Source organism: Camellia sinensis, chromosome 1, assembly GCF_055761805.1.
Source record: "Camellia sinensis isolate YWXY chromosome 1, ASM5576180v1, whole genome shotgun sequence".
NCBI lineage: Eukaryota > Viridiplantae > Streptophyta > Magnoliopsida > Ericales > Theaceae > Camellia > Camellia sinensis.
In genome coordinates this window covers 145,822,808-145,894,896 of record NC_138961.1, presented here as the reverse complement: position 1 = coordinate 145,894,896, position 72,089 = coordinate 145,822,808, and the positions used below count along the sequence as shown (strand labels likewise).

The 72,089-nt window shown below is 36.9% G+C and overlaps 2 protein-coding genes and 1 non-coding gene across 4 annotated transcripts; all 3 read left to right on the top strand.

Annotated features, from left to right (window-relative positions):
• The first annotated feature begins 12,540 nt into the window (after window positions 1-12,540).
• CALS5 (callose synthase 5) lies at window positions 12,541-34,163 on the top strand. 2 transcript variants are annotated; one of them, XM_082886209.1, is made up of 40 exons: window positions 12,541-12,779; window positions 12,940-13,036; window positions 13,203-13,313; window positions 14,022-14,150; window positions 14,263-14,355; window positions 14,788-14,879; window positions 15,019-15,145; window positions 15,263-15,400; window positions 15,494-15,570; window positions 15,674-15,752; window positions 15,836-15,961; window positions 16,063-16,177; window positions 18,544-18,878; window positions 19,867-19,919; window positions 20,034-20,094; window positions 20,177-20,258; window positions 20,343-20,392; window positions 20,564-20,650; window positions 21,344-21,466; window positions 21,568-21,663; window positions 21,751-21,834; window positions 21,903-22,063; window positions 22,714-22,837; window positions 22,937-23,031; window positions 23,169-23,286; window positions 23,390-23,541; window positions 24,474-24,583; window positions 24,700-24,825; window positions 24,900-24,968; window positions 25,362-25,551; window positions 25,753-25,864; window positions 25,957-26,076; window positions 26,158-26,273; window positions 26,365-26,448; window positions 27,006-27,118; window positions 27,202-27,431; window positions 31,421-32,209; window positions 32,465-32,515; window positions 32,668-32,853; window positions 33,762-34,163. In XM_082886209.1, exons 3-40 carry the CDS (start codon window positions 13,299-13,301, stop codon window positions 33,996-33,998), a joined length of 5,145 nt encoding a protein of 1,714 aa, XP_082742335.1. In that variant the 5' UTR covers window positions 12,541-12,779; window positions 12,940-13,036; window positions 13,203-13,298; the 3' UTR covers window positions 33,999-34,163. The 2 variants fall into 2 exon arrangements, with proteins under 2 accessions (XP_082742335.1, XP_082742344.1); XM_082886218.1 differs by lacking the exons at window positions 12,541-12,779; window positions 12,940-13,036; window positions 13,203-13,313; window positions 14,022-14,150 and having other exon boundaries at window positions 14,293-14,355; window positions 14,813-14,879.
• On the top strand, window positions 24,897-24,978 carry LOC114291722 (small nucleolar RNA J33). Its single transcript, XR_003639480.1, has one exon. It is a non-coding gene; the product is annotated as a small nucleolar RNA J33 (small nucleolar RNA).
• Window positions 34,164-38,200: 4,037 nt separating the features above from the next.
• On the top strand, window positions 38,201-43,936 carry LOC114264438 (phosphatidylinositol-3-phosphatase SAC1-like). Its single transcript, XM_082915190.1, has 8 exons — window positions 38,201-38,257; window positions 39,257-39,378; window positions 39,934-40,047; window positions 40,640-40,837; window positions 42,080-42,271; window positions 43,304-43,413; window positions 43,536-43,550; window positions 43,698-43,936. The coding sequence occupies exons 1-8, from the start codon at window positions 38,201-38,203 to the stop codon at window positions 43,718-43,720; spliced, it is 831 nt and encodes a 276-aa protein (XP_082771316.1). The 3' UTR covers window positions 43,721-43,936.
• Window positions 43,937-72,089: the final 28,153 nt, after the last annotated feature.

Below are 72,089 nucleotides of genomic sequence, written 5' to 3'. Positions count from 1 at the left end.
TCTTCTTGACCCTTTTGAACCTTGCTAAAAAGCTGATTTTTCTCTCTCTTGGGTCACATTTTATGATTTTCCACCATACAGCTATGTCGCACTCATCTGGGAGGCCACCTTTTTGGGGTGGCTGGCCAGCATTTCTCCTTGAACCTTTTGACCCCTAGTCGGCCGGCCACTTGATTCGTCCGGAGCCTCTTTGACCATATTTCATGTCTATAATGCATGTGTAGAATAATTCCATTCAAGGCCTCTCAAAGGGGCCTTTCATTGCGCGCTTCCTTGACCCATTTCAGGGCCAATTTGGTGAGTTTTAGGGCTGTCATAATTGATTTCCAGAGTTGGTTTTGCCATGTTAAGTGTTCTTGTTGTATGTGTTAAGTAACCCCTTGCATGGCTCTCCAAAGGAGCTCATCATTTTTGCATACATTGGATGCATTTCAGTGGTTATTTGGGGTTTATTTGACATATCATGTTCCTATTTTTGGCTGGTTTGGTAACCTCTCTTATGCTTCATGTACATGCCATGTAAACCATGCTTATTAGCCTAGGTTGCATGTTGTTTTAGCCCCTCATGTTAGCATATTTTGGCTATGCCTTAAACTGATAATGTGCTTATTTTGGACTGCCTTAGCTCTATTTTTGGGTCTTGTGGTTGAATGATGTTAGTTTTTCATGCTTGCAGTTCAAGGTCCATGCTTAGCTTTGAATTTTGAGATCCATTCCATGCATATACTGAGGTATTTTCATGCCTTAGGGTCATTTTTCATCAAATTTCAGAGCTTATATGAATGCCATGTTGTCATGTTTTCATATCTTTAAATGCGTTTGAGAGTTGGGCTTGTATGCCTCATTTACCGACCATTGAATGAGCTCCATTCCGTTGCATTCTGAGCCATCATTTTAGGCCATTTCCCCACTGTTTCAGACCTGCCTAGGGTCTGTTTGGGGTTGGTTTTGCCTTTGGTGCATTGCTTTGGGTACTTCTAGTGTAACACATTTCACTAGTTTCGGTACCCAAGCCCCCTAGCTTGCATTGTGTGCCATATTTGCATGTTTCGGGACCATATTTCATGCTGTTTTAGAGCTGTAATTTATGCTATTCCATGTCATGTTTCATCCTTGCCATGCTTTGGTAAAGTGACATTCCATGCCTTAGGTTCGGTCCTTGGCATTCGTGCATGTGTACACACATTTCGGTTGTCTCATTTTCATCTAATGGCCACTGATGTGAGTGTGGTTGAGGTCCACTCATGTTGGTGTAAGTCCATCGTATATCATGTATGCCATTTTAGTCCATAGCATTGCGTATGTTAGGTTGTATGTTAGAGCATTGTGTATGCCATGTTACATTACGTGCATCGTATATGCCATTTTAGTCCATAGCATTGCGTATGCTAGGTTACATGTTAGTCGCATTGTGTATGCCATCTCATTCTCATTTGCATTGTGTTTGGGATAGGAGTTAGCCTGAGCACAGGAAACGAAGGACGTTTCGTACTCCAAGTGACGGAATGTGTCTCAATTCCCGGTCGCCGACACTCCGAATTAACCATGATAGAGTCTAGGCATTGTTGTGTTTATATGTGCATTCATTTCATATCGAGTCGTGCAATTCGACTCCTCAACCATTGTGCATCGAGAGGCGTGATTGGTGGCACGAGGATCGAGGTGTGCAAACATATGTGAAAATACTTTGCCATGCCCCTTTCTTGCTCTCTGTTGCAGCAAATCAGAAATCAGCAACTTTCTAAAGCCTTGCACAGCATTCTGGGATTAATTGCAAACAGAGGCGAATCGGGGCATCGCAATGGATTTCTGCGCAAGGCAACTCGAGCATGCATCTTTCATCATTCGGAATAGAGCTGAGGCGGTTCATGAATTTGCATGCTAGTTTATTTGCTTTCCTAGTTAATTTGTTAATTAATTACGATTTTGTAATATTTAATTATTTATTCGGACTGTATTATTCTTTCGGACCCTCCGAGCGAGGGCACAATTGTAATAAGTGTGCGTGTGTGCGATGTATGTCTTCCAACCCCACGTCTTTCTCCCTTTTATTTACCAGCTTATGATGGTTAGATTAGGGCATGTTTCAACTAGCATATTTATGCTTGCATGTTTGCATCATTCATCTGTTTTGTATGCACCAGGGCTCGGCGCATCATACTAACTGCATTTGTATTTCATTTCCAAATTGAATACGTGTTAGCTGTAGCATCATCATATGCCATCTTAGAACAGCCGAGTCTATTGTAATTGCATTTTTGCATGTGTTGCATTAGGCATTTCTGTATAGTTAGGATCATGCATTGATTTCTAACTAGTTTCTGTTTTAGCTTGGAGTACTCGGTAAGTGTTTATGCTTTAGCATCCCCGCATGTGTGTGAGTGACTGCCATGATAGTATGCTTACCATGAGGCTAATTGCTTATGTGATATACCTGCCTGAATGCCTGTGGGTGAAGGTTGGGTTATTTGGATTGAAACAATTCATCAATTATGAGTTTTAAGCCCACTTGAGATTGGCAAATCATCATGTTTTCTAAGCTCACCTGAGGGTGGCAAATCCACATTTTAGCCTACTTGCGAGTAGCAAACCGTTTTCAAAACAAACATGAGATGTTTCGTTCCAATTCAAGCGACCCAGTCTATACTTGTATGCTGTGCGCATCACGTAGTAAATCTAGGCTAATAACCGGAATAAGAATGCATAATGTTTTCAAAACTTGATATCATGGTTAGTAGAGGCCGATCTTTGATCGGGCGAGCGGGGGTGCTCACGAAGTGACCTTCCCCAATCGTACCCAAGTTCCCGAGCCGAGGCAACTTTGGTGATGACGGACACGTGGCCTTAGGCAACGAGTCAGGGTTTCCTAAATTTTTCAAAACGAAATATTTAGGTGGCGACTCAGTATCTGGCAAAACGGTCCATGTTTGGCACTTCTTTCAAAAAAATCTATTTTCAAAAACGATTTACTAGATTTGGACTCTTTGATGATTCATCGGCCTTGCATTGCACTCTGCGAGATTAGATACAGGACCGTGACTTTGAGTCCTGAACTGTGGTGAGCCCAAATGAACAGAACGAGACTCATCCTCCAGGGACGTTCAGGGACGTCTACACACTCATAACCCTTGCCAAAAATCCTCTTCGAACTCAAGTCTTATAAAAGGCAAGAGGAAGGTAAAAGATGACAACACAATTAAATTGTTTGGCAAGACAATTAACAGATAAGAGATTATATGCAAAATTTGAGACATAGAATGAGAGATGATGATGATGGAGAACAGGGGTGATCGCAAATCGAGTTGGATTGAGTGACATCCCATCCGCATCCATTCGAAATTAGGTGGATTGAAAAAAATCAATCCGCATCCATCCATTAGTTTGGCAGATGCAGATTGAACGGGTTGTGCGGATTGGCGGATGGATGCGATTGGTTTGCTGGTTTGAACTTTACAAATTTTGGATATTTTTTCAAATTATAATTTATTACTTTTACAATCTCCAATAATTAATAATTTGAAAAAACATGTTTATTTGTCTATAATAGGCCAGGGCACCATACGTGTATATTTTTAAAGTATTGTTTTTTATTTTTACAAAAATATATATTTTATTATTTCTACTCTATATTGTTACATGTTAGCAATTTCTTTTTATTTTTGTTTTGAGCTCTATCTACGGGCAGATCAGATTCATGCGAGTGCGAGATGGTTTATCCGTCATCTAAACTGTTTTAGCGGATTTTGAAATATTTTATCCGTATCTGTCCGCTAAAAGACATGCATCCGCCAAAAATCAATCAAGTTAGATTGGATCGGTCGGATTGAGCGGGCTAGACAGATGCTTAATCATCTCTAATGTAGAAGACAAAACGAGAGAAAGTTAGGATGGTTCTGGATGGTTGAATAAGAACCGTTTGATGAGATTATTCAACAGTTAGAAATGTTCATAGATTTTTTTTTTTTTTGTAATTTTATTTTGCAATGTAATTTATGGTGGGGTGAATTATATTTATAGATTTTTTTTTTCAATTTTTTTGATTTATTGTAATTTCTCATATTTGTTTAATTGGGTAAATTGTAAATATTTAATTTTTTTAAAAAGGTCCTAAAAGAAAAAAAAATAAACAACAAAAAAATCACTTAAAAATTTATATTCAAATATCACTTACAAAATTAAAGAGAAAGTTAGTTGAGATTTTACCAAATATCTTTTCACCATTGAAATACTACTCATTTCGTTTCAAAATATTAGTTCATTATTCCATTTTTATCATCCCAAAATATTAGTCAATTTTCAATCAAGTTAGATTTTACCTTTCTTTTAAATTCATTAACAATACAAAAAGTACAATTATCACAATTGATATTTTCTAAAAAATATATTATCAAAAACTAATTTTGAAAAATTTATTTTTTTAAAATATAATAATTATATTATTAAAAAAAATTAAATTCCTTGAAAGAAACTATTATTTTAAAATAAAAAAGTATTATTATAATTTGATAAATTACTACTGCAACCTACTAAATTAGGAAAATGTTTTGTGGCCCGAATCTGCTTGCCTCGAATGTCCCGAATTCCCAAAACGACGTGTTTCGTTTTTTTTTTTTTTTTTTTTTTCCTGCCATTTTCGACCTCTGCAATGCAGAGGAAGAGGGAGAGAAAGAGAGAGAGAGGTCGTGTCGCCTGCGCCGATCGCGTCGGCCTCCGCCGATCGCGTCTGTCTCGCCTCAGCCCCTTCTCCTTCATTTTTTAGGCCCTCTCTAGTCCTTCCTCCCCTTCCCCTTCCCCTCCCCTCTCCCTCCTTCCCTTCTCCATCTTCCTCATTTCTTCTGCTGAAAAGGAAAAAAAAAAAAAAAAAATTAGAGACATTCGGAACGTTCCGTTTTCGGGCCCAATCACTACCGACTAAATTATAATTTTGACAATGTTTCTTTTGACAAATACTGCTCTCAGCTGCATTAAATTATCTATTGTTCTGAGTCGTGTAAGATCGTACGGTATTGGGTCAAAAACAAAAGAATTTAGAGCAGACTGACTGACCAACTCTGCGGAGAAAGACACGGACCTCCAGTCACCACAACTCTGGGGAGAAAGAAGCGGTCAAATGTCCCTACCCCGCAAATACGGTACATCCACCCCCAACCCCACACCCACACACACACACACACACACACACACCCGCCTCTCTCTCTCTCTCTCTCTCTCCCCCCCCTCTCTCTTAGCTCATTCCCTCCCACTCACCAACTGACAACATATTCCATCATCATTCCCAACCCAACCATCTCTCCACCCCTCTCTCTCTCTCTCTCTCTCTCTCTCTAAAACACTAACCCTCCCGCCCCGCGCCCCCCCTCTCTCTCTCTCTCCCCGTTAAATTCTTTCTTCCCTCCCTACACAGATCCATCACACCTTTCGTCGACGTCGACCTCCCGTACGTCATTTCATCAATTTATATCACCACAACCATCGCATTCACTAGATTCACCTCTTTATTCTCTCTCTCTCTCTCTCTCACATCCTCGATCATCATCCACTGTAATTTGCAGACGAACGCTCTTAAACATACATCTACTCGGTTACTTGTACGTATAAAGCATCAAAATGTAAGCTCTCATTTCTCAATATTGTTATCTCTGTTACGTTCTTCATCCTACATACCTTATGTATATATATACACACACATACGTGTTGCGTAACAACAGTGTGTTTGATACATAAAAATGCAGAGAGCTGTGAAGAGATTGGAAAGTAGCGGTTGAGATCGTCGGAGCAGAAATGGCGGGCCACGAATCAGGCCCACAGGGGCTGACGAGGAGACCGTCACGCAGCGCTGCGACCACCACTTTCTCCATGGAGGTCTTCGACAACGAGGTCGTTCCCACTTCCCTCAGTTCCATCCGCCCAATCCTCCTCGTCGCCACCGAGATCCAAAACGAGCGCCCTCGCGTCGCCTATCTCTGTAAGCTCCATATCCATCCATGATTCAAAATTCAAACTCATGTCATGTCATGTCATTGATTTTGATACCTAATAATTAAACTCAGATATCTAAATGGCATGCATGCATGCATTTACTGATCGATCGATAATTGTTCTGAGGAATTCGTAATCGTAATCATTGGCGTTCAGTTTTAATCTTTAATTATTTGCTTATTTGTTTGTTATGAATGTTTGATTGTGGTTTTGGAGCGTTTTCTGAAAGTGTTTTTCGATCTTGTTTATTTGTGGACGAGAAGGTCGGTTCTACGCCTTCGAGAAAGCACACAGGTTGGACCCGAGCTCGAGCGGTCGCGGTGTGCGACAGTTCAAAACAGCTCTGCTTCAGCGATTAGAGCGGGTATGCTATTATGCTCTCTCTCTCTCTGATTTCATTTCATCCGTACTTTTGCAATTTGTTTGTTTTTAATTCACAGAGGAAGTAGGGTTCGAAATAGTTAGTTATTCAGGTTCCTTTAGACAACCGTCCGACTCTGCGGAGGGAGAGAGGAGAGCGCGCCAAATGGAGTTAGTTATCTGTGTCGTTATAGAGAGAGAAAATCTACAACTGTTGTTGAGGTGTTATCAGATATGGTCGCGCTCATGTTAGGGATATAACGGAAATAATCTGACGTTTCCGCTCGTTTTTAGCTAGTATGCGTTGCCACAATAAATAAATAAATAAATAATAATAATAATAATGAAAATGAAAATGAAAATGAAAATGACAATGAAAATAATGGTAACTTAGGGTAGAACTTGAACGGGTTTGAGCAAATTGAGAGGTTGTTCAAATTTAGTTTAAGTTGTACTAAGAGTTACTTATATCTATTTAAACTCAAATTGTAAGGCAAGATTGTTTGTTCAAATCCGATCCGAACTAGGCTCGAATGTTTGAGTTACACAAATTGCACATAAATTTAATTTTTTTTTGTGTGTGTACAACTAAGTTAATTAATTTATTAAAATTGGACTTTATTTTTAGTTTTTTAATAAAATTATTAATAATATGAAAAACAAACAATCTATACTATTATATTAAGTGAATGCTAGATTTGATGTCCAAATCTTTGGTTTTTCTTCTTATGCCACGTGCCCTTCATTTTTCTATTTAAACCAAAAAAAAAGTTAGATAGATAGGAAGAATGAGACTTTAACTTGGACTTTAAATTTACTGAATAAGACTCATATGACTTGAGTAATACACAATATATATTAAATATTGTTTAATTTTTATTTATTTGAATTGCACACGTATCTCATGTGCCAATTATTACTAATTTATATAATATGAGTGATAATAATTGAATAACCGATGTGTCGCTATGGTAGTCTTTATAATTTATAAGTGTGAAAAAAATGTAAAGTTTTCTATTGTGTTACTTGTGTATATATATAATATATATTCAACATGATCTAAAGACCTAAATTATGTTAATACCATTCGATCACCAATTATTTATATGTATTTAATATTTTTATACATTTATATTATTTATTTATTTATTTTTTTAATATCAATAAAAGTAAGTTGTTAGATTAGTATCTATTGGAATTAGTCTCCTCATCCTTACAAAGCACTAAAGTGCTTGACCTCCCCTGGGACTATGTCCTTAGGAAAGTCACGGTGTCCAACTAGGTTAGACCTAGATGCTTAAGTTGTTTATTGTCTTTGCCCAAACTCAAACTTAATTTGAGCTTAGAATTTTTATCTAAATTCGTACCAAATTCAAAAATATTTTTATAAACCTTAAAAAAGTGTGAGCGGAACTTAATTGCTCAAGTTTTGCCCGCCCAACTTTCACACCTAACTTCAACCAAATCAACTCGTAGATGGCAAACAAGTGTTGTGTTTTCTATAAAAATAAAAATAAAAATTTAAAATGGATTCTTTCATACATTTTGAAACCTAGAGTTATATATTGTAATTCAAGATGTTGTGTCAAGTTCATTTTATTATTGAAAATTTCCCAAAATACAAAAATATATTATTTAAAAATAGAGAAATTATCTATTTTTTAAACAGAAAAAATTTAATTGATAAAAATTATAAAAATGAGAATCGAAAACCACAATCACCACCAACCAGTGCACCTACAACACAAAATTCTAACACAAACAACCAACCAGCATCATTCTAGCACAAACATTCAACCATTACAAAACATATAAAAGTTTTAGGAATTAAATTTTTTGTCTCTAAAAATATAAATTTTGTTACAAAAAAATATTTAGGAACTAATTTCAGTTGTCGCGAGAATAGTTGTTAAAAGGACGTCCCGAAAAGTTTAAAAAAAAAACTGTTAAGGATAAAATTTTGAAAATGTTAACAAGAAATATATTTTTAGGGGCAAAATAACTTGGTTTCAAAAAAGTTGATTTTTAAAGAATTTTTTTTTGGTTCTAGAAGGTTAGTAATTTATCACTAAATGTCCAATTTTGTACCTAAAAATAAAATAATAACACTTTTGACAACAAAAATATTTTATCCATAAAAAATAATCAGTGTATTTAGTTTCAGTTTTCTGAAAACTGAATTTTTTGTTTTTTTTATTTTTTTGTTTTTAGTGAATAGTTTTAAGATTTTAAACTTTTTTTTTTAAGTTTTTTAGATGCACCTTACTTAGATGTATTTAAAAAATAAAATATTTATGAAAAATATTTTAAAAAATAAATAAATACACAAAAATATATTAAATTTTTATTTTTTTTAAAAAAATATTTTTGATATTTAGTGAATTTTTGTACTTAACTTTTGATTGGCAAGCTGGCAACGTACATGTGAACTCATTCAAAAAAAAATTAATTACTTGGTTGAAGTCAGCACTATGCAAATTGATGGCATTTTAAATTTTCAATCATCCAATATACAAATGGAGTATGAAAAATTTTATGAAAATTTTTCACTTTTTAATTATACATACAATAAAATACTACACACTAATTAATGATAAAAAAATTTTATGAAGTATTTCATGATATTTCTTTCATGATGACTAATTTATTCAAATGATTATGACATTTAGTCAAAAAACAAAAAAAAGTGAGAAAAACAAAGTTAACCTTTTTAATTTTAGGGTAAAAATCACAGAAACTATTGCTAGTTGATAAAATTATAGTCACTTCTTTACTTCCAACATATCACGAAAATTCTTTAACATTTAGAAATTATATCAACCACACCCCTTTTACAAATTACCATTAATTTTTTTAATTAGAATATTATTTTTCCTTTAATTTAAAATTACAAACATCACCTTATACATTTGACAAAAATATACAGATTTTCCTTAACATTTGGAAAAAAATACAAGAACATCTTTTGACATTTCATTATATCAATCCTTCACATTTGGAAGTGGTATAATTCACCCTCTTAGTGTTAAAATTGTCGTTGAAGTTAGTACTTCTATCAAAGTTACTCTTTTATCCATTAATTATTATCTTTTTGTATGAAAAAAAGGTCCAAAGAAAAACTAAATAAAAGATGGGAAATAATTTTTTTTGCACACTCAAAATGTAATATGACAAATGTAAGAAAGATATTCTCCATACTATTGTTGTTATCGTTTATTATAATTTGTTTTCAAAACATTTAATAAGTAAATAGGATATCAATATATTTTTATCAAATGTAAATGGTTATCTGTTTATTTTTATCAAATGTTAAGGGATACCTATAATTTATAAATTTTAGAAGACCAATATGAGAATACCAAACACTGTTTTGGATGACAAGAACAAAAATTGTTATTGTTACTAATGTGTTTGAAAGTTTAAGGTCTTGTTGATATAAATTTTTAAGTATAAGAGTGTTTGAGAATTAAATGTGAGAATGTATTAGTGTATTTTACCCTTAACTTTAGGGTCGACTTTCTCTTGCCTTCACATCTTAATCTGAGAGAACATGAGGGGCTATGAGGCCTATCACGAGTCTTATTTTGATGATCTAAACTGTTATTTTATAGGGTTTTCAATATATATCATCTATGAAAAAAAATTATATTGATCCAATAATAATAATATTTTTATTTTATTGCGTTTATTCTAAAAAAATAAGTGGTCTATTTTTAAAAATATATGTTTTGTTTATTTATTTATTTATTTATTTTGAAAAAAATGCGATAAAATGAAAATATTACAATTATCGGATCAAAATTATTTTTTTTTCCATGAATGATATACATTAAGAGCCCTACCAAATGAACAATTCGAATCATCCAAAGGGACCTGTAGTGGGCTCCACGGGATCTCAAGTTCTCTCATATTTAGATATGAATATAAGAAAAACCTAACTCTTTTAATTTTAGAAAAATGATGTACAAAGCCCACTTTCTAAACTCATTTTCTAAGTCTAATGATGCATTAGTGATATGATTAGTTGATAATTAAAAAATATATGAAAAAGAGTGTCACCTTAAATATGTTAATTTTTTTTTTAGATCGGCTTTAAATATCCTAGTTTATTACCACATTAATAAACTTAAAAAGTGAGTTTGATTTTTAAATTTGAGTAACAATAGCTTGCTTGTTTTTTGTTTTCCAAAAACACTTTTCAGAAAATTCTATTTTCTTGTTTTTCATGTTTTCTTTTGTTTTTACTAATTTTTTTTTAATTTCTAGACACACCTAACATAAATATACATAAAAGTATAATTTTTGTGAAAAAAATCTTTTAAAAATTCACTAAATACTTAGAATACAAATAAAAAAGAAGCAATAATTCAATATATTTTTTTAATTTTTATGTATTTATTAATTTTTTAAAATATTTTTTCACAATTTTTTTATTTTTTAGATACATCTAAGTAAGGTGCATATAAAAAAGTAAAAAAAAAATAGTTAGAATTTTAAAAATATTCACTAAAAACAAAAAAATAAAAAACTCAATTTTTAAAAAACTTAATTCAAAAAATTCAAACCAAACACACACAATGATTTTAATTTTAATTAGTTAAGAACTTCAACTTTAAGGACTCTTTCTTACACATGCAATTAATATGAATGCACTTATTTTAAGGTGGATATATTTCATAGTTTTAATGATTATTGGCCTCTTAGCTTCATTTTTTTGTGTATAAATAAATCGTTGGGTTGGATCAAGTCTTCTCCCCTTCCGGACCAAGTTAAGTGCATACATACAGACAGTATTTTTGTTTCACGCATCCATTCAATTTTTCTTTGTTTTACACATGCATACATTATCGATGAAGTTGTCTGAAATGTGTCCGGATTCTCGGCCGCCCTTCTCGGCGGCCGTCCCAACAGCCCCCCAAAACGACGTCGTTTTGGGGGTTTTTTTGATTTTTTTTTTTTCTTTCTTCTTCGTCGTTGCAACGAACCAGAGGGGAGGGAAGAGAGAGAGGGGGAGGGGAGGGGAGAGCCGGACTGGAGGGGGCCTTATTCACCGGGGGAGGAGGAGGAGGAGGAGGCGGAGGCGGGCCGGAGCCGAGGCGACGATCGGACGGCTGGACGACCTGCGACGGCGGAGGCGAGGCGAGGCGACGACCTGCGACGGCGGAGGCGAGGCGAGGCGACGACCTGCGACGGCGGAGGCGAGGCGAGGCGACGACCTGCGACGGCGGAGGCGAGGCGAGGCGACGACCTGCGACGGCGGAGGCGAGGCGAGGCGACGACCTGCGACGGCGAGGCGAGGCGACCTGCGACGACCGGACCCCCTCCCCTCCCCTTCCTCTCTCTCTTCTTCCCCTCTCCTCCCCTCCCCTCCCTCTCTCTCTTCCCTCCCCTCTGGTTCGTTGCAATGAGGAAGAAGGAAAGAAAAAAAAAAAAAAAAAATACGAAAAAACCCCCAAAACGACGTCGTTTTGAGGGGCTGTTGGGAACGGCCGCCGAAATGGGCGGCCGAGGATCCTGATTCGTCTGAAATGGCATTCTCAATATTGGGTTACACGCGTTTTTCAAAAATCAATTTTCTTCTTCTGTTTTTTTATTTTGAAAATCAATTTTCATATTCTGTTTGGAAACTGAAAGAGGGTTTAGGCGATTTGGTACATCACCGTTTGGGAAGGTGGGTTGGAGGCTTTTTTGGCTATTTTAGCCACAAAAAACAAAATAGTCTATTTTAGCCATAACAAACAAAACATCACATCCAACCCATAATCATTACATTTTTCTCTCACAAAAAAACTCAAAAAAGCCAAAAAGCCAAAAAGCCCTTCCTAAACCAAGCTTTTAAGCCCAGGCTAAAATAGCCAAAAAAGCAAAAAAACCAAAAAGCCAACCCACTTCCCAAACGGAGGCTTAATAATGTTACTGATGAGGCTATTTAAAGCTAAAGGTATAAATAAACAAATAATCACATCACAGGCACGAATTGAATTCCCACGACTTTGTGATTATTTGACACGAACCTAAAAAAATATATTTATTGTCTTTCTATTCCATTCAACATCTATATTACATCACTTTTTTATCACTTTACATTTCTTTAAAAAGAAAAGACAAGAAAAAGAAAGTAAAGTAAAATATTCTATTCCTAAACAAAGCGGAAGGAATAACCCAGTATTGTAAATATACATCGGTACATACATGCATAGTAGTAGTTTGTTTCTTGGGGTCATGGCCAATTTGAATAGTTAAGGAGTGGATTAACTAACGAGGAAACTCTTCTGTCTCTCTCTGATACTCTCTTTGATATATGCTACTTTGATTCAGGACAATGCGTCGAGTCTGGCCTCTCGGGTTAAGAAAACTGATGCAAGGGAAATCGAGAGCTTCTACCAACAATACTATGAACACTACGTCAGAGCACTGGACAAGGGGGAACAAGCAGATAGGTACTGTATCTATCTATAACAAAACCTCAATCAATTTTTTTTTTTTTTTTTGGATTGATTCATTGATTTTCCTTGTAATTTTGGTTCAACTACTTACTGGTTTTCAATGGAGAGCAATTGATATGCACTGCTTGCTGCCAATATTTAAATTTTTTGACAGAGCGCAACTCGGCAAAGCTTACCAGACAGCCGGAGTTCTTTTTGAAGTCCTCTGTGCCGTTAACAAAACTGAAAAAGTGGAAGAAGTTGCTCCCGAGGTATGCTCACTCCAGCCGGCTGTTGCTAATTTATAGTACATGTTTTTATCAATTTTAAAATTAAAATGGCTTTCGTGTTGTGCTTCTTTTTGTATATTTTGACAGAAAATTTGGTGGCATAATGAAATTATCAATTGTATTTATTTATTTATTTTTGTGGGGGCAGATTATTGCTGCAGCAAAAGATGTCCAGGCAAAGAAGGAAATCTACGCTCCTTATAACATTCTTCCTCTGGATTCTGCTGGGGCATCACAGGCCATCATGCAGCTTGAAGAGGTATAAAGAAATAAATAACTTAACCCTAATGGAGAGAAATAATCAATCTTTGCTGTTTGGCAAGGATTGACATCTTGACCAACTAAGGTTGACCCCTAAGAAGCACGGATGGTTCTAAAAAAGTAACGTATCCGTGCCATGCCATGTCGTGTCCGTGTTAGTGTCAGACATTGATACTCTATGGACACTTCCCGACACGTGTCCGACACTAGTCAAAACGTGTTCTTTTTTTTGTTTTTTTAAACACTCGGACACTTGGGTGTCTATCTCTTAAACACATATGTCTATCGATTAGACATGGGTAAAACTAATTATAAGCTTGAACAATATAATAATAAAAGAAAAACTATATAAATTTATAAGAATTATTGTCATACTGTTTTTATTATCCTTGAATGACATATTCATATAGATATGACTTATAATAAATGTATAAAATTATATATTTCATGCATGTCCCCCACGTATCATGTTCTGCATTTTTTGAAAATTGGCATGTTGGTGTGTCCTTGTTGTATCCGTGTCATATCGCGTGTCTATGTCCGTGTCCATCCTTCTTAGGTTGTCCCAGTTGGTTGAGGGAGATATCCTTGCATAGGCAAATGTCTAAAATATGAGGTAGGAATACTTGCATGCTACTGTAGTCAGTTTATAAGCATGCACAATTTTGTTTGATATATTAGTTTGCTTGCTCTGTGCTTATACCAGGTTAAGGCTGCTGTGGCTGCACTATGGAACACGCGTGGCTTGAACTGGCCAACTTCATTTGAGCAGCAGAGGCAGAAAGCAGGGGAATTGGACCTTCTTGATTGGCTTAGAGCCATGTTTGGGTTTCAGGCATGCGTTATTAATATAGACATATTAATGTAGACATTTAGATGTGAATTCCTTACTCAATGTATGACTTTTAGAAGTGATAAACACCTTTGGTTAATTTTCGTGTCTACAGAGAGACAATGTCAGGAACCAGAGGGAGCATTTGATTCTGCTTCTTGCCAATGTTCATATAAGGCTTAACCCGAAGCCTGAGCCTCTAAGCAAGGTATGCACCAATCTCTCAAATCAAATTATTTTGTAATTTGCCCAATTCATAATTTCTTGTGTATCCATATATATATTTTTATCAATATAGGACACCATGACATGAGTGTCCTGTATTTTGCCGCATTTTAGATTTTCACTGTGTGGCACTTGTAAGTTCAGAGCTAGTCTAGAATGTTCCATTAAATTAAATGCATGTGTTTCTTTTTTTTTCTATAATTACTTTCTGGACTGTATGAATCTCTTCTTTTATTTTTCTTCTTCTTGTTTTTTTGTTTTTTGGTGTGTGTATGTACGTCTGTGGAATTTTCTGGTAGTTTTTTCCGTGTCAGAATGCTATTCTACTAGATTGTACTGAACATAATGACTTGGAGTTAATGTCTTTCTCCATAATTGGCCACTGATTAAGCTTAAACACATTTATCTTGTCCAGCTTGATGATAGAGCTGTTGATGCAGTTATGAACAAGGTCTTTAAGAACTACAAAACATGGTGCAAGTTCTTGGGGAGAAAACACAGTTTACGGTGAGACATGATTGTATCTGGATCTACTTTTCTTAGTGGAGTTTTTCTATGTTCTTATGCTTTCATAGTTTGAATTTGAGCTTCTTATGCATTTTATTGAGCTTGTTACCCTACAATATAAAATTTTCATTTCTTGTAGGCTCCCACAAGGGCAACAAGAAGTACAACAGAGAAAGATACTTTATATGGGCCTCTATCTTCTTGTCTGGGGTGAGGCAGCTAATGTACGGTTTATGCCAGAATGCCTATGTTACATCTTTCATAATGTGAGTATTGCATTCATCTGTCTAGATTCCTTCTTAGTTTCTGTTCTGCAATTATTTTTTTATGTGAGTTGCATTTGTTTTAACATGTTTCAAATCATTTTCTTGACATATGTTCAGATGGCATACGAGCTTCATGGTTTGTTGGCTGGAAATGTTAGCATTGTCACCGGAGAAAACATTAAGCCTTCTTATGGAGGAGATGATGAGTCTTTCCTGCGGAAGGTCATAACACCCATTTACCGAGTTATTGATAGGGTACTTTCTCTGCAAACATGCACACTGTTGTCAGAGTTTTGGTCTCTTTTTTTATTTTTTATTCGAACTATAATGGTGTTTATGACATTCCAGGAAGCCAAGAAGGGTAAAAATGGAAAAGCCCCTCACACAGCTTGGTGCAATTATGATGATCTGAATGAGTATTTCTGGTATGTTAGTTAAAATCAAAATTTTAAGCTCATTAGTTAAAGATCCTAGGTGCTTAGGTTTCTTTATTTGCTCTGAAATATGATTCTACTTCATATTCTTCAGGTCCACTGATTGCTTCTCTTTGGGTTGGCCCATGCGTGATGATGGTGATTTTTTCAAATCAACACGTGACATAACACAGGTACCTTAAATATTTTAAGCAGATGCTGTCTCTTTATATTGCTTAGTGTGTTCATTTTGTGCTTAAGATAGCTGCAATGCCAGGGACGACAAGCGGCTAGTGTAAAGTCTGGAAGCACAGGCAAATCATATTTTTCTGAGACACGTTCATTCTGGCATATCTTCCGAAGTTTTGATCGTTTGTGGACATTTTATATGCTAGCTTTACAGGTACTTAATTGCAACAGGATAGTCATTGAGTGGACATTATCTCTACTCCTGACTTCAGGTTCTTGTGTCAGTAATTAATTGTTCAAACTGTTTTATTGCAGGCTATGGCTGTCATTGCATGGAAAAATATTTCTCCATTGGATATTTTTCGGAAAGATGTCTTATATAGCCTTTCCAGTATTTTCATTACGGCAGCCTTTCTTCGGTTCCTTCAAAGTATGGGATTCTTACCTCATAGCTGCAGTGGTCTTATTAAAGCCTAATCATTGGAATATTGTTTGAAGTTTTATAGCTGCCTGTGCCTTAAAAAAAATGTTGAGATTAGAGAGAAGCCATTAGCTCTAGAGGCATGTTTCTTTCCTTTCTAATTTGAAGTACCGAATGAAGGAACTTATGAGCAAGAAATTTTTTGCAGGGAAAATTTTCTTAGAAACTTTCATTGGTTTCTTGAATGAGTAATGCTATACTGCATGCTTGCACTAATATTACCTTAAATGGTTCTATAGCTTCGACTAGTTTTCCTCTTTGGGTTCTAAAGTGATGATAGTATTAAGTCTATAAAATGGATGATATTATAAAATCATTTTGGAAGCCCTATACAACTAAAATTTGAAATGATTAGGTCATGGAATCTCTTTAAGAAGTATTAGCAATTAAAGAATTTGAATAAACAATAAGTAAAATTTTTGAGATAGATACTTCAGTTTTAAGGAGGCTTTTTCCAAGTGTTATTTGTGCATTGCGTAAGAAAATCATGGTTTAGTTGAAACAAGTATCTTTCCTGGATATTTACCTGTTATGATTTGTTTTCTCATATTTACATTTATTTGGGTATTGAATTATTACAGAACTTCTTTTTGGCTTGGCTCATATTGTATGACCTATGTTACTTGGACTCTTCTCAATGTGTAGAGTTCCCATGTAAAACCCTCAACACTAGTGTAAGAGTAAGGGGTATGTGTCCAACAATGTAGGATGAGTGCAAGGATTGCTCTCCACGTAGTAGTGAGCCCAAAATATATATAGTAGCGGAAAACCAAGGTTTTTAAGGATAATTTTAATTGAATTTTGTGGCTGGAAATGTGGTAAACATATAGAGGTTTTAAGAGTTTATATGGGGTAACAAACGGTACAGGTTTAAGCATGAAAAGTAGGATTTTTTGGCACTGTTTGGAGGCTGTTTTTGGGTGTTGTAAACAGCACCCGAGAGCAGTAACTTTGTAGAATTTGGGTTCTTGATGTGCTATTGTTGTATAATTCAAGAAGGGATAGTTTAGGCTTGCCTAATGGAAGTTTAAGGCTTAAGGTTTGAAAGGCTTTAAATCACATGAATTTGTAGAAAAGAAGAAGAAAGAAGAAGAAAAGTCTAGGCATCACACTTAGAATCTCAATTGCATCACACCCAGGCTTCACACAATTTGGAAGGAAGTAGCTCAGAAAATTCTCTAAAACACTATTACTCTTAAATTAGAAGTATCACATAGATAATGGAGACATGCTTCACCAACTAGGACTAGGATTTCTTAAAAGGAAACTAGTCTTTTGACTTCAAGATCAAATGAGATTGATACATAAAATTAAAATCCAATTATATTACTTAACGCACAAGATGACCCATGGGCAATCCATATAACCTCATGTCTAGAAAATTTTGAAATTACCAAAATATTCCCAACTCTTGAAACTTAATAAAACATAACTAAAACTCTTTGCAGTATAGTAAACTTAAAACTAGAGAAAATAGGACTCTTGTTGATACTAAAAGTGTACAATGTGAGTCCCAAGTGAGCCCCAACTTGAAACTAATGATCTTCCAAATTTTGCCAACTCATTATCTTTACTTGTTCTTGAGTTCTTTATAGTATGTATCATTCTCTCTGGTTGGAGAAAACTCAACTTCGTGTTATAAAATATTGAAGTATAATCAAGAAGCTTCAGACTTGAACCCTTGGTTGCTGAAGAAAATTTGGGGATGACATTGGACTTTCCTCTTTGTCTGAAACATTGATGATTGTAAAATGTGACAAATCCTTTTAATTGGGTAGCCAAACTTGTTGGGAATTACCAAATCAATATTTGAAGTAAACAGTGTAGGAGATATGGGGCCTGCTGGGTGCAACTTTTCTTAAGTTGAAAGCTGATAATCAGAAATTCATAAGTTAAAAGTGCCCCTCCCGTTGCTTCCAGATAATAATTTTTTTTTTCTTGCTTATTTAAGCTTTTTTTGCTTCTCAATCTATAACCAGAAGCTGCACCAAACACACTGGCACAGATTCCCAAAATAAAAAAGTTGTCTTATTCTTTTGTAGACAAGAAAATTCTGTTGGACCTCATTTTATACTCCCATAACTTTCTTTGTACCTTATAATGTACCTGAATTTAAAGCTTACTGTACAGATCATGATCCATTTAGTTAAGCAAAAATGTCTTATTTCTTTTGCAAACATCAAAATTCTGCATGCTTTGCTGTTCTTCATTTTAATTTGTACATAGTATTGGGGTATTCAGATATGATTCTTACAAAAGTCTTATTCTTCTTCTTCCTTTTTTTTTTTTTTTTTCTTTCTCAATATGGATATTAGGTATGTTGGACCTTATTTTGAACTTCCCTGGCTATCATAGATGGAAATTCACTGATGTTGCAAGAAACATTTTGAAGATAGTTGTTAGTCTCGCATGGAGCGTCATTCTTCCACTGTGTTATGTGCAATCATTCCAAGTGGTCCCTGAAAAAATAAAAAATATGCTTCCATTCCTTAATAAACTGAGAGGCATTCCATCTCTGTACATCATTGCTGTTGCAATGTATTTGCTTCCGAATTTACTGGCAGCAGCATTATTTATTTTTCCTATGCTCCGACGTTGGATTGAGAACTCAGACTGGCACATAATAAGGTTTCTTCTGTGGTGGTCACAGGTATCCTTGTTGTCTCCTCATATTCTTATGCATGCACTGGCTCATGTACAAATGTATGCACAGATATTACAGGGTGATGAACTTAGATTTCTGTTTCAGGAAACGGAAGTGATTTGACTTGTTCTTATGTCTTAGTTGTGCACTCTGTTCTTTCTTCTCCATTAAACCCATTTATCTAAACATAAGATATCATGTTTTAAAATTTGGTTGTTCTTAAGAAATTTGAATTTTCTGGAGAGATTGTTAGAATGTTAATCTACAAGACAAACCAAATTAAACTAAACTAAGCATTGTATCCAAATCAAGTGGGGTTGGCTATATGAATAATTTTTTGTCATTTTGTTGTCAAAGTCTATGCTCAGTTAAACTAAATAAATTCATATCCTTTTTTCCTACCAAAGTCAAAATCAAGTGGGGTTGGCTACATGAATCATTTTTTGTCATTCTATTGTCAAAGTCTATATGCTTAGTTAAATTAAACAAATTCATATTCTTTTTTCCTACCAAATCCCATGTCAGTTTAGGTCTTCTCCTCTCCTTGCCATTGCATCTATACGTCTTCGTTGTAGACGCAATTGACAAATCACTGCATAATGATCCTTGATTATGTCCAAAATTACAAGCAATCAATGTGTTTGTGATTCAAGTTTTGTGCACTCCTTATTCTATGGTAATAACTGTTTTTACAACAATCGAGCCTTTTATGCACTCCCCCCTTTGTGTATTCTAACATATCTCAAAACAAGAACCAAACCAAACCAAACCAAGCCTTGAGTCCTATCAAATGAGGTCGGCTATATCTTAACTGTTTTGAGATATAACAACTAATCATTAATTAATACTTTCTGATTCTGCTTTGCTGTTGCAGAATATCTAAAATTAGAAACGCTGTATGGAGATCTGAACTTTCTTTAGTTAAATTTTCTTATCATCAAGCTATAAATAAAAGTTTCATCTCTTGAATGACTTTGTTCATTTTTTTTTGCAGCCCAGAATTTATGTTGGGCGGGGAATGCATGAAAGTCAATTTGCACTTATAAAGTGAGTTTGGCAAGGACTCGTATCTTATTCTGATTGTCTACTGTTGTAAATGTTCTTTGTTTAGTTGCTTGAAATAGGCTTCATTGTTTAAATAAATTTGTTCACCAATTTCAGGTATACTCTTTTCTGGGTGTTACTTCTCTGTTCCAAATTCACATTTAGTTTTTTCATCCAGGTATTGACATTAACCTTTTTAATATATTGGATATGACGAATACATGGGTTCTATTTTAAAAATTTGGTTATAAATTCCCCAGATAAAACCTCTGGTGAAGCCAACAAAAGATATAATGAGTATTCGTCGTGTTCAGTATACTTGGCATGAGTTTTTCCCAGAAGGTATTCATCTGCTCTTAGTGCTTGCTTTTTGTGCTTTTTCTTCTCAAATTATTCTTTAATGCTGAAAGACTTGAGTCAATGCAGCTCAAAACAACTATGCAGCAGTTCTCTCACTCTGGGCACCTGTAATCTTGGTGTGTCTTACTGTTTGATCTTCTTGTTCAGTTAAAATATTTATAAGTTATTTCATCTCTTGTTTATTTATTTATTTATTTTGTGTGTGTGTGTATGGTGTTTGTGTGGACAGCAGTTTATATATATTGTTTATGAAAAGTTTCTCATATATTAGTACAAGTCTCGTGCAGGTTTATTTTATGGATACTCAAATTTGGTATGCTATTTTCTCAACTCTGTGTGGTGGTGTTGTTGGGGCCTTTGATCGTTTAGGAGAGGTGATTCCTTTGAACACAATGGTTTCATGATTTCTATTTATCTTTCATTAATTGCTCATTGAGTACGGTACTTCATTTATAGCATTCTTTCTAGTTGCTTTTTTTTCTTTGTAATTTCTCATTTTAAATGGCCATGCACTGCCATACAATTTTCTGCATACTTTAATGTTCTTGCAACTGTGCTTGGGCCGAGAACTCCAACTAAGGGGCTCTTTTCAGAAATGTAAGCCTTTGCTAAACCTGGGGTCTCGTTATTTGGATTATAGAATGTTGCAATTTTCATTTATATCCAACACATCATTTCTGTTCATGCTTTAGGCTTGTAAGAGAATTATTATATAATAATTTTAGTATTTTTGTATCTTGAGTGCAGAATGATTTTCAAAGGCTATTTTGTTTTTCAAAAAATATTTTTCCGTAGAAGTCAAGACCAGCTAGTTTTGGTAGGCTAATTCATCGATGTTAATTTCCTTACTGTCTATTTTTGTCTTGTTGGCTATTTTTCCATTGCTTTTACTCATTTTGAATGACTAACCCTGCACTTTATTCAATTTCATCACTTCATACAACTTGAGATTGATTCAAGTTATTTTTTGGTACTATCAACATTAAATAACTAGAGGCATGACGTCCAAACTATCAGTAGTTAATGTTCATCTTTCTGATTAACAGTCATGTTGACTTCTCTTACAGATACGAACACTAGGCATGCTCAGGTCACGGTTCCAGTCTTTACCTGGTGCATTCAATACATATTTGGTTCCTTCTGATAAGACTAAGAAAATGGGATTTTCTCTCGCAAAACGTTTTTCTGAGGTTTCGTCTTGTGTTACCACACTTACTGTACAAAAATAAATATCCAGATCTAGTGATTTTATGTTTTTACGAACTTCTTTTTTTTTTTGATGAATGTCTAGGTTACAGCAAGCAAAAGAAGTGAAGCTGCAAAATTTGCTCAGTTATGGAATGAAATAATAGTAAGTTTCCGTGAAGAAGATCTCATAAATGACAGGAAAGGCCCCTTAACTGATTTCTTGTTTTCACCAGGCTATCTATTAATTCCTCGTGCAATTGTACTGAAAGTTTTCATTTATTCCAGGGAGATGGATCTGTTACTAGTTCCTTATTCATCAGATCCTAGCCTGAAACTAATTCAGTGGCCACCTTTTCTGCTTGCGAGCAAGGTCAGTGCGGTGTCCCAAAATTCTTGTGTCTGTTGCTTGTTTTTGTTGTTGACTGTGTACACTTGCAGATTCCGGTCGCATTGGATATGGCGGTCCAATTTCGATCTAAAGATTCTGACCTCTGGAGGCGTATATGTGCGGATGAATATATGAAAAGTGCTGTTATTGAATGCTATGAGTCTTTCAAACTTGTGCTGAATGCTTTGGTTGTTGGAGAAACTGAGAAAAGGTTGCTTTTTGGTACTTCGTTCATCAAGGAATTTAGTGGCTTGAACTAGTCATCCATTGTGATTTGATCATGTACCATATACGTCTTCCAGTAATTTTAGTTGTCTATGTATATATCTGCCTGAAGTTTAGGATTTTATGCTATTGATATTATTCTTTATTTTATTTTATTCAATTTCATTATTTTTCTTTTTATTTTTTAATCAGACATGTATCAGACTGAAACTTAAGTTAGTACAAGGAACTAATCAGATGTGACTAAGCCTCCAATTTTAGACTCTTTCTCCATTTTACCACCTTTGTCTCTGTCAAACACCATGTTTGTGTACCTTTGGCACTGAAATCTCTCTCTCTTTCTCTCATCAACTTGCCCATTACAAAGTTTTATTTCCGTCCTTGATCACATTACACTGAAGATTCACGTTCTCCATTCACAATTTGAACTTAAAGAAGACCTGGTAGTACTCATTTGGGGAACTTCCAGGGTTTTGTTCTTTTACTTCTATATAATTCACATTACTTTTATTTGTGCAATCATTTTAGCTCATTAGAGAAGCACAATAATTATGATGAAACTTGAAAGTGATTTCTTTGAGTCATGCTTTGTTGTTATTATTTACTATAATTCTAATTCTAATTTATATGAAACAGGATAATTGGCATCATTATTAAAGAAGTCGAAAATAACATCGGAAAGAATACATTTCTCGCAAATTTTAGAATGGGTTCTTTACCTACTCTTTGCAAAAAGTTTGTGGAACTTGTGGAAATTTTGGTGAGTGTTTTAGAAAGAAGTCATATCTGCAGTACAGTTTATTGGACAGATGCTTCTCCATTTCATGTGTTAGAAATTTACACTTCTTACATGTTACAGAAAGATGCTGATCCATCAAAGCGGGATATTGTGGTGTTGTTGCTGCAAGACATGTTAGAAGTAGTTACCCGTGACATGATGGTTACCGAGATTCGGTTGGTGAATTGTGTCTCATTCTTAAAGTAGCTCATATTCTTTTGGTGGAAAAAGAAAAGATAGCCTAATAGGGTACTCCTTATATTTGCCACTATAGCCATGTAATGATTTGTTTTCTCTATATTAAATATTTCAGTGAAGTGGTGGAACTTGGTCATAGTAGCAAGGATTCTGGAAGGCAACTTTTTGCTAATACCGATGCAAAACCTGCTATTGTGTTCCCTCCTGCTGTTACAGCACAGTGGGAAGAACAGGTACATACTAGTGTAATCAATATTTAAATGCACAAAGACACAAATTCTAAAACCTTAGTTTTCTGTAACAAATAATAAATTGTTCTGCTTGCCATTGTTGTAGATAAGACGCCTCTATATGCTCTTGACAGTAAAAGAATCCGCCATTGATGTGCCCATAAACCTTGAAGCACGCCGAAGGATAGCATTCTTTACAAATTCTTTGTTCATGGATATGCCACGTGCTCCCCGAGTTCGCAAAATGCTGTCATTCAGGTACAGGGCCAGCTTATTAGCTAAGTCATTGAAGCAAGGGCTTTAGGCCCCATTTTGTGAATAAGGCCCCCAAATTTAAACAAACTACAACTATATACATACATTTCTGAGAAGGTTTATTTTGAAAAAGGCTTCCACACAAATTAAAACATAATAATAAATAGACTTCCACCCTCCACCCATGAACATAATACATATATACATATTAGAAAAAATGGTCTCTATCAGTGTGTTATATATTTGTAAAAAGCATCCACTTTATTTTTTCAGAAGATCCACATATGTTAATTTAAGAAAACCTACTTTGCAAAAGGCCTCCATCGATTTAGAATAGGTTCTACAAGTTTGGTCTTCAATTTTCACTCTTTTTCCCTCCCTCCTTAGCATGGGCCGCACTTTTAATTTATAAATTCTATTTATTAGATAGCTTACAGTTTTCTTTTCTTTTCATTTCATAGACCTCATAAAGTCTTTAAATACCTCCCCAAATTTTTTGAAGAGAAAATAAATTATAATATAAAACTAATATGATTTTAATAAAAAAACCCTCCAATCGAGATTTTGCCTTAGGCCTTGCGGAGGGTTGGGCTGGCTCTGTTCAGGTATTGCTCATATATATTGATTGCATGAAATCAGTAGTTAAATATGTCATGTTTTGCCCATGGACATGCTTTGTGCTCACTAAAGCAACCTGAGTTCAATCATTTGACTTGCCATGCAGTATGAAGTTTAGAATGTTTTGAAATTTGTAGCGCAATGTTTAAATGAGCTACCAAGGAAAAGATCCACACACAGTCAAGAATTGTGGATGCTCATAAAATTAATTACTCAATTTACATGTCAGGTTCTTTGGTACACTTTTTTGTGTATGTGTGAATCTGTTGTCATCCTTCAACCATCACATAATCATAGTTATTCCTTGGCATTGGCAGTGTCATGACTCCGTACTATAGTGAGGAAACTGTCTATTCTAAAAGTGACCTCGAGTTGGAGAATGAAGATGGTGTATCAATCATATTCTACCTGCAAAAAATCTTCCCAGGTTTCAAACTATAAACATCCATTGCAACACTTGTATTTGCATAGCATTATCGCTTCATGTGGTTTCTATACGATATATATTTTTTGAGTTGGAAATCATAATGTGACTTCTTTTAGATGAATGGAATAACTTCTTGGAGCGAATTAATTGTAAAAATGAAAGTGAGGCCTGGGAAAATGAAGAGAATGTGTTGCAGTTGCGCCATTGGGTTTCCTTAAGAGGACAGACTCTATGCAGAACAGGTACCTTAAGAACTATTTTCTCTATCAAATTCCTTTATATTTTTCTCTGGTTTCAATCGATATTGGTGCTGCAGTCAGAGGAATGATGTATTACCGAAGGGCTTTGAAGCTTCAGGCTTTTCTTGACATGGCTTCTGAAAAAGGTAAGAGTTGTGTACCTTTTGGAGTACACATTATCAATGTTTTTCAACATTTAATCTGCATGAGAATGATTTTCATTCTCCTACACCTTAATCCTCGAAAATGCTTTCACCTGGATTAATTGACAGAAGAAATGAGTTCCAAAAAGAAATATGAATTATCACAATTTGTTTTTAACTACCAAATTTAGTTAAGGAGATGCATAAATCAAGTTCTTGGCTTCCCATCAAATTGACAATGCTGTAAGTGAGAGACTTGTGCCCTGCGTACGACCTTTTTAGTTGAAATGACATGCCAATGAAAGCCCATTTAAATTCAATATGACATAATGAAATACAGGATCTTATTAATAAAAACTGGGAAATTCGGTGACTCTTTATATGTAAACTGAGCAGATATACTTGAAGGTTACAAAGTTGTCACAGTTCCATCGGAGGAAGATAAGAAGAGTCAAAGATCCTTATATGCTCAATTAGAGGCTGTAGCAGACATGAAATTCACTTATGTTGCTACCTGTCAGAATTATGGAAATCAGAAGCGGAATGGAGATCGTCGTGCAACGGATATTTTGAATTTGATGGTTAAGTATGTCATCCATTCAATACAGTGAAAATAATTTTGCATATTGATTCTTCTGAATTTATGTTGATGAACAAATATTTTGAATTTAATGGTTAAGTATGTTATCCATTCAACACAGTGAAGTTCTGTATATTGATTCTTCTGAATTCATGTTTGATGGGTTCATTTTATCTGAGAATCTGATTCCTGATGCTTCCTCTTCAGCAATCCATCTCTCCGTGTTGCATATATTGATGAAGTTGAAGAGAGGGAAGGTGGAAAGGTACAGAAGGTATACTATTCTGTGTTGGTCAAAGCTCTTGATAATCTTGATCAGGTAATCATCTTTTTTTAACCATGTTGATCAGAATAATCATGTTGATTTATTTTACCTCAAACCCTGGTTTCTTTCTTGTTTTCTCCCTGAAGGAAATCTTCCGTATAAAGTTGCCGGGTTCAGCAAAGGTAGGAGAAGGAAAGCCTGAAAATCAGAACCATGCTATTGTTTTTACTCGAGGGGAAGCACTTCAGACCATTGACATGAACCAGGTCTGTAGAAGTTTGAATGATGACAGTAGACTAGGATTTCTTGTGTCAATTATCATTATCACTGTCCCAATTTTGATGTAGGACAATTATTTGGAAGAGGCTTTCAAAATGCGTAACCTACTGGAAGAGTTTAACGAGGATCACGGGGTACGTCCACCTACAATTCTAGGTGTTCGTGAGCATATCTTCACTGGAAGGTTGGGTAGTCATTACATTTTTTGGGATCTGAATTGATCTGTGACAATTGGATTTTAATTTATCTAATACGGCGTTAGATTTGTGCTGCAGTGTTTCTTCTTTGGCTTGGTTTATGTCAAATCAAGAAACGAGCTTTGTCACCTTAGGTCAAAGAGTTCTTGCAAGGCCTTTGAAGTATGTTTTCTCTGTTTTCATTCTTTAGTCAGTAATTATTTTAAAGAATTCTATATATTTATTTTGAATGAGAGGACATAATTTTATGTTACCAACAAGGCAACAACTAATAGTTGATGTAAGACAATATAACAAATGAACGATGATTCACTTGATACCTGGTGGCCGGTTTATAGACTCATGCCAGATTTTGTAAACCTGTCCTACTCTTTGAAGAACGGGCTTGCAAATGAGTCATTTGGGCCATGAACCTGCTGCTGAAGTTGATCTTTTCCAGAAATGACCGAATCTCGACTTCACCCTGGTCTTGAGTTTCCATTGATTTTGAAGCCTCTTAATTTTGTATGCATGTGTGTGTTGTTTGTCCGATTGTGTCCACAATTTTTTCTTTTCTTGCCACACTAAAATTTGGTACATTGGTTCCTATACTCTGTAATTAGTTTCATTGGAATGCATACCTTCTTTTTTGTATCATTTCTGATGATAATCATTCAAGATTGCTATGGTTGCACGTTCTAACATGAAATTCATTTTCCTTGAAAATTGGTTGGATTTAGGGTTCGGTTCCACTATGGGCATCCAGATGTGTTCGACAGAATTTTCCACATTACTCGTGGTGGAATCAGCAAAGCCTCTCAGGGCATCAATCTAAGCGAGGATATTTTTGCGGGTACTTTTTGAATCTTCTACCTCTGTGTATATGCTAAATTTTGTTTTTCTCTTGATATATATGCATATATTTTTCCTATATAGGTTTCAATTCAACACTGAGACGTGGAAATATCACGCACCATGAGTATATCCAAGTAGGAAAGGGAAGAGATGTTGGCCTCAACCAAATTTCTCTTTTTGAAGCGAAAGTGGCCTGTGGTAATGGGGAGCAAACGATCAGCCGGGATATATACAGATTAGGCCATCGTTTCGACTTCTTTCGCATGCTGTCGTGTTATTTTACTACTACTGGGTTTTATTTCAGCTCAATGGTAATCCCTATTACATACAAATCACAAGCTTAAAACCTTAGATTCATTTGAAGAATGTATAACTACGCTGATTTCAAAATCTAGTTTATTTTTTGCGTTGTAGATTTACTCAAAACAAGAAAATACACAGAAAGAACTAAGAAACTATAGTAAGACTTCAAGAGTTGTCAGGATCAACAAAAATTGAAAAGAGAAAAACAGATAAAGAAATAAGAAAATGGAAAAACTAAAGAAATTAGTGTTCGTATACTTTGACAAGAACTGTCAACTATTTACAATTTCTTTTTGGAAGGATGCATATCTTATGTTACATGGACTCAGACAGGTTGTCAGGTGCAGAGTGTCGGATTTATCAAGTTCTTATCTCCAAGGACACTAGGACAGCTAGATTTCATACTTATTAAGAACTTTTATTTTGCATGTAAAATGATGCTTACAAATTAACATAGAGCATTTTATGCATACAATTGGAATCTTTTGCTTAGTAGTAAAATAAACTCGACTACTTAGGCATACTTTATGGGTACATAGCCAACTAAGCATGCTGGACACATATTCCATACCTTACTCAAGTGTCAAGTGTTTGAGAAGGTTATTTCACAAATTTAGAAGATTCCATGTAACATAGATTATATAGCAATTTTCTCAAAAGAGTGGGATTACTTCTTAAACGTATACTCCAGCAAAGGTTCAAGACAGTAGTAAGAATTAAATTTGAATAACTAGCAGGTTAGTTTTTTATGATACTATTCAGTGTGGCTCAGTTATCTAAGGGTGTTACTTCTGTTTTCTACAACTGTTAGTATTTAGTAATAATACTTTGTGAGAAAAGAAAAGTAATAAAAGAATATTTCAATAAATCGCAGGACTGGACTTACATAGTGCTTTCTTATTGTTTTCTTCTCGATTGCTTATGAACTTCGGATATTTGTTAGGACACTTGCATGAACCCACATCCAATATATATGTTCCTCCTCTTCATTCCATATTTCATACATAAACTATTATTGCAAGAAATCTTTAAAAACTGAACCAGTGCTGCCTCTATAACCAACTTTTTTTTGCTTTAGATCACTTTTGTGTCAGAAGACCTGAAAAGGTACACTTTCATTGGATTTTGAAAAAATATGTGATAGCATCATCCCCAATTTGGAATAAAAAAATATGAGTCACTGTAAGCCTGTGAAAATTTGGGATATACTGCACTTCTCAACTCCAAGTGTATTGGTGATAATATACAGTCCAATTATTGATGAACTGCCTTCTATTTTTTTTCTTTTTCGGGAGAGTGGTGATGTAGTGTATCATGATTTAATTAGGGGTTGGGGGCCTGGGCATCAACTGGTGGGGGGAGGACCTGGGTACCACCACTGAGCTTCAAGCTGTGGTGCTGTTGACAAACTTCTGGATTAGCACAATTTAGGATTCATCGTCCTTACTATAACATAATTCCAAATAAATATGATCTCATTTATGGGAGGTATAAATTTTGAGCTTCTCAGTAAGAGTTGTGTGAGACTGATGATGGGTAGCACAGCAGAGATGCTCCACTACGATGGTGGTGTCTATTTTCTAAAAAAACATAATCATCTCATCCCACTCAAACCCATCAGGAAAGCGGCCCAGCTGTTGCACACTTCCACAAACAAATATAATATATTATATAAATATTATGTTAAATATTATATAATATAATATATTATATTTTGATAGCCAAAACCAGCCCACGGTATTAAAAAACCCCCATACACTCCAAACCCGCGGGAAAATCAAACTTGAATCTTCCTTTACAATGCACTACACCCTCTCTCTCCACTTTATCACATGGGCTTGTCCCCTCTCTCTCCTCCGTTTGATTTCAAAATTAATTATTTTTATTTATTTTCTCTAAATCATTTTTAATCTTTTTCAAATACCCAACTTTCTTTATTTTCTATCTATATATCTATCTCTTTTTATTATACTATATTACCCAAACACAACACTCTCTCGTTTTGATTTCCCATATATTCTTATTATTTCTTTCTTTTTTATTTTTATTTGTTCTTTCACTTTATTAACAAAAAAAAAATAATAATAATAAAAGAAGACGAACTGCACACCAAACTCATTTTCTTCATATCAGGGGATCAACCCCGATCATAATTTTACACCCACAAAAAAAAAAAAAACAACAAACACACAACCAACCAAAACAACCACATCCACAGGCGGGATTTTTCTCTACTCTGCTGCCGGTCTCTTCTTCTTGCATCCGTCCTGGGCGGCCCTTGACGGTGTTGCCTCCTTGTTTTCCACGCCGCTGAGCACGTTCACTCCCCCATACTCCTCCACTGTAGCATATGGCGGACCTCCAAATCGGAACATCACGGTGGCCTTCCGCTTCAGCTCCTTATTTTCCGCCTTTAGCACACTTATCTCTGCTCGCGCATCCTTATACATGCGTTGGAGCAGAGCCAGCTGGGCATTTAACTGCTGCACCTCATTTGTTCTACTCTGCAGCCGGTGCGACAGGTTTGTGACCGCCGTCATGGTCTCCACACATGACTTCAAAGTATACTGATTGGCCTCAATATCAGTTTGCACCGCCATTTTTTGCTCCACCGACCGCATCGGAAAGTTCAACGGAGCAAAACCAGAGGCGCTTGGTTGAGGTTCACTGGCCACCGCACCAGTTATCTCTCTTGTTGACTCGTTGAGGTCGGGAAAAAGAGTGAGCAGACCACGGGACGAAGAGGCCATATTCTGGGTAGCTGAATGGGAAGACGAGGCCATGTTTTTGGGTTGCTGAGTGTTTCAGCGAAATAGCAATTTCAGACTGATAATGTTCGGAAGGGTTGGTTACAGAGTGTTTCAAGATTTGCAGCTCTTAGAGGCAATCTCTCAGAAAACGAATATCTCTCTCAGAAAATGACGAGTTTTTCAGAAGTTTTTTCTAGGTTTTTTTTGTCTTCGCTTCTGCCTCAAGCACAGCCTTCGCCTCAGTTTATAAAGACCCTGACGAAGAGGCAGACACGCGCATCATGCGCCACTTGACGCCAGACGACAAACGGGCGCGCCAGCCAAGGCACTCACGTGCCTCGCCATCATGTCCGACACATCTTTTTATGACTTGGGCTCGCCTTTTGATGGCACGCCTTTTTATAGATTGGGCACGCCTTTTGATGGCACGCCTTTTGAAAAATTGGGCACACCTTTTGAGGGTGCGACTTTTTATGGGTCCGACAAGACTCTGTAAACTGTCCCGGCATTGATTCCGGTTAGCTCCTTCATGGGTCCGACAAGACTCTGTAAACTGTCCCGACATTGATTTCGGTTAATTTCTACAAGGGTCCAGCAAGACTCCGTAAACTGTCTCAACAACTGTCAGAACATTGTCTGCTACAACGGTCCGACATGACCCCATAAACTGTCTTCTACATCGGTCTGACACCGCCATCCAGTGTCCTCTACAGCGTTATGACACCACCATCCAGTGTCTTCACCAATGGTCTGCCACGACCATACAGTGTCTCCTATCCTCTTTTATTTTTATGTATTTTCTTGTTTTGTTACTCTCTCCAAACTCAAGTTGGTTAGTTCCTATCCCCCTTGAGTTTGCGGGGGCTGTTAAAATCCACTCACTACACCACTACCACCTCACCTACTCCACTAAACCTAACCCACTACACCACTACCACCTCACCTACTCCACTAAACCTAACCCACTACACCACTACCACCTCCACTTCACCTACTCTTTACCTACTACACACTCACCCTCTTCTATATATAGGAATCATGAATCATTGTAATAAATAGATCAATAAAATCAATCAATAATACAATTCTCTATTTCTCTTTATACATTAAATTTCTTACAAATGGCAAATCTAAAAATTCTGGAACAACTTAGAAACTATAGCAGTTTAGTATTGGGTTTCATTTCGTTTCATGTCTCTTTTTCTTTTTCTCTTTTCAACTCACAACTTTTTCTTGTTACTGTGCAGATAGTTGTCTTCACAGTTTATGCATTCTTGTATGGCAGACTCTACCTATCATTGAGTGGATTGGAAAAGGCAATCATGAAATTCGCAAGGTCCAAGGGAAATGATCCTCTGAGGGCTGCCATGGCTTCACAGTCTGTTGTTCAAATAGGTCTCTTGATGGCCTTGCCCATGGTTATGGAAATGGGACTCGAAAAAGGGTTCATAACTGCATTAGGTGACATAATAATCATGCAACTTCAGCTAGCTGCTGTCTTCTTCACTTTCTCTCTTGGGACAAAGGCCCATTATTTTGGGCGCACAGTCTTGCATGGTGGGGCCAAGTACAGAGCCACTGGACGCGGTTTTGTTGTTCGACATGAGAAGTTTGCTGAGAACTACAGGATGTACTCCAGGAGCCATTTTGTAAAAGCTCTGGAACTTATGATACTGCTTATAGCATATCGTAATTACAGCTCAGACCCTAATTCTTATGCGCTTCTCAGTTTCTCAATGTGGTTTCTAGTGGTTTCTTGGTTGTTTGCTCCTTTCCTGTTTAATCCTTCGGGATTTGAGTGGCAGAAGATAGTGGATGACTGGGACGATTGGACAAAGTGGATTAGCAGCCAGGGTGGTATTGGTGTGCCAGCAACCAAGAGCTGGGAGTCCTGGTGGGAGGAGGAACAGGAACACCTGCAGTACACTGGGTTGCTCGGACGCTTCTGGGAAATTGTTCTTTCCCTCCGGTTCCTTGTCTACCAATATGGTATTGTGTATCATCTGCATGTAGCCAATGGTGACACAAGCCTTATGGTATGTGCATCAGCTGTCCTTGCAATGTTTCACTTTTAGCCTTGTGATTCCAACCAAGCATCAAGCTTTCATTAATTTTATTTTTTTTAAAAAGAAAATTAAGATTTCATTCTTGTTACTACTAGCCAGTTAAAATTTTCATCCATTTAACATGCAATGTTTTCAGCATCTTAAGCACATGTATGTACAGAAAAAAGAAAAAAGAAGCTTCAGATAGTATTAGAATTGCTACCTAATTTGCTACTTTAATTACAGGTCTACGCTCTGTCTTGGCTGGTCATTGTTGCTGTAATGATCATCTTGAAGGTTAGTAGTACTCAAATTCTAAAGATTTATCTGCTAACTCTAAATTGTTCTGGATTTAAAAAAAGAAAAAAAGGTTCTAATTCATTTATTTATATATATATATTTTTCTGGTTGTACTATAATTTATCAAATGATGTGTCTTTCAACTGCAGATTGTGTCCATGGGTAGGAAGAAGTTCAGTGCAGATTTCCAGCTGATGTTCAGACTTCTCAAGCTGTTCCTGTTTATTGGATTCGTGGTCACTGTGGTCATGTTGTTTGCATTCCTCAATCTTACTGTGGGAGACATCTTTGCCAGTTTACTGGCCTTCATGCCAACAGGATGGGCTCTTCTGCAGGTATATTTCTCACTACGATACATTACTTCAAAGACATTTACTTTACCCTCTACATAGAAGAATATGTACAGAATCTCTCTCTCTCTCTCTCTCTCTCTCTCTCTCTCTAAGAAGTACGTACACTTCTAAAAAGGTGTCATTTACGTATTGAACACAGGCGCTCATTTAACACTTCTGACACATGTCGAACATGCATCAAAACATGTCCTATTAGTTTTCAATTTTTTTTAGAACCAAACACTTGTGGTTTATACTTATTAATCCCTTCTCCTTTGTTTTTTAATTTTAGGTTTTCTAAAACCTAAAACTTCCTATTTCTTAAAGAATTGAACTTTCTAAAATAGATATTAAGATTTTTTGTCACACTTCTTTCTTAATATATAGAATGTGGAAAATATTTTCTTATTATTTTGATATAATAAATTATAGATGAATTGGTAACATAATAAATGAAGAAACTGTTAATTTTTCCATGCATAATAAAGAAACACACACATACATATACATGTTGCCGCATTCCTGCCATATTGGGTCTTCAATTTTGAAAATTGTCGTGTCACATGTCTGTATCTTTATATATTTTCTTGAATGTGCATGTTTTTTTGAGTGTCTAGCATTTTCAAATTATAGACATATTTGAAATTTCAACTTGATATTTTTCTCAGCTTCTAGTGATATTTAGTAGGCTTTTTCCATTTCAGTCAGAAGCAGAGAAGATGCCTGCAAAACTCATAATTGGCTTTATTGTTCCTAGTCCAATTTGATTCGTTTCCACTATAATTGTCTAGTAGTTACATTATAACCACATCCGATCAAGTACAGTTTTGAGTGTTGTGTTCTTGCTTTGTTCCATATGATATAATATAATATTTGAAGGTGTGGTGTGGTGGTATTTGGCAATATTGCAGATAGGACAAGCATGTAGGCCAGTGGTAAAGGGCTTGGGAATGTGGGGTTCGGTCAAAGCTCTAGGAAGAGGATACGAGTACATAATGGGGGTTGTCATCTTTGTACCTATTGCTGTGTTGGCGTGGTTCCCATTTGTCACAGAATTCCAGACCAGGTTGCTATTCAACCAAGCTTTCAGCCGAGGGCTTCAGATTCAACGCATTCTCGCTGGTGGGAAGAAGCAGAAGCAGAAGTAATTAAGTACAAGTAAAATACTTTCTGCACACAAGTTGATTTGTGGAGAGAGAGAGAGAGAGATGCATGATTGCAATGTCAAGTTTACTCAATTGTATATTGATCTCCTCCACTTTCTTCTTCTTCAGATCAGCTATACTGGAAATGAATTTTAATTCTCTTTGGTCTGTGTTGTCATCTCTCTCCTCTCTTTCTCTCTCTCTCACACAACATGCTTGAATTGGGCATTTTCATTCATTACCCATGTATAGTGAATACATAATAGTGTGACCTATTTTATCTAAAACGTGTGTCCTTCCGTTCCGGTACGAGAAATAGGAACGGAAATAAGAATCTGAGACGTCACGTACTTTAAAATATGGTATAATAAGAATATATTTTCATATTTATATTTATGAATTTAATATATTTTTATAGTAATTTTTTTGAACTGTTAGGCATCTAATAAAATTTAATTTTTTTTTCATGTAGTAAACCATTTCTATGAGTACTATGATCCATTTTTTATGTTTTGCCTTGTCAAAACTTAACTTATCTTAGATTTTAATTCATTTACATTTGATTTTTTCCCTCCTAAGGAAACATTTAAGGAGATTTACTGGAAAAAAAAATTTGGGATCGTTTCAGATCATTAAATTTATCATTTTGAAACATAAGTGTACCATATTTTGATACGCGGATACCAACATGTAATTCGTTAAGGTATTAACGTTTTCTGGTAACATAGAGTGTAACAATATGCAATAGAGTATTAATTTTCATGTTCTTCTGAATTTGCAAACAATAAGGAGGAGGGAGGGAGTGAGTTGTCCTATGTTGGAATGTGTCTCACATCGCCTGAAGTTGTCTCATATGTGTTGATTATAAAGTATCAGTTTTTCTCTCTTTAATACTTGGGTTTTAAGGAAAAATGTGGCTGGACTTTTTAATTTGGTATCAGAACTTGGTTGGGCTAGTGATTGGTGTGCCGTTTGTCTGGCTACTGTATGTCCTGGTACAGGAGAGTGTGTTAGAATGTGTCCCAGGAGGGTGTGTTCCCATATCCTATGATTGGTGTGCCGTTTGTCCGGTTACTGTACCTCCTAATCTAAGAGGGTGTGTTGGAATGTGTCTCACATCGCCTGGAGTGCTGTTTGTTCGGCTACTGTATGTTGTGGTCCAGGAGGGTTGGTGTGCCGTTTGTTCAGCTATTGTACCTCCTGGTCCAGGAAGGTGTATTGGAATGTATCCAACATCGTCTAGAGTGTCGTTTATCCGGCTATTGTATATTATGGTCTAAGAGGATTAGTGTGTCGTTTGTCTGGCTGCTGTACCTTTTGGTCCAAGAGGGTGTATTGGCATGTATCCCATATCGCCTGGTGTGTCGTTTGTCCGGCTACTGTATGTTGTGGTCCAGGAGGGTATGGGTGTGTGATTGGTGTGTCGTTTGTCTGGCTACTGTACCTTCTAGTTCAAGAGGGTGTGTTGGAATGTGTCGCACATCGCCCGAAGTGTCATTTGTTCGGCTATTGTATGTTATGGTCCAAGAGGGTTAGTGTACCGTTTGTCCTAGGAATCATGGTTTTAAAAACCGGACCGGACCGGCCGGTTCAACCAGTGACCAGATGGGGTTCCGGTCCGGTCGACCCTCTTAAACCGGCCATTTGAAAAAACTGGCCTATTTTTTGAAAACCGGCGAACCGTTTTATTTTCTTTCTTTCTTTCTTATTTTAATATATATATATATATATATTATATATATAATAAAAATTTAATTGGAAACTCTCTTTTAAGGGTCTCCTCTTGTGAGGAATCCCATTGAGAGCTTGAAATTATTGTGAAAGCTTCTATCTATTTATAAGAAAAAAATTCTTCCAAAAAACTCAAGAAATCTATGTGGGATTCAATCAAATTCATTGGAGGGAAACTTAAAATTTGATATCCCTCCAAAAATTTTGCTCTTCCTTCAATCAAAGTGTTTGAATTAAAATCACATGGAAGGAATATTAAATATTTAAATTCTTCTTCCAAAATGAAAATTAATAATATTTTTAAATATATTTTTATATTTTTTAATAAAAAAAGTATTAAGAGAAATATTTAAGATTATTAAAATTTTTAATTTATAATTTTATTACTTATATTTTTATTTAAATATAATTTTAATATATTTATGACGTCACGGTTCGATTCCGGTTCAACCCGACGGTTGAACCGGTGACCCGTCCACCCGATCATTTTTCCGGTTCATTCACTGGTCCAATTTTTAAAACATTGCTAGGAATGGCAACGGGCCGGGTCAGGGTCGGGGATGACACTCCCCGTCTCCGATTCCCGAAGGTAGAAAAATCCTTGTCCTCCCCGCCGATCCTCGGCAGGGAACCCATCACCTCCCCCTCCCCCGCCCCCGTCCCCTAACAAGGATCGGGTTTTCCCGACCCCAAAACATCCCTAACAGATCTGTTCAACACAAAAGAAAAAAAATTCTGTATAATGGACGAATGACAAATCTGTTCAACAAACACACACACACATACACACACACAGAACAACTGTTCAGATCACAACAATCATCAATCAACAACAACAGATATATATAACAACTTTAAAAAAAAAAATTGTTCATCAACAACAGATATATATATATATAGGGCAACGTAGGCTTCACGGTTCATGATCTGTTCAGATCAGTGGCAACAAAGGGCTTTACGGACGGAGGGCTTTTTCACTTCTTCAAATTTGTTCAGATCGATGGCAATTGTTCTGAGTCTGCGTGAGTGAGTGAGTGAGTGAGGAAGAGGAAGAGGGAGAAGGAGAGAGAGATGAAAGAGAGATGGGTGAGACTCAGAGATTTGAGTCAGTAAATGAGGGAGGAAGAAGTGAGGGACGTAGTGAGAGAGTGAGAGAAGTGAAACTGTGAAAGTGAATGAGGTTTGGTTTATATATATATATAGAGGGCTAAAATAGTAATTTCACTTCGGGGATAAACTGGGACTGGGACTGGGACGGGGACGGGTACGGGGCTGGGACACTTATCCTCGTCCCTGGCCTGAAACTGATCAGGGATTAATTTTTGAATACCATCCCCGCCCATTGGGGATATTTTTTGAAAAAAAACCGCTCAAATTGGGGTCGAGGGGTCGGGTCCCCGTCGGGCCGGGTTCGAATTGCCATCTCTAGTTTGTCCGGCTACTGTACCTCCTGATCTAGGAGGGTGTATTGGAATGTATCCCACATCGCCTGAAGTGTCATTTGTCTAGCTACTATATGTTATGGTCCAGGAGGATTGGTGTGTCGTTTGTCCGGCTATTGTAACTCGTGGCCCAAGAAGGTATATTGAAATGTATCCCATATCGCCTGGAGTGCCGTTTGTCCGGTTAATGTATGTTATGGTCCAGAAGGGTGTGGGTGTGTTGTTGCCCAATTTGTTCTGATTATAAGGCTTTAGTTTTTCTTTCCTTAATACCTAAGTTTTAAGGAGAAGTGTGGGCTAGATTTTTCAATTTCCTAATCCACCTCCTTCTCAAAGAAAATTTATAGTAATTTGATTATTTGATTTAGAATCTCAAATTGAATGGCTATGTGGCAGATCTATTGAAAAGAGAGTAGGACGAGATTTTAACCTAAGATCTAGGGTCTGGTAAAGAAGATTCTTACTACTTGAGTGATATACAATATATAATAAATTTTTTGTTTTGTTTTTACTTATTTGAATTGTACACGTGTCACGTGTGCTAGCTACTAGTATATATATAAAAAAGAAGGGTCATTCTAGAATACACATCGTTTTGAGGGTGTGTACCATATGTAAGTTATAGTATTTGTGGTATTGATTACCACAAATGTTATAACTAATTACTTTTAGTTATTAAAAAAATAAAACAAAACAAAACAAAATGAGTCATAACCAAATACTGCATAAGGTCTAATCAAATATTTTATTTGATCATAACTAAATATTACAAACATTGTAAACTAAATTTTAAGCTAATCCGGAATGAGACCCAAGAAAGTTCTCTAATATCTATTGTCCAATTAAAGAATCTCTAATGGTCGATGTCAGTGACAAATTTAGAAATTAAGCTTAGAGTGTCATGGGGCATGAGCCAGTTTGCTAATTTAGTCCAACTCACAGGTTATATAATAATTTGCAAAGTCAAACAGTCATATCTTTTTATTTTTTTATTTTTTATTTTTAATAGAAAAAGAAGAGTCAGCATAACCAATGAAGCCACACATGAAAAGAAAGGGTTACGTTGAGTACTCTTGCCATTGTGTCAAGGTACGCCCCTCCAATAGTCAACACCTTGATGCCACACACTTGTGTTCTTTGAGGAGTTCAAAATATGCTAAGAAGTTATTTGTGCAAGTGCAACCAAGGGCCCAAGCAGCAGTCAGTCCAATGCGTGCCCCAGGACAGCCCACGCAACTACCAATGTGCACACACAGGCACCAACAAGCCCACGTTATGCCCAGCATGTGCCTACGCCTACTAGCACACTTGCGCGACAATGCCCATGCCTTGCTGCGTGTGCACGCCAGTGCCAGACCATGTCTTGCCGTGTGCATGCCCATGCCTGTACTACTAGAAAAAGAAGCATTTGACACGGAACAATTTGCGACGGTTTAGGTGCCGTCGCAAAAGCTTGCTTTTTGCGACGATCTAAGTGCCGTCATGGAATTTATAGTTTTTGCTACGGAAAAAGTTAGACCGTGGCAAAAAGTAAGGTTATATGCAACGGTAGGTTAAACGTGGCAAAATTTTTCTGATTTTAAATTTTTTTTCCTGTTTTGCGACGTTCTTTTGGAAATCTGTCGCAAAATTTTACTTTTTTCTCTTTCATTTGCGACGGGCCTTAACATCGTCGCAAATAGTAATTCCTAAATTCGTGCCAAAACCCCCTCCCACTCTCCCTCTTTCCCGATATTCCCAAATTCTCTGTTATCTCTTGGGATCAAAAAGAAAAAAAGCCCTAATCTCACTGCTCTCTCCCTCCCTCTCACCCAATCGTCACTCTATCTCTCTTACAGCGGCAACAGCAACGTCTAGGTGACCCTCTTCTTTCCTCTCTCTCTTGCCCACGCATACCCTCCCTCTCACTCAGTCGTCATTCTGTCTCTCTTGCAGCGGCAACAACAGGGTCTGCAGCGGCAACAACAGGGTCTAGGTAACCCTCTTCTTTTCAGTTTGTTTTCATAATATAAGGTTTGTTTTCAAGAAATGTTGGTTTTCATGTGCTATTCGTATATTATTCAACAATACATTTGTCTTGATCTCTAGGTGTTTCCTGAGAGGCAGGGCAAGTGGAAAGCTACGACGCAGTCTAGGGAATTTCTCAAGTCTATCAAGCGATACTACAGTAATGCTTATACTGATGGTGAAAAGCAAGATGTGATTAATTTGTAATCATCTATTCCTGTTGTTTCTTCTCATTGATCCATTATTCTTTCTAGGGGTTGTCACACACAATGCACGTGGTTGTTATATACTACGTAACCTTCCCACCTCCATTTTTGACTGAACCTTCTCATCGTATTTGAAATTTAGCTACAACTGTTCCACTATAGTCTCTCTCTCTCTCTCTCTCTCTCTCTCTCTCTCTCTCTCTCTCTCTCTCTAATTGGTTAATTAACTGCATTCTTTGTCCACAACTTCTCATAAATAAAAACTCAAACATGACAATTTTGAAAATTTTAAAATCTATAACTTGACACAACTTCATTTTTTTGTTCACACCAAACAGATGTTCTGGCTTTATATGTTAGTATAGATAAATGTTGTTCAAGCATGTGGTGTTATAACTGTACTGAGTTTCCTCTATCCTCAGTATACGGGATGAAAGAAGCCTTTGATTTGAATCACCAGCACATGGTTCCTCACTTAGTTGTAACAAAGTTTTGTGGAAATGTAGGATGCTTCAAATTTATTACTTAATCTTTGTTTGCTGGGTTTATCAGATTTTTAGGCTACTTCCAACCACGGGAAGGGAAACCTGCACTTTGGGAGCTGGATTCTGATTATTATCTTCATGTATCTGGGATAGTAGATGACCTTTTTATCCCGGATAACAGGTAAACCTCAACGTGTTTCAAATTTTTGAGGCATCTCACCTTATATTATTCTCTTGTCTCTCCTTGTAAGTAGTAAAGTTAATCTCAGTTATCTAATTTGACCATCAGAATGGGTAGTGGGAGAGGTATATTGCTTTGCAAGTTTTAATTGTATCTGGTTACTGTTTCATCCTGAACTGACACACCAAAAAAAAAAAAAAAGAAAAAAAAAAAAGAAGAAGATTGCTTTATCCTTTAGTTTAACTAAAAACAATTGGTATGGCATGTTTTAGTATGTTGTACTGTAAATTTTTCAAGAGATTTAGCAAATACTGGGACAAAAGTGTGTCCCTGTGCATTTACACATGTTATATATTTAATGAAATAGGAAGGATCTGAAAAAGCCCATCATGAAACATTGTTATTTTCAACTATAGAATGTATCCAAGAATTCAAATTTGCAAATGTTTTTGAAATTGTGTTAAATTCTGAATCTGAAACTACTGTTGTTTCCTATTCTTTTTGAGTGGTGATCTCTGATCTGAATGTTTATTTTAATTTTTATGTTTTTATCTAATTACATATAAATGCATTGACTAATTTAAATTCACAGTTCCCTATCTGAGGCTAAGCTTGTGGGAGCAAGAACTACTTTTGCCCCTATTTCGGCTTGCAGAGACGACTTCTCACGGTTGAAGCTGACATCATTTGATAAGTTGATAGAGAGAACATGCAGTTCAATACATAATGTAAGGCTTTTCAGTGAACCAGATCATAAACCTTGGAATTCTGGAGTGGCACCTGATGCAGCGTAATTATCTACTTGAGCTATGCAAATATCCTTCTTGGTTTAGCATTGCATTTCTTTTCTTTTCTGCATCTAATTCTACTCCCTCAACATGATGGAAAATGTAGCCATAGACCAACAAATCATTGTAGAAGATTCTGCTGTAGTTTATTAGTTTTGCATCCATATTTGTCATTAAGTTCTGGATAATTGCTTTTGATTGTTTTTGCTTCCTTGTTGCTTGTGTTCTTTGATGTGGTTGGTGTTATTAATTTATCCTTGGAGGTTTGTGTTTCTTTTAATGTTGCATTTATCTTCTTTTTGGTGTAGAACATAGTAGAGGGGAGAGGAAAGAATCAACAGGCCACTGCATTAAACACTGACAATACTATTAGAACCAAATCTGATTAATACAATGAAAGACCTATTACAGGCTAATTACCCTAATCAAAATACGAAACTAAACCTATACAATATTTGGAAACACAATCAAAGTATCCAGACTAGAAATTATTTGAATCCTAACTAAATAATAATTACACCAAAGCTACCAATTACTTTTATTTGACCAAATTAAAGTGATATCTTTTTACATGGTCTTACGTGGGGCATGCAAAGAGTCCCGGGGATTAGTCTTTGATGTTTTTAGACTTGAAAGGGGGTTGTGGGAGCAAGGGTTTGGCTCATGAGAAGAGCAGCACTGCATTTGCCTATTTGGTTGAAGTGGAGTATGAGAACCTTTGGAGGGGAGGGGATGCTGATCCATTTTCTGAAGTATACCTATGTTTTTGAAGTTTGTATTGGGGTTTTCATTTTTTTTCAGACTTGTGTTTGGGTTATTTAAGCTTGTCGTATATTTTCCAATCCTGCTTATGTATTTAGTGCTTACGTGGGTTTTACCCTCTTGGGGGTTGGGGCATTTCAGTGGTTGCTTTTACTTACCAAAAGAGAGTATGCATATATATTTATTCTTAGTGTATTACCTTTCACTGGTATGTGACAGTTTGAATTTATTTAGCAAGAATGAGTCAGAAACTTTCCTTTCCTTATTTCTTGGCTGCTGGCTTATTGTTTTTTTTTTGTATGAGATTGAAAGATAGATACGTCTATGTTCTCTCCAGTAATGTTACATATGGAACTTCAATTTTCTCATTAACTACCCCAGTGCTGAAATGAATTTTGTTTTATGCTGTTGTATTTCTGAATTCGATTACTTAGGCATATGTTATAATGATTACACTGAATTTATTTATTTATTTTTCCCAGTGAAATACAACTCAAAAGTCCAAACTGGCTTTTTGGCCAGAGGAAGTATGAGGAAAGTAACTGTGCACCCAAGGTGGCTTCACAGGAAACTGCAAATGGAAGGTGTCAAGATGAGAAGAGAGTAGATGGCTTGTGTGACCTCAAGTGGCTTTCTTTTAGCGGTGATGTCAATGAAAAGGATGTCTTTAAGAGGTATTTCTATTCAAAACCATTATTTGTGAATCATATTCTATGAATATGATATCTTTCCAAGTATCTATCTATTTAATCCCAAAGGGTGTGGCTTGGTGGGAGAAGAAGGCAACCAAAGGGCTTACCACCCAGGAGGTCGCAGGGTTGAATCTCATGAAGGCCAAACATCCCAAACCTTAGGGCCGCTGAAGGTTGGGCTGATCGTTAACTTCAGGGTCCGGAATTAGTTGAGGTGCGCATAAGCTGGTCCGGACATCTGGTTATCAAAAAACAAAAAAAAGAAGTTATCTATCTATCTATATAAAACTAGTGGATCTAAGTATCTAAATTGGGTAGGGGTGTCTAACACATATCTCGGGCCCTTACCTTGGTCATATCATATCCAATGGGGGAAATATAAGAGTTTATGTAACACAATCCACAGCTAAAAACGGAACTCGAAACCGATTCCCGATTTTGAATCTAGAGCTTAATTTTTGTTAATGAAAACTTGTTACTTAATAACTCTTTTTCAAACCAGTTGACACACTAAAATGCTCAAGCGGGTTCTGATGTCAACGAAACTTGACACGCACAACTTACTAGGCACACATGACTTGTAGGAGAAGACGGAACTCGAAACCGAATCCCGGTTTTGAATCTAGAGCCTAATTTCAGTTTATGAAAACTTATTAGTTAATAACTCTTTTTCAAATCGGATGACGCGCTAAAATGCTCAAACGGGTTCGGATGTCAACGAAACTTGACACGCGCAACATAGTTGGCACACATGACTTGTAGGAGAAGACAGAATTCGATGAAAACTTCTTCTTTACAAACTCTTTTTGTGTTTATTCGATTATTGTTAGATTATAGCTCAATGTGTACAATCATTGCCTATTTTTAATAGTATTATCATCATTGTAGGATGTAATTAAAATTTCTTTGGAGAGTTATGTAATACCAAGAGTCCAATTGCAGAGGGACTTCTTATTAGTGTCGATTCGTTGTGTGAAATTGATGGAGTTCTAATTGGCCTTGAATTTTGCAAAGTTTTTGTTTTAAAAGCGAACAAGCCGAACGTTGTTTTGGAAACAACATTCCGATGTCTAAGAACAGTTGGAGAAGCTGTGGGAAGATACATTGTGTGGCGCTCAATTCATGTATATGTTACAATCTTATTTATTTATTTATTGAAATAAATATCAAATGTTTTACATTTTCTGTAAGCTTGAAATTAATTTATATTGTAAATGATTTTTTTTTTTGTTTTTTTTTTTTGCAGGTGCAACCCTTTTGAGTACGTGATGATATCTTCGCATATCGATATTAGAGTTTACAATCTTATTTATTGAAAAAAATATCAAATGTTTTACATTTTTTGTAAGCTTGAAAATAATTATGTTGTAAATGATGATTTTTTTTTCTTTTTTGTTTCTTTTTGCAGATGCAAACTTTTGGAGTACGTGATATCTTCGCTTATCGATATGGGAGCTTACTATTGATATCAAAACAAGCCACATTATATCTGTTTTTATTTTTTATTTTTTTATTTCTATTGCCGATACTAAAAATTTGAGTTCTTGAATTTCAAAAATTATTAGTATTGTTAAAGGTTATTTTATATATTTTTGTAAAGAATATTTGATTGACAATTGTTACAAGGTACATATATTATTCTTGGTATATGATTTTTTGAATGTGAATTTGGATGTGGATATGGGTGTATTTTAAAAAATATTAATAATTTGTATAGGGAATATTTAATAAAATATGATTTTATAAAAAATAATTTTATTGCGACAATAATAAACCGTCGCTAATGGAATTCTCATTTCCTTATATTTTATTAGCGATGGGTTAGCCTGTCGCATATACATATTAGTTCCAATCTTTTGCGACGGTTTAAACTGTTGCCCATACGGTATTAACTTAATACTATTTTTTTGGCGACGTTTTGGACCGCCGCTAATAATACTTTTTGCGACGACAATCAACATTGTCACTAAAAATGCCATTTTTTCCGCTTTTTTTGTGTCAGGCGAAACCGTCGCAAAAACTATTGATTAGCCGTCGCTAAAAGAAAGCGACGGTTTGTAACCGTCGCAAATACTTTTTGTCACGCCCCTTTTCGCCACCCCCCATTTTCCGTCGCTGCTCCGTCGCAAAAAGTCTTTTGCGACGATATATGGACCTTTTGCGACATCATTTGAAGGTTCAAATAAAGTCTTTTCACCTTGTAAATTTGTATATAAATACCTTAATATGGAAGGTGTTTTTTAAACAACTTGTAATTTTTCTCATTTTGTAAAATTTTTAAAAATTCGTTATGATTTCTCAAACATAGAGAATATTTCCTCTTGTCACTTTGTAAATGGCTTAAAATGCAATATTAAGGTGGGATACCTCAAGTGTTGAACCGGACCATTGCCTTTAAAGGACCCTAAGCTGCATTGGCAAGGCCTCTCTTGTAGTACTTTTGTACATTGTTCAACATATGTAGTGACATCTTTTGATTAATGAATGAGCTCATTTTGTACAAGTCACTATATTGCGTTCTACCATCCAAAATCCCAAATACTATCCAACAAAATCACAAAATCAACAAAATAACAGCAAAATCACTACAAGATTACTGATGGAGAGGATCGATCTAGCACTTCGGTCTTTACTGAGATCGTCTTCACCTTTGGATTTGTGGCTTCACCAAGATCACTCATTGGTGGTGTTTGGTGTACCTGTTAAAACAGATTATAGATTATAGCTTAACAGATTATAGATTATGACTTTAATCAGAAGCGGTTAATCTGTTTGGTATAGCTGTTGGATTATAGATTTAAGTTGCTGAGTAGTGTTTGTTAAATAAGCTGTGAAGTAGCTTTTTCAATTAATTTTTATTTTTTATTATTCACTATTTGTCTACATTTTTCATAAAAAATAATAATAATATTTAATAGTCCATTTGAGTCTTTTTCTATTTTTAAAAAAATAAAAAATAAAAAAATCTAAGAGTATAACCGTGAATTAACATGTCCACAGCAGAAGCTGATAATCAGAAGCAAGGGGTGAGCAGCTTCTCAGAATCAGCTTTTTTGACTTAAAATAAGTTGTTAGAATCAGAAGCTGTTTGAAATAAGTTTAACCAAACAGTCCAAAATAACTTTTTAAAAGCCAGAAGCTATAAGTTGGCTTAAAAAAGCTGCACCAAACACCCCCATTGTAAGCACAGTTGGCTTTTGGTAAGCATAATCAACTTATTACTTTCATATTTTATTAACCCACAAATCAAAGGGATAAACCAATGATTAATAATAAAAAATCCTTGTATCGAAGCCCACTAGATCTACCATATGACCTGCATGGATCTTTTATCATTTTCCATATAGGCTAAATGACCAAAAAAATCTAAAGTTGTAAAACTGGAGCCGCCACTTGGTTTTAGGGTCCAAGAACCCATATTGACTCCAACACTTAAGAAACTAGTCCATCGTAACCAAAGAACTTGGCTCGGGGGCTTAGGTACCAGATGGGAAGGTTTTACACACCCCATCTGTCACAACCCAAACTCGCCCCTATAGGTTTAGCTTCGTAACTGGCCAGTAATCCTTAGATTACCAAAAGCTTCTTAACATAATAATGTATAATTAGGGGCTGCGGAAGCAAATACATAAAATATACATAGTCCATTGAGCTGTGAAGACATACATAAGACATATATTCTTAAACTTTAATAAAGATATGTGTGACGTCAAAAGATACAGTTGATACACGTCATTCCATGTACTATCCATATAAACAGAAATTTATCCATAGTCAAAACAAAAGTACTAAAGTCTCAAATATTCACAAAAACATGGCCACGGGACTTGACATGATCCGGAACCTCCTTGGAATGCACAAAAGGTGGCTGACAAACACAAAACCCTTCAGGCATCATCTTAAGCCTGGTTGCAAGCCTGGTCACCTACATATATAATATAAATAGTAAGCGGGAGCCTAGTGAATAATAACAAAGTAAAGGGTTTTAATGAATGATGTCCATCATAGAATGAGAAATTAGAGTTTATATCAGAAACAGAGTTTTATACATATTCAGATTTCAAATCAGAAATTGATTTATATACTTGTTCATATTCATTTTCAAAATTCATACATTTCACATCATAGTACGTGGCACATCCATTAGCGTTAACAAATCCGATGACCTACAAAGGAACAGCCTTGAAGGCATTTTGATGACCCACAAAGGGACGACCATAAGGCATTCCGATGACTCCTGTGCATAGAGACATTTTCGATGACCTATAAAGGGACGGTCGTAAAGGCATTCCGATGACCCATAAAGGGACCTGATGACCCATAAAGGAACACATATCATATGATGCTAAGAATGTCGCGAATACATTTCAAAAACTTGGACGATCATTCATTCACACAAAAAATAGCATTTCAAAAAACTAATCATGTCGTATCATCAGAAAATAATTAAAGTCTAACATAAATTTACAGAGTTATTACTCACAAATAATAAATGGCTCCAAACAGACGAATAGAGTAGGCAATTTAGATATCTTACAGCACGTGACCTACACAGGTACAAAACGATTATATACTGAATTACACACTTGAAAACATTTACATTGTTCTTCTCTTATCTTGGTGTGTCTCTACTTTTATCCTCATTATTGTGCTTTAATCTTGGCCTAGGTATGCCTAGGATGAAATGAGGATGCAAAAATGCACTTGAAAACACTTGACAAAACTTTTTGAAAACAGAGTCCTCGCTCGAGCGAGCATGTAAAATGTGAGTGGTCGTTCGAGCGCAAGATCTGTTGCTCGAGCGGTCTGTAAACTTTTTCAAAAGTGTTGGTTGCTTGATTTTTTCGCTCGATGCTCGCTCGAGCGCAACTCTTGTTGCTTAGGCGGGCTGCAAAACATAAGAACTTCTGGGAGCATGCATTTCACACTCTAGCGAACTTCTAGTCGCTCAAGCGAAAGTGCAAGATCACAGAGTGGTCGCTCGAGCGGAGAATCCATCGCTCGCGCGAAGAGGCAAAATCTAGGATTTCCATATTGCTTTTCTCAGCTCCAAATTCAAATTCAAGGCTACAATTCACATCCTTTTGGGCACAAAACTTGAGACAACATATGTAAACTTGTAAAATATGAAGGTTTAAAGATCATTTCATGAAATCAATGCCCAAAAGTATGTCGATTGTGCAACATTCAACTTGAAAAGTAGAACATGATGTGAACATGTCATGTTTGTATTCATTTGAGTTCATAACTTCCAAAACATGATCAAATGAGATATTCTACTCCAAAACATGGTAAATTCTTAGACTACAACCAAAATATGAACATGCATGGGACAATTTCTTAGACAATATCCTCTAAATGCAATGTAATGCACATGCATGTGTGTATACTCTTTTCTTTTACATCATTAAGCTTAATTCTTGCCCCAACTCACTTAATTCTTTTTTTTTTTGAATGCATGAGTTAAGCACCCTAATTACACAACTAAAGGCTTGATTTCATACCTTACGTTCTCAACTCCTTGAATCCTAGTGAGTTCTTGCACAATTTCTTTAATTCCCCTTAATTCTCTAGCAAATTCCTTGCTGAAGATTTCTCCCTAGCCTCTCTCTCTCTCTCTCTCTCTCTCTCTCTCTCTCTCTCTCTCTCTCTGTCTCTCTTTACGCGTTTGTGTGTATGTGAGCTCAAAATGTGTTGATATAAGAGAAAAGAATGAGTGGGTGCACATAAGAAGCCTTATATAGGCTTGCCTAATGAGAGTTAATTATGGCTAATCAAGTGGGCATTAAATTAATGTAATTTAATCGTTTCGAACTGAATTTTAATTAAACCTACCATAATTTTCCATAATTCCCAAAAAACACATAAATCAAGTCAATTTTTTAATCGGATGCCGATAAGGTTTTCAATTCGCAAACTGAAACTGAAACGAAAACATGAACATATATTTCTACGTTAAACAGATATAAACACACATAAGGCAACATATGATGCAAATTTTCACTTTAATTATCTATTAGGCATAATTAAGCATAGATTAATGTTAATCATAGGTCGGGGTTGTTACACCATCTTACCCGATACAAGGTTGGCCTCTACTCATCATCATCATCATCTCTTTGATTCTTAATTTTAAAATTATTAAACATTATGCATGATGATAGTTTATATAACAATATTGAGATAATCTGAACAAGGAAATAGGGCAATCCAAGAGGAGATGCCTAGTTCAAAAAAGAAATTTTGTAATTATTTAAGAAAATTTATTTTAAAGTGAAAATCCAAATTTTATGAAAAAAGACCAATTTTTAGAAAAAAAGAGGAGTTCATTTTAATTAAAAAAATTAGGTCAAGAACTCCAATCAAACTTGTTTTAGCAATTAACTCAATGTTTCCTCCAAACACATAAAAAAAAAAAAAAGGTTAAATTTGGTTTGGTTTTTAGAATTTTTTTTTCTAAAAAATTAAATATTAATTTAGTAACATATTTAAAAAACAAAAACACTTATCATTGTTGCATAATTTTATCTTTTGGGAGACCGAGCTAGAAATAATTTCTTTCACCAATAATTTTTAGTTTTTTGGAAAAAAAAATTCTGAAAACCAAATTAAACATGGACAAAAAATCCATCCACAGAATGAGAGAAAGAAGAGTAGGGGAAAGAAAGGGGCAAAACATACATCCACAATACATAAATAAGACTTTTGTTAATGAGTGCCCTTAGGATACTTGATAAGAAGCTTGACATGTTTGCACATAATGCATGTGAGTGTGTGTAACATGTAATGTACAATCAATTTAAACATTGTTAACCATTGCCCTTAGGGCACTCGTTAACCAAACCTAATAAATAAAAACATTCATTCACTGAAAGGAGGCTTAAGGTGAAGGCTAAGGTAAAGGTGGAGGCGGAGGGGAAACAGTTTATATGATGAAAATAAAACAACTTCTAACTAAATGAAATAATAATCATACTATATTTGCTTATTTAAGAGCAAAACATAAAATAATATAACTGCATCTACATTAACAGTGATGTAATTATATTATCATTCAACCCGATATAATACTCATTACCAAATCAATGGTGATGATCCCAACTATTATAACAAACAGAAAATCACAACTCTTAATGAACAACCGAAAGAAAATACTAACTGTTCTAAGCAATTGATTGACTAACCTATATGCAATGAAGCCAACAAAGGCTTGATATGGGTTCATATGCCCATACGAATAGAAAATAAGAATAAGATATTAAACTAAAATCAAAACCTTAACTAAGAAATAGAAAAGAAAACAAAAAAACAAACTTACTACTTCAAAACAAAATAGCCGCGAGGAAAGTGTTGATGCCCTCAAGAACTCCTTACTCAAAGAGGAACTCCTGACACGCCTTTAAATGAATGTACCCAAGATGAATTTAACATAGAAACCTGAACTAAAATGGCCAAGTCTCGCACGAGTTCAAAACAATGTTGGATACCTTCTAGGGAGAGCTTCCTTGACTTAAGTCTTGGATGACTTGAATTATAAACTCAAGAATCAAATGAAAAAATGTGGAAGGGAATGGGGATTCATATAGCCTTTTGGAGGAGTGATTTTTCTGGTATATATAAATATAGGAGGCTTAGGGGGAAACCAAACCCTCTCAGTGCACATCTCTTCTCAAGGCATACACCTAGTGATTTTCAAATATCAAGTTTTGCTCAGTACACATCCTTGTCAAAAATACCCTTAACTCATTCAATTCTTCAAACCTAACCTAACCCTAACCCTAACCCTAACCACCACCACCACCACTACCATCACCGCTACCATGAACCATTATGAACTCTTGCCATTCAATTCTTCAAACCTAACCTAACCCTAACCCTAACCCTAACCACCACCACCACCACTACCATCACCGCTACCATGAACCATTATGAACTCTTGCCACCATCGTGAGTCTCTTATCTAACCTCTACTGCTACCACCATCTTCGGTGGCCTTTCCCCACCATCATCTTCGCACCTTTGCCCATACACAATCCTTTTCGACTCCCTCTCCTGCGACCCTTGCCACTCGTAACTCCCTCATCTGTAACACACCAACCCTCCCCACAGTCCAGCGACCATGATACAGAGAGATTCATAAAAAGAGAACATGCGACTAGGGTTTGGAAATAATGAGAGATTGCCGACGACTAGGGTTCTAAAGAGTTTCGTAGAGACAGGGTTTGCGACTATGATTTTGACAGAATAAAGGGTGGTGGTTGTAAGGGTAATGAAGAATGGCTGCGAACTAAGTTTGCAATGGTGGAAAACTCGCAGCAATGGGGATTTTGTGGTGGTAGAGTTACAACAATGGTGGTTTGTGGTGATAGCTAGGGTTAGGTTTAGAAAGTTAGGATTTTGGTGGAGAAGATAAGGCCATTTTGGTAGTTTTATTTTAGGACAAAATTTTAATAAAATAAAATAGTATGTGAACAAAGACGATTTAAGATGTGGAAATAGAAGCTCCTTATGTGTACTGTGTGAAACACGTAATCATTGCACCAAATATATTAGCCAATTATATAAAAAAATATAAGTTGAAAACAACGTAAATTGTTTCAGTAAAACCAAACCAAATCAAACCATATATAGAGAACTATAAATACTTACAAACAGATTGTATAAATCTGGAATCGATAATAATTTGATCGAGGCTTGTGTTGGATACAATTTCTTTAAGACAAATTCGACCCCCGCAATGGTGCTTACGAGTTTTTACTAGACGTTTGTCTCCCAAGATACAGCGATCGAACCTTGTAGAAGCAGCACTACCACGACAAGTCTGGCAAACCTTACTGAGCTGAATTCTCTTACAGAAAATAGAGTGAAGAAGAAAAGAAACACAAGATGAATTTAATTTAAAATGAATGCAATGGGAGGCCTGTTTATATAGATGAATTGGTGGCTCTTCAAATGGTCTTAGTGACTTTTCAAAAGATTCACCTCTTTTCCATGAAAAGGTACAACCAAAAAAGATATGATTGTTCTTTCAAAAGAATTTGAATTCTAAATCGAATCATGTTCAATTTTGATCCAAAAAATTAACAAATTTATTAAAATAAAATCAAATTTTATATTAAGTAAATATTGTCTTAAAACTATTCTCAAATAGTACATTTTGAAATCAATTTCTCATTCAACTATTAATGATTTTTGAACCATATTTCCAACAGAAATAGGAAATAAAATCGTGGTAAGAATCAAATCTGTATGTATTGCTAAGGATGTGCTATTGCACATTGGACAAGTGTAGCTGTACAAAGGACGTGCGACTGGGGGCTTTTCCCATATTAAGCCAATTTATTATCTTAATTCCCAAACTAAGCCTAGTTTGGACGGAATTCCCAAACTAGGCTAAAGCGCTATTACAAATCACGCTTTCACTGTTTGGAGCAGAAAATTTGATGAATAGTGAAAGCGCTATTACAAACCGCGCTTTTAACATAAATTTGTTTTCTAAAGAAAACGTGGTTTCAAACCACGATTTCACTGTGCATATTGTTTAAATTTTTTTTCCTGAAGAAAACATGATTTGCAATCATGCTTTCACTGTGCATTGTTTTTTCTTAAGAAAACGTGATTTGAAATCACGCTTTCACTGTTCAGTACAATAAGCGTGGATCGAAACTACGCTTTTACTGTTCACTACAATAAGCGTGGATTGAAACCGCGCTTCTACTGTTCATTTTATTTTATTAATTTTTTTTTCTATTGTCATTGTTTTGGTGATAATGTAATTCATAAAATTTTTTTGGCTTTTCTAAAGGCGTTCTCATGTTAATTTTTTTTTTCTTTTGTCTTTGTTTTGGGTTAGAATGTGTAATTCAGGAATTTCTTTTGGCTTTACTAAAGCCGTTTTCATGTAATTTTTTTTTTCTTTTGTCTTTGTTTTGCGTTAGAACGTGATAATGTAATTCAGAATTTTTTTTTGACTTTACTAAAGCCGTTTTCATGTAAAATTTTCTTTTTGTTCTTTTTTCTTTGTTTTGGGTTAGAAGGTGATAATGTCATTTAGAAAACCGGTTTAGTAAAACTATTTTCTAGCCGTTTTGATCAAATTTTTTTTTTCTTTCGTCTTTGTTTGGGGTTAGAAGGTGATATACATGGTCTACAGTCCGAAGCACACCCAGACACTGTGTAGTTCAACGAACAATGACGAAGGGTGAGACGCGCAGAGCACCGCGGAGTAGGCCAAGAAGACGAAGGCCACCGCGAGAGCTACAACAAGAAGGAAGAAGAGAAAGACCTCAAATTTTGGTGATGTATTTTTTACATACGAATGATACTTTTTCCGTTTTTTGCTATGTAATGTAACGTGTATGTAATTTGAATTCCGATTACGAATAGGAACTTATGTAATGTAAATATTGGGTCGGAGTTGATGTTGTTGTGATTCAATTGGTTTCGCTTATTTCATAAGACTGATGTTGTGCAATGAATGAATGAATGGAAAGATTATTTGTTTTATTCAATTGATAGTGTATTTTTTGTAAGAATGAGAACGTTAATTGTTATATTCAATGAATAATGGTTACATTTTTGGGTTGTCACCATTGAGAAGATGAACAAGTTAAGAGAATGTGTATTTCTCCTAAAATAAATTTTGACAACATTTTTGTTATAAAACTCAATACATAATATACGAAGTCACTAATTTACTAAATACTTATATAGGCATGAAAACAACATAACTGAAGTTGCAAATGTAACAGTTTACAAAAAACATAGGTAGTACAAACATATGTCTCCCACAAAAATACATTCTGGACACCATGAACTGAACACACAATACATACATCCTAGACATCCTGAACTGAACACACAATACATAAACATAACAGTTAGATAGACAACTATTAGGTAGATAATCTGACAAACTCATTACGAAAACACTTAGTCTAACACATACATTACATATTAATGCATGACCTAATATTGCCGAAGTGTAGACATTAACACCTAATTTGCGCTTAAATCGGCAATCTCAGAGTCTGAATAATCTGAAAGCTCAGCGTCAGAGACAAGTTCAAGATCCTCCATAATACACTTGATAGCCACAACATTTGGTTCTGTTCTGTTCTTCTGGGCATCCTTCTTAACTATGTATAGTTGCATATCGCGGGCTAACCTATGGCGCATTTGAGAAATCTCACGTTGTAGTCTTTCATATAGTCGATCAATATTATCAGGATCTTCCTTTTGGATCTCAATAGAACGTGCTTTTGGCACCTTCAGTCGATTTTCTCGACATAATCTTTCCATTTGCACTCGTTCTATAAATAGTGCGGGCCACTTCAGAAGTCTAGCATTTGCTAAACCATATCCTGTTTGATTATCAGATGGATCCATACACGAACCTCCTTGAACTGGATAATACTTAGGCATCAAAAAATGTCGCTTCCCAAACCTATCACGATAACCACAAGCATAATCTAAAACAGGTATTATTGTTTCATCTTCAGCATCGCCATGTCCCCTTCCCTCTCCTCGTCGTGAACTGTCACCCCTTTGCAAGTTCCTACCACCTTTGTGATTCCCACTCTCTCCCATGAATCGTGTAGCCATGCTAATTTTTTTAAACAAATGAATGATAATTTCGTAGGACGAAATGAGTTGTAAGGTTGTGTCTTCATCTTTAGTTATTTATATAGTTGGTTATGAACGGCTTTAGAAAGACATTAAAGGAAAAACCATAGAAAATAAATCCCTCTGCACATATACGAACAAGGTATGAGTTGACACTACAATGAAAAAACATAGAAAAGCAAATACTGTGTACCAAGTCACGTGACTTGACAATCCATCTGCATATACAGGCAAAATAAGGGCATGCTCACTGTAAGATAAATCAGTGAATTCACTATTGCCATGTGACTTTTGAATTGACAATCCCACATATATCAATAAGAGATGAGTTATCACTGTAATCAGAAAATAGAGAAAACCAAAGCCTGTGCACCAAGTCACTTGACTTGACAATCCATTTGCATATATTGACAAAATAAGGGCATGCTCACTGTAAGTTAAATCAGTGAATTCACTGTTGCCATGTAACTTTCTGAATTGAGAATCCCACATATATCAATAAGAGATGAGTTGTCACTGTAATAAAAAAATCAAGCAAAAAATCAAAAAAACCAAAGCTTGTGCACCATGTCACATAACTTGACAATCCATCTGCATATACTGACAAGTCTCTCCATGATTTGACTACTCAATGTGTGAAAAAATGAAGCTTATATAGGCAATGTTGTGTTTCACTTAGCTATGCATCATTTGTTGTTACCACCAACTATTTGTATTTCATTGAAAAGTATGACTATTTGAATTTTTGTTGTCATTTGGAATTATTTTAAAATCAACTTTTGAATATTCAATTTGTAATATTTTGGGAAACATTTACAACATCAACTAAACATTGGTTGTAACATACCCATCCGCAGATCAATCGTAACAAATTTGTAAATCCCACGCACGCCCACTTAACCCCATAAGTATGGAAGATTAATTGTTATTTACATTTTTTCTAGAAATCACTCGTAACAAATTTGCAAATCTCATGGACAACCACTTAACCCAATAGTATTGGAAGACTAGTGTATGAAAATATTGTTGGAATTAAAATGTATATATTAAAATAATTGTGGAGCCATTTTAAATCCAAAACTTACTCGGTTTTCTAATTTCCAAGAAGATTTTTTTGAAAATTATTTAATCCCCCAACTGGACCAACCACTTGGTTTTGAGCTTGTTCGTCCTGCCCCCAAGTTTTGTTTTCTGTCAACCCCCCATTCCTTACCAGAGTCATCATTTTGACTGGACTTCTAGGAATTGGAAGGCGGCTCTTTCGTCTTTCCTGATGGAGATTGAAATTCTTTACGTAGAGGATCCATATTTGATGAGTCCAGTTAAGGAAAGCTTTTCACCGAGCTACCTGTTCTGTTTTATATGCTGTTGAAGGCGGTAGTTCGTTCGTCTGAACTTTATTAGTCCCCCAACTAGACCAACCACTTGGCTTTGAGCTTGTTTGTCCAATCCCCAAGTTTAGTTTTCTGTCAACCCCCCATTCCCTACCAGAGTCATCGTTTTGACTGGACTTCCAGGAATTGGAAGGCGACTCTTTCGTCTTTCCTGATGGAGATTGAAATTCTTTACGTAGAAGATCAGTATTTGAGGAGCCCCAATTAAGGGAAGCTTTTGATTGAGCTACATGTTCTGTTTTCTGTGCTGTTAAATGCGGCAGTTCGTCTGTTTTCTAATTTGAACTTGTACAATATATTATTGTTATGCAATGCAACATTGTTGTGATTTTGTGTTTACTTGTATTCATGATATTATATTTGTATTTTAATTTCATTTTGTGGGATAATTGGTGGGGGTAAATTTCAAAATTTTATAAACAAATTTAAAAAAACTAAATAAAGTACAACATCAAAGGGTGGTATCCGAACAGAACTAAATAAAGTACTTTTCGCTCTTATAGTCATAACTTCCTGCACCTCTTGAAGACATTGTTCATAAAATAAAAAAATTAATAATAATAGTAATTGTAGATATATTACTATTGTTATGACTTGAACAAACATCATACTGGGGGTAGCGCTATTTATAGACATCATACTGACGGTTAACTAGATATGATCCGGTGACGATAATGCATGCTGGGGCACTATGGAAGAAGTGATACCCGTGATATTATTTTATTTTATTCATTTTATGCAATCCTGAGTACCCGTGACTTTGTGTACCTGTGATGTAGTCACGAACGTGGTTGTCATATAAAATCATAATTGTAGGCCGTCCTTTTCACAGTCATCCCATTTTCTCCTCTTTGAATTTTCTACTTCTTTTTATATTCGGTAAATTACACTTCAGTCCTTCAGTCCTTTAGATAATTGTTTATCAACACTATTGTCATGTGGTTGTATTAATGTGACTTACATGAATTCTGAAATGTGAGGAAAAAACAAAGCATCTAAGTTGCGCTGCACAAAGTCATATGCATCACGTAATATGAGGAAAAAAATCACAAAGTATGTAATTTACAAAGTCAGAAAGTCACATGCATCACTGCATCACTGCACAAAGTCACATGCATGACATGCATCACTGCATCAGTGGACAAAGTCACATAGCATCTGAGGAAAAAACAAAGCATACAAATTATTACATCTGTTCAAGTCACTGCACTGCATCATTGAGAAATGTTTGACGTATCACTGCGCCAAGCTACAATTTATTATCATACCATACCTACTGTGCCCATGTGAATTCTGATATTCATAATGGGATGAGGGGGTGTTAGAACAAAATAACAAAACAATTAGACCCTTTGTGTTTAAAAAGCCACCCTATGCAGCCCCAAATAGATTCATAAACGTTAAAGATAAAATATTATACAGTTATAACGTATTGAAGATTAATTTGTAGTAGAGTTAGAATGAATGAGTTTTTTGATGTATAAAACTTGAAAGTGTTACAGATAAAACCTAGCCTAGTATGCAGACAATAACAACACCGACGGGCATATCAACACATAATTAACTTCAAATTAAATTGGTTAAATTTCTCCAATTAAATTAAATGAAATATGTAAGGTAAAAAGTGAAATTAAATATATTGTCAAGGAAAAATAAATTGAATTATATTTGTAAGCGGAAAAATTAAATTAAATTTCTAAGTGTATTTGAACTTTGCTTAAAAGCTTCAGCTATGTAAATAAAAGTCGAAGTGACAACTTCTATAAAGTTGATGCATAGTTGTTCAGGTCATAAAAGTTGACGTGACAACTCTCATGCATAGTTGTTTACAATAATTTCATACATGCAGCTACCATGTGTATATGGGGTATAAATATCGCATCATACCACAACAAAAGTTTTATAGCTATTTCGAGCGATATCATCATGAGATATACGGTGATTGATCTATATTCAGCAATGGGTCGCTATTGGGTTGCAGATGGAGATGAATTTCATTACCCATTAAATCCAAATTTGCGTTACTCACATGCCACTGTCAATTCCATGAGAGCTGAGTGGGAATTTCGCATAACTCGAGCAAACGTTCTCGTTGAGCTATGTCGTGAAGTTAATATTAAATTTCCTCACCGGTTAGCCATGCGTATGCCAACTAACACTCCACAGTTGTTGCAAAGGGCATTGCATCGTATCCGCGACAAAGTTAATCGCATGACCCAACGTTTGCAAAGGTCCTCACTAATGAAGACCGCAAATGAGCGTGTCAAAGATGGGTTAATGGATGATGCACACCAGTACTTCGCCTGGAGCATGGATGTTATGTATGAATTTGATATTGAGATATCAGATGATGATGATAATAAATGAAATTGTTTGGATGAATGACCAAACCATTTATGTTGTAATGAATTTGTAATGCTTTTCTACGACTTATCAATGAAGGGAGATATTTCAATTGTTTTTGAACAGTTCTTGTAATTTTACAAAGAACAAATACCTTTGCTTTCTCTCCGTTATTTTATTTTGAAGAACATTTTCAATACCAGCCACTCCATGCACTCACTCTACACACTCACTCTTATCTTCTCTCTCTCTCTCTCTCTCTCTCTCTCTCTCGGACACACAAACACTCATCCCACACACACACGCCAAACCACGTATACACACACCAAACCAATATTAAATATATATATAATAATTTATAATAGCAAATAATAATCAACTATATGAATTTAAGACCAATATTTTCAAATTATTTTTTTTCAAATAAATTTTTTTCAAATAATCTTTTATTCCAATTAAATTTTTTTGAAATATTTTTTTTCCCAATTAAATTTTTTTACAAATTATAATTTTTTTTAAAATTAATTTTTTTTTCAATTATTTTGTTTTCAATTATAATATGTGTGATCCCATTGTTATAAATAATAAAAATATTTTTTATTTTATGTTTTTAAATTTTTTTAAACATTTTGTTCAAACCAAACGCGTTTGTAATTTATGTTTTTCTAAAAATAAACAAAAACCAGTTTATAAAATTTTTGTAAACATAAACAAAAAAACGTAAACGTTACCAAACGCTACCTTAGTATTTAGGGATAAATTTTTTTTTTATTTTTTATTTTAGGGTTTAGGGTTTAATTCTTCAAATTTATTTATTTTTATTTTAGGGTTTAGGATTTATAGTTTAATTCTTAAATTTTTTTTAACTTCAATTTTATAAAAAAAATATATCCTAAACCCTAAAAAATAAATTTTATAATTTTTTTTTTCCAGAAAACGTGATTAGGAACCGCGCTTTTAATGAAATCATAAAAATATGTTTTGAAAACACGTTTTCACTGATTTTCATTCTCACACTGACACTGACACTCACACACACACACACACACACTCACTCTCTCTCTCTCTCTCTCTCTCTCTCTTTCACACACACACACACACACATACACACACACCCACCACACTCACATTTTTTTAATATATATAAATTTTATTTTATAAATTTGGAACCAATATTAAATATATATAATAATTTATAATAGCAAATAATAATCAACTATATAATTTTTATAATTTTTGTAAATAAAAATCATTTTTATATAATTTTTTTTTCGAGTGGTTAGAAATAATTTTTTGCAAATTAAATTGAAACAACCATATGTATATATATAACCTGTCCAAAAGTTAAAATGATAATTATTTTTTACCCTTAAATTATAATGATTTTTTATTTTTTATTTCTTAACCAAATTAATTTTTAATTTTTTGATAAAAAATTATAAAATCAAACCATACATAGCCTAAAAATCTTTTGATAAGTCATTTCTTACGTTGATAACTTATTTAATTATTTGTTAATTTGAAGACATTTTTACCAAATTTTAAAAACTATCGTGAAAACTTATTTGATAATTTTTTTGATTTATAAATGGTTGTCTCAATTTGTAAATTTAAGGAAAAAACGTAAATTACTATAAATAATGCAGAGACTACAGAGAATGAGAGAGGGATAGAGATGTGAAAGAGATTTGTGTGATTCATCAAAATAAGTAAGAATAAAAAATTATAAAATTATATTTTTGAATACGCTAGTATGAGACATTTACATCGTCTATACATGTTTGATTTACAAAAACTATAACAATTACTACAAATAAAAAAAACTATATACTCCATATCACACCCGCTAATGCCCTAACCTGCCCCCAGTCCCACAACCCCGACCGTGGACCTCCCTCCTCAGTCTCCTGCGGTAGACTCTCTGAATATCTGGCACTCCCTCCCCTGTATGTGGCCCTCCACTGACTGCCTGTGGAGCTTGTGAGTGAGACCCCCCTCTTCTACATGTGCTGCCCCTAATCCTGTCTCTAGTTGAACATCGGATACTACTGTGAGCTGTGAAACTCCCTTATCTGGTGTAACTATATCACGATCTGCAGCTGGACCTCAACCACTGCCTCTGCCCGCACCCCGACCTCGGCCACGACATCTGCCACGACCATAACCTTGGCCTCTCCCGCGTGCTCTGGGAAGGGCTCAATATGGGCCTCATCCTCAACGTGGGAGATGTCAGTGAGAACTGCATCATGTGTACTCATGGTCGCGGTCGAACTAGTCCCTAGAAAAGCAGGTGGTAACTGGGTGGATGGGGTAACAACGTCATGCATGTATCGGGCGGTGTCTAATCAGGGTCAGCATGCTGGGTAGGATGTACACGTGGGGAATCTAGAGAAATGTATGGGGTACCATGCGGTGGGGTGACTGAAGTCCAAGGACCTGCTGTGGCTGGCACTGAAGTGGAAGGCACTAACATGGACGGGAATGATGTGTCTGGAGCAGCTGCTGCACTGTGTACACCGCAGTGGCCAAAATGCAGACGATCTACCCGATGGGCAAGCTGGGTCCCCTCGTACAATAACTCTCAGATCTCTGCAAGGGCCTGCATCACATGCAATCCATCACGGCTGAAAAGGGTGTCCTCAGCCAAGTGATATGACCTCCCAGCTTGAACCACCTAAACAAAAATTCATACGTATTAGGCTATAGTTGACTGAAAGTAAATCAATTATGATCTTAGCAATTACCTGACACATACTTCACCAATGTCTCGAGAGAAGGCCCAACTCCCTGATATCCAGACTCAGACAGGTGGCTCGGATTACCGACTAGTAGGTGTGTATGTCGCTGATACCACAACATGTAAGGGTCAGAAGAGGGGAGGACCTCATCGCTCCAGTCAGCCTATAAAATACTGTCGCAACGGGCACCCCACAGCTGTATATATCGCATATGATACAGACTCCAGTCAGTGCCTGCTCGGCCACGTCTATCAGTTACATGCAACCGCCACTCGGTGTCGCACTGATCCGGCACGGACTGGACCCGACCAAACTGTCAGAGGACACGATCAGGGAGATGCCACTCAACCACGTCAAAACAAATGAGTGGCACTCTCACCATCTATATCTCCTCACCTAGTCAATAATAGTCTGGGAGCGTACTGAGGACCCCAGCATAAGGCTGCCAGATAAACTACAATAACGACAAGTCTATTAAAAATCGCTCATGAACATATACACTCCATATGACAATTAAAATTTAGGTATTTAAATTTCATACCTCGCCCTCTATCATCCGGTCAAGCTGGTCTCTATACATGACGACTACGTGGGTCGAAACGACCTCGTGGCCCATGTCAACCCTCCACCGGCTATCTCGAGGTCCGGCTGCCAACTGCATGTCTCCGTGGCCGATGGGAAGCTCACCAAGAGCAACCACTTGCTACCTAGACGGGGCAATGCGAATCAATCTCTCCTACGCCCAAATCTGTAATAGTTTGTACGCAATTACAACACTGATATATGCCATACAATATGAATTGACATGTAATAAAATTCTCTCTAACTTGTAGCAAGACAAGGGGTCCTCCAATCTCCTTCGCACCCACCTGAGCTGCTCGACATAGCATCCTATACAAGCATGCCAAAGTCGCGCCGCCCCAATTGTACTCGCCGATCGCGTCAACGTCTCTCATCAGTGGCAAGTACATCAGCTTGAGCAGGTTCTGTGACTTATCAAGGAGAAGTACTCCCCCCAATAAGCCACAGAATATATGCTCGGGCATGCTGCTGTACTAACTCATATGGAGCCTAGTCTGGAAGATAACCTTGAAACTGCTCGGACAGCCACCTCACCCTCAGGCTACCTGACTGTAAGTCTGCAGGTGTAGGTGCTACTCCCAATAGCTCAGCACATAGGGCTATTCACTGCTCGCTCATCAATGATGGATCAGCTCTAGTAGCTGCTCGCCCATCAATTCGGAGACCATATAAGACAGATACGTCCTGCAATGTGACGGTGGCCTCCCCGATCGGGAAATGAAATGTATGAGTCTCTGTGCGCTACCTCCCGACGAGAGCAGTGATGAGTGGGTAGTCCAGTTTGATATGGCCTATACGATAGACACCATAGAATCCCGCACGTAGTAGACACTACAAGACTCTATGGTCCAATGGATGCTCCCACAGGCCGGAATCTCCCCGCCAGCATGTCACCACGGTGCGTGCCTCATCCTGCATAACAGAATGACTAGTTTAAATTATAGCATTATCACGTAATATAAAACAAAATGTAGGGTATTTTCATTGTAAGCGTAAAGTCTAACAAATGTTATTGCATACCGGATCCTCCCATATACTGTTAACCTGATATGGATGACTGAATAGTGGGACCTCATTAGGTAGATGTGCCATGAAGCCTGTACAAGTGAAATACTAGAACATAACAATAAAAGTCTCATTTAATCATAACAGGAAAACTGTAATTATTCCATAAATTACGATTTGTAAATGAAAAGTATGCTCAACTATTTACAAATTTATATTTGTGTGACACCATATATGGAAACAATTCACTAAAATGTAATTAATTTTATTTCAAAAAACTGTGTTGGTGAGCATGTAATTTAACTATAACAATTATACTCTTATTATTCCATACATGACGAATTGAAAAACAAATGTGATCGATTATTTTTAAATTATCAATTTTTGTGCCATTAACATGGAAGCAATTCAAAAAAATCTAAAAGTATCAATTTATGTGCCATTAAATATGATAAGCAATTCAACAGAACCTACCGTTATCTATGCTATAACTAATATAGAAATCTTTTACAAAATAATTTTAGGGTCTCAGTTACATAAGCTTAATAATGAGTATAAACATGTGGATAGTTTTCGTACATAAATATTTGCAAAAAAATTGAATGAGAATTTTTTTTTTCAATAAGAGGTTGCTAATTACATTTATGGCATATTTGACAAAACTTCATTATTGATTTTGTAATGGTAAAAGTTCCAATAAAGTATAAAATTTGTAAATTACGTAGATCTGATTCATAAATTGTAAATGTAAAAAATGCTTGCAGCATTCGAAAATATAAAATTTATTCATAAATAATAAATTTTAAAATGGTAGAAGAACTATGTGATTTTCACTAAAATTTTGTAATAGACATTTTCAATCAAGTAGAGAATAAAAAACTTAGGCCTTTCTTTATATAGTTAAATGTTTTTGAATACATATTTAGTTTATTTTATTTGTTTAGTATGTTAAATGATCTTGTGGAGAAGTGATTTGGAAATACTCTTCTGATCTTGGGGAACGCTCGTGATCCTCTTCTAGTCACCTGAAAAGGAATAAACACTCCGGTCGAGAGTGCCGGAATTAGCACTCCGACGGACAAGTCAGTCTCAACGTTCGAGAACGCTTATATTCTAAGTTTAGCACAACAATTCTCACATACCTCTTTCTGGCTGATGTCTCTTCTATTTATATATTTTCTCCTTTGGGCCTCGGGATTAGATCCATTTTCCATCTCATATTCGGCACATTTTATAATAGACTGATCTTCGCTCAGCCCCTTGCTTAATCGGTTATTTGGCCGAGTAGGGTTGGATTTGAGCTTTCAAGCCAATTGCTGAGTGCTGCGAATCTCGACTCTCTCAGATTCGATTATCCAGAATCTCTACGACTCCCAATTCTCAGCCCCCACAACTGCCCCCCAAGCACTCCACTAACGACAGTTGGCTAGAGTGTTTGGCTTCGAACTCAAAGAGTCAGAGCCGAAATTCGGTGGCTGACTGTATTCTAATGCAAATGTCTGTACACACGTTTCTCGGTTATCATTTCAACTTCTCGCCTCTTCGTACACTTCTATTTATTGTGATTTAAAATTTCAACGTCTTTTCAAATGCATACACGCTTTTAGACGCCCGTCGCTGGACTGCCTTCCGGACTACCTCTGCAACTTCCTACTCTTCTCTATCTCTTTCGCCTCTTGTAAGTTCTCTCCTTCTCTACTTTGTTTTTTGGCTTAGCATAATCCTATTGGCTGAGGGGAATGGTGAAACATTTAAAAGATCTCCTCTCACCGGATCGAATTTCTAGCTTCCGATGCCATTTTTCCATTCCTGATGACGTCCGTCTGTCATTTGTGGCAGACGGCACCCTCGATATGGGGAGGATTGATGAAACCACGATCGTCTTACCTCTTCTATCAATCGCAGAGGGTGGGGTCCGTTTCTGTAGACGTCTCCGAACGTCCCGGGAGGGAATCCCGTTTTGTTCATTGGGCTCACTACAGTTCGGACTCGATGTCACGGTTCTGAATCTAATCTCGCAAAGTGCAATGCAAGATCAATAAATCACCAAAGAGTCCAAATCTGATAAATCGTTTTGAAGAACTGATTTTTAGAAAGAAGTGCCAAACATGGACTGCTTTGCCAGATACAGAGTCGCCACCTAAATATTTTATTTTGGGGGAATTTAAAAAACCCTGACTCGTGCCTAAGGCCACGTGTCCGTCATCACCAAAGTTGCCTCGGCTCGGGAACTTGGGTACGATTAGGGAAGGTCATTTCATGAGCACCCCCGCTCGCCTGATCAAAGATCGGCCACTACTAAGCATGATATCTTATTTTTGAAAACACATGTGCACTTATTCCGTTTTATTAGCCTAGAATTGCTACGTGATTCGCACCGCATACACGTATAAACTAGATTGCCTGAGTTGGAACAAAGCATCGCATATCCCTTTGTTTTGAAAATGGATTGAAGTTTGCTACTCGCAAGTAGGCTAAAACACGGGTTTCAACGAATTATTCCAATTCAAGCAACTCAACCTTCACCCACAGGCATTCAAGTAGTTACATCACATAAACACATAGCCTCATGATAAGCAAGCTATCATGGTAGTCACTCACACACATGCAAGGATGCTAAAGCATAAACACTTACCGAGTACTGCAAGCCAAAATAGAAACTAGTTAGTAATCAATGCATGATCCTAGTTCATGTTAAGATAGCTAATGCAACACATGCAAAATGCAACTAAGATAGGCTCGGCTATTCTAAACATGGCATATGAAATGCAACAGATAACATGTATTCAACTTGGAATTGAAATATAATGCAGTTAGTATGATGAGCCGAGCCCGGTGCATGCAAGACAGATGAATGGATGCAAACATGCGAGCATAAGGATGCTAATTGAAACGTGCCTTAAAACTAACCATTGAAAGTAAGTAAGTAAAAGGGAGAAAGACGTGGGGTTGGAAGACATTCATCACACACGCACACTTATTACAATATTGCCCTCCTCAGGGGGTCCGAATGAATAATACACAACCAGCTAGCTAATCTAAACTAATCAAGCTAATTATTACACAACATTAGCTAATTAACAAATTAAGTAAATAAGCAAATGAACTAGCATGCAAACTACATATGATGGACCGTCTCAGCTCTGGTTTGAATGATAAGGGATGCATGCATGCTCGAGTCGCCTCGTCGGAAAATCCATCGCAATGCCCCGATTTGCCTCTATTTGCAACTGGTCCCAGAATACTGTACAAAGCTCTAGAAGGCTGAAACTCCACCATGGGGACCTGTAGGGATACTGCCGACCAGTTTTTGCTACTGGTTTTTGGTTTGCTGAACAGAGAGCAAGAAAGGGACATGGCAAAGTATTTTCAACATATGTGTGCACGACCACTCTCCCCATCATTGCATAAGCTCTAGAGAGGATAGTCCTCGATCCTTGTGCCACCAATCATGCATCTCGATGCATGATGGCCGAGGAGTCAAATTGCATGGCTCGATATGAAATGAATGCACATATGAACACAATAAGGCCTAAACTCCATCATGGGTAGTCAAGAGTGTTGGCGATTGGGAATTGAAGCACGTTTCGTCACTTTAAGTATGAAACGTCCCTCATTTCTCGTGTTTGGACTAACTCCTATTCCAAACATGATGCAACACACAATGCATGCACCAATGCAACTCTAGCATGCAACCTAAATGCAATGCGACTAAATGATGCAAACATGCAAGGGTGCGACTAGCATACGCAATGCTATGAACTAATAATGGCATACTCAATGCACATGACGCTATATGGCATACACAATGCACATATGAAGGCTATCAATGAGATGATCAAGGCATACACAATGCAATGGTCAATCATGCAACAACATGGACTATATGGTATATGCAATGCAAGATGGACTTAAACCAAGATGGATGGATCTCAACCACATCCAAAACAGTGGCCAACAGGATGAAAATGAGACAACAAAAATACGTGCAAACATGCACAAATGCAAGGGACCAAACCTAAGGCATAAAGTGCAACTCTACCAAGCATGGCAAGCATAAAATATGGCATACAATGACACAAGTTTCAACTCTGAAATGGCATACAAGGCGGTCCCGAATCATGCAAACAACTCACTTGATGCATGTTGGATGACTTAAGTACCGAAATTAGTGAAATGCATTACACTAGAGGTACGCAAAGTGATGCACAAATGACCAAACCAACCCCAAACAATCCCTATACAGGCCCAAAACAGTAAAAAAATGGACTAAAATGGTGGCTCAAAAGGCACGAAAGTGAAGCTTATGCAATGGTCGATAATTGAGGCATACAAGCACAACCCTCAAATGCATTTAAGGAGTGGAAAACATGGGAACATGGAAACCTTACGTGCTTTGAAATACCTTTCACAATGACCCTAAAACATGCAAACACCTCAATATAAGCATGCAATAGGCTTTAAAACTCAAAGCTAGGTAAGGGTATTGCACTACAACCATACATAGAAAACATCATTCAACTATGAGGCCTAAAAACAGAGCTAAGGCAGTCCAAAACATGCACAAAATTAGTTTATAACATGGCCAAAATATGCTAGAATCAAAGGCCAAAAAAACATGCATTACAAGCTAGTGAAGAGGATTTACACTACAAGCACGTGAAGCATTCAAGAGGCCACTAAACTAGCATAAGATAGAGGTATGTCATGCCAAATAAAGCCCAAAAATCCACTGAAACATGGTCAATATATGCAAGAATGACATGCTCCTTTGATAAGCTATGAAGAGGATTATTCTACACATGCAAGGTGGACACACCCAAGGTGACAAAACCAACTCTGGACAGAGCCTAGGAAGGCCCTAAAAGTCACCAAAAAGGGCTTGAAACAAGGCTTGGAGGTGTGCAAATGAAGGCTCCTTTGAAAGGCCAAATATGCTAGTAAACAAGACAACAAGAGAGAGGGTCACCCCTCTCTAATTTTGACACTCAAAATAGTATGCTAGCCACTGAAAATCCACTGGATTTTGGTGGCTAAAAGGCCAAACAAAGGCCAACACAAATGCTCTAAGGCATGGCTCAAAACAAGGTAAAATGAAGCATGCAAGGGGGTAAATGACCCCCAATGGAAAAATGATCTTAAAAAAACATGTTAAGGGTCTCAAAATAAGAATTTTTTCAGTTTACACCAAAACTCAAATATGCTTGCAAGTATGGCTAAAAGATGGAGCAAAATAAAGCTTAAAAGAGGAAATAGTGTGTTACCCTTGTAGCTTCAGCAAAACCAGTAGCTTCTTGGACCAAAAACTAGCTCTTTGAGACCTCTCAAGACCCTCCAAGAATCTTAGATCAATGGTGGAGGTGTGTGGCTATGAGGTGTGGTGTTAAAGGCCAAGAACAAACACCCTTTCTAAGCTTAGAATGTAGAGATATAGAGAGATATATGTGCTTTTCCTTAGACAATTTTTTTTTCACCCTCTCTAAAGGAGAGGGAGGCCCTCTCTTATAGAGAAACAAGAGGGTTCAAGCTTCTTGGAGAAGCTAGAGCAAAAGGTTCAAGCTCCTTGGAGAAGCTAGAGCAAAGGTTCAAGAGGTTCAAACTTCCTCAAGAAGCTAAAACAAGGGTTCAAAAGGTTCAAGCTTCCTCAAGAAGCTAAAACAAAGGTTCAAAAGGTTCAAGCCTCAAGAAGCTAAAATAAAGGTTCAAAATGTTCAAGCTCTCTAAAAACCGTGCCAAACAGAGAAAGTTAAGCGGTCCCAAACCGAGGCGCACGACCGACGGCTTCGAAAACCAGAAATTGGTCTCCAAACTAGAACAGTGGTCTACGACCACGAAAAGTAGCTTATGGCCACTGAGAGATGGTCTACGAGATCTCTCCCTCCCTTCGAAAAGAGAAAATAGAATCTGGTTCGCAAACCGAGGCAAAGCACAAAAGAGTCCCGAGGTCCGGAGGCAAGGCTCTCAGCCGAGACTCTGTAACCTCAGAACGAGCACAACATGCGTCATCACCGAGCACTCAATCGATGACGTCTGTGTCTTAAGGTCGGTCAAAAATGGGGTGTCTACAGTTTCCCCCTTCACCCACTCCTTAGGGCCGCGCTTTGCCATTGGGGGTTAATCCCTTCCCAACCCAACGTCAACTTCTTTAGGATCGTGATGGGGATTATCGCACTAAACCACCACCTTGGGCTTAACCTTGGCATTCCCTCTATTCGGCATTGCTATGCCTTGGTCAAGTCTTCTGGTCGGCACGTGCATTATTTCCTTAAGGCCAAAGACACGGACCATTAACTAGTGACTATGCTTTCCAGCTCTGGGAAGTGAGTCGATGATGTTATGGTCGTTGTCCAAGGAAACTGGGAATTCAGCGAAGGCGAGGATCGCCTTGATCGTATTCCTAGATGGAGGGGCGAACCAGGTGGCTGAGTATCTTCTTTTATTTATTTACTTGTTATATTTATAAAACTTTATTTTTGCGACCTCATGGTTTCGCTTTTGTAGGAAACGATTTGAAGAAAGTCTTGACCTCGATCGACAATGCCGTCCTTATGGAAATTGAGACTGCGCACAAGTATTTCGGCCGACCGAGTCTTCAAAAGCAGGGGAAGGCGGCCTACATTCTGCTTCACTACGAGCCGAGACCTTTTTCGCGGCGGAAAACATCCCAATTCCGAAGGGTGAGGAGTTTCTTATCGCCCTTATCTTGACTGATTTCAAAAATTTGAGGCAAGTCGGTTGCGAGGGATTAGATTCAGAGCAACCGGAAGTAGCTTACGCCGCTGAGTCAGACCAATCCAAATCTGAGGTTGACGAGGCTTTGAAGTTAGCATTTGAAGAAGCCGGCCTCAATTCGGCTGATCCTCCGTCCACTTCGGGTCGAGAGGACCGTTTACTTGAAGATATTTTTCACGGTCTGGAGGACCTTCCCATCGCGTTCCCAGAAGATATGACTGGGTTGAGCCTCACTAAACTTGCCAAGAAGGCAAACGCGGAAAGGATGGTCGCGCGGCGAAGGGCGAAGGAGATCCGGCCTGCTCAATCTCAGTCCCAGTCCTCCTTGCCTGTTATTGAGGGGACGGAAAAGAACGAAAGTGCCGAGGTGAAACCTTCTATGCAGGCGAGTGTGGAAGCTGAGCAAAGGGTGGAAAAGCACCCTGCCGATGTCGAGGCCGGCTCAGAAGAATATCGTGCCGACAAACGACCTCGTTTGGAGGAATCAGATGTGATTGTGTTATTCAGCCCAAGATAAAAAAATACGCCGATCTCCTCTGATGCTTTGGTAATCAAAGATCCAGCGGTTGCACTCAGCTTGGCGACGTCCGTTTCACGGCCTGCTAACAAGGCAGCTTTTCGGGCAGAGCCTGATCTGGTTGCAATTGGGTTGGCCGCACAATCGGCTCTTTTGGTATATATCTGGACTTTGTCTTTTCTCTTTACGCAAATATTATTTTGTTCTTAACTTCCTGTCTTGCAGGCCGTCGGGAGGATAGCCGACATGGGCCGTCACTATCACGATGTCGTCGTGCTAATTGGCCGTTTACAAGCGGAGGTTGAAGGCCAAAGGAGTAGGGCACAGACGGAGGGTGCCCGTGCCAAGGCTGAGATGGAGAGAGCCCGCAATGTTGAAGAATTGAGATCAGTTGCCGAGAAGAGGACGGATGCCAGCGACGACGTGCTTAAATTGGCCCAAGAGGCAATCTCTAAATTGGAGGCTGGGTTGGAAGAGATGAAGGCGGCGAAGGAAATAACTGACCTGAAGGCTTCCAGCGCATTCGATGCTGGAAAAAAAATCTGCTTTTGATGAATATGTAGACGAAGTCCCCAAATTTGAGAATCGGGGATTTAAACACGGTTGGCCCAAAGCCCTTGCTGCTATTGATGTGACATTGGCTATGCCAATTCCATACGAGCAAGTGGATGTTCAGCCACTGGAGTCTGACACCGAGGGCTAATTTGGGCTGCTCTTGTTTTTGTTTTAGGATTTGCATGTAATTTTCAACTTTTTACAGCTTTTTGTTTAGTGATTTTCATTTGTAAAATGGTTACAATTTGTGCCCAATTTACTTAATGAAAATTCAATTTGTACTTTGCTGTTACTAATGAACGGAATTGTTTGGTTGCTGTTTTGGATAAAACGTTTTGTATACCTGTCGACTAGATGATTAGGCCGTTTAGATAGTTAGGCCGTTTAAAAAGCCGAAAATCAGTACATGAAGTGGCTGTGGCACATATCAATCGGCATGGGGCCAAGATGCTCAGCCGGTTAGATTAATAAATCTGCCCTTGCCCCAGCCAGTGCATGGACTTCAAGGCATTCTCCCATAATTGTCGTTTAGATAATTAGGCCGTTTTAACAAGCCAAAGATTAGTGCATGAAGTGGCTGTGGCACATATCAATCGGCATGGGGCCAAGATGCTCTGCCGGTTGGATTAATAAATCTGCTCTTGCCCCAGCCAGTGCATGGACATCAAGGCATTCTCCCATAATTGTCGTTTAGATAATTAGGCCGTTTTAACAAGCCAAAAATCAGTACATGAAGTGGCTGTGGCACATATCAATCGGCATGGGGCCAAGATGCTCGGCCGGTTAGATTAATAAATCTACCCTTGCCCCAGCCAGTGCATGGACTTCAAGGCATTCTCTCATAATTGTCGTTTAGATAATTAGGCCATTTTAACAGGCCAAAGATTAGTACACGAAGTGGCTGTGGCACATATCAATCGACATGGGGCCAAGATGCTCAGCCGGTTAGAAGAATAAATCTGCCCTTGCCCCAACCAGTGCATGGAGTGGCTATGGCACGTATCAATCGGCATCTGTCGTTTGGAGACTGCCAAAAGCGTTAATGAAATTGTCTCGGGGTTGCTGCATACCTACGAATAAACGGGGTGAGTTCGCGCCAGTGGGTCCACTTATTCTTAATCAGACTCGATTTGAACTAGCTTGGGGCAATGAGCTAGATACTGCGATGAATCGCAGCAGTGAGCCTGCGCGTGCGGAAGGAAAGATGTCCAAGGAAAGCAAAAAATGTCAACCTTCAAGTCGTCAAAGTAGATCACCCCAAAGAGAGAAGCATCAACGGGGCAGCTCCCTGCAACCACGACCGAGGAATGAGTCAGATGCGACGCCACGACCATTGAGTTTTGCGGTCGAGTTCACTCGACAGATCTTTTCACTAGAATAAACCAATGACTGAGGCAGATTCCATCATCAATGATCCGGGTGTAGCGGTCGAGTTCACTCGACAGATCTTTTCACTGGAAGTCCAACAATCGATGGTTGGACGATGAGATTTCGAAGTGTTTCGAGAAGGTATTCATGGGGCGGTGAAGGGGCTGTACATCGCCTACAAAGTCTGCATGCGTCTGCGCGCCGCGCGACTGGAGATGGAGAAAATGGACGAACGGGTCTGCAGTTCGGAGGCTCGTGCGGAGAAAGCTGAAGGCGAGCTTAGGGAGCTTAGGAAGGTTAAAGTCGCCAATCTGCATGTGGCTGGTCAATCTAACCCGATTGTGGACGAGAGGGTGACTCAACGGCTATTGAGTCATGCCATCGCCGACCGAGATGCGGCAAACATGTTTGCCGTAGAAAATGCGATGGTCAAAGGTTACGAACAGGGCTTCCATGCTGGTTAGAAGGTTGGGATCGACAAAACAAAAGAGACACTTGCTGAGGAGGTCTGTCGATGCGAGAATCGGGGTTTTAAGCATGGTTGGATCGCGGCTCTGCAGTCCGCGGAGGCTCTCTGATCAAAAGGTGTCGATTCCAACTTATGTGGCCTAGATCATCGTGATCATTGGCCCTTTCTGCCTTTAAAGTTGAGAAGAGCGATGATGAGGGCAACGTCGAATAAAAATATTCGTTGTAATGTTCAAACGCGGATCGCGTCTAGAATTATGTAATTATTGGTTGGTCGAATAAAAAGAAGAATTTTATTTTCAATGTTTTGTTATAATTTTTGTCCGGCACACACGTGCTTGCATGTGTTTTATTATATACATGTTTGAATAAACGTATTTCAGACGAGTAAATAGACATTGATCGGCCTGATTTAATCGATATCATTGTGTTACGCACGGTCCGAAGGCTTAATCGGCCCAATGACGTCATCT

Excerpts from the sequence above, each read along its gene's own strand:
- CALS5 (XM_082886209.1), top strand. Across the intron at positions 20,095-20,176 it reads CATTTAGTTTTTTCATCCAG|ATAAAACCTCTGGTGAAGCC; the intron begins GTATTGACATTA and ends TAAATTCCCCAG. Across the intron at positions 20,393-20,563 it reads TCTGGGCACCTGTAATCTTG|GTTTATTTTATGGATACTCA; the intron begins GTGTGTCTTACT and ends AGTCTCGTGCAG.
- LOC114264438 (XM_082915190.1), top strand. The coding sequence starts at position 38,201 with ATGAAGCCACACATGAAAAGAAAGGGTTACGTTGAGTACTCTTGCCAT. Across the intron at positions 39,379-39,933 it reads AAGCAAGATGTGATTAATTT|ATTTTTAGGCTACTTCCAAC; the intron begins GTAATCATCTAT and ends TGGGTTTATCAG. Across the intron at positions 40,838-42,079 it reads GGAGTGGCACCTGATGCAGC|TGAAATACAACTCAAAAGTC; the intron begins GTAATTATCTAC and ends TATTTTTCCCAG.